Below are 71,813 nucleotides of genomic sequence, written 5' to 3'. Positions count from 1 at the left end.
GAAACTCCACGAAGGCACGTCCGAAGCGAAGCTCGCTAGAAGAGACATCCTTCAGAACAAGCTGATGAACATTCGTCTGGAAAAAGGTGAGAAGGTAGCCAGTTTACACGCAAAGGTAAAAGAACTGATTACTGGTCTCGAGAACCTCGGAGAAACGGTAACAAATTGGGACACAATACGCTACGCACTCAACGCGTTTCCCAGAACTTCAGAATGGACATCAATCGTCGACGCCTACTATATTTCGAAAGACTTGGAGGTAAGTACTTTAGAAGAACTATTCTCCACTCTTGAATTGCATGAAACCAGGTGTGTCGGGACAACAAAGGAAGCAAGCCAGATGATTGCACTAAACGCAACCAAGAAGGATGAACCCGAGTCAGATTCAGAAGACGATCAGGAAGCATACATGGTAAGCAACTTTAAAAAGTTTTTTAGATCTAATAAATTCAAAGAAATACAGAATAAAAAGAATCCAAGAAATAGAAGAAGGATGTGTTGCTACCAGTGTCAAAAGGAAGGACACCTAAAAGAGGATTGCCCAGAACTAAAGAAGGACAAAGGCAAAATTCCCAAGAAGCACAAGAACTTAAAAGCTACTTGGGACGACACTTCATCATCTGAGTCCGAGATTCAAGAATGTGTCAGGCTAGCGCTGATGGCAAGCTACGAAGGGCAAAGCACATCAGAACCTAGCATCGATGAAGGGGGAGCGACCTCAGATGAAAGCAGCGAAGCAGGGGGAGATTCAGGCTTCAAGTCTGATATGGTAAGTGAGGTATGTCTCTTACCCCCTGATCAACTTTACTTTGGTATTAAGGCAATGGCTAAATCCATGTATAAATTAGAAAATAAAAATACCAAATTAGAAAATGAAATTTTAGAAACAAAAAGAATTTTGGCAAAATCATGTCTTATAGAGGATTTAGATAAATTGAAAATTGAAAATGAAAAATTAAAAGAAGATATAGAAAGATTGAAAAAGTCTAATGGTTCAAATATTTCTACTTTTAGAAATTATAGAGGACTAAACTGGTATTATAGATTTCACCAAAATCAAATTAGAAAAATATCAAAGGCCTATGTACCTAGAAAATATTTAATTAACCCTGTAGAAAGGAACCTCTATTGGGTTCCAAAAACCTGTTTAATTTAAAATTAAAATTAGACTTAGCATTTTCAGCAAGGAAATTAAACAACTAATTTCTTTATGAGGCTTTGTCTAAGGAAGTGGTTGTTGCTCCAATAACCAAGAAGGCCTAGCTAGTGTCTCGCCATGACCTGGAAGCCAAGTATCGAAATGAAAAGTTTAATTGACTAACTGAAAAAATATTAATTTAATTTACTTAATGCTTTAAAAGAGTTATTCAATTTGTGTTAGAAAATATTTAAAATTGATCTAGAAATTTTTTAATATGAAAATTGACTTAGAAATTTTTTATTACCTTAGGATTTTTTTTATATATAAAAATTGCCTTAAAATTTTTTAAAAATTTGACTAAGAATTTTTTTTTTATGATAACTGCCTTCGAAATTTTTTATAAAAATTAGGAATTTATTTTAGAAATTATTTTTAAGATTTGCTATAGAAAAATTTTTTTCCTTAGATTTGTTTAAGAACCCCTATTTTTTATGTGATCAAAGGGGAAGAAGGATGTTAAGTCTAGGGGGAGGTAATATATTTTTTTTAATTGAAATATCTTTAGACTTATTTGCAAATTAATTGCTAATTAACTGTTTTTATTGCATCTGTTTTACCCTAACTTAACTTGGGTTGCTCACATAAAAAAGGGAGAGATTGTTGGAACCCCAAGGTGTTTTGATGTGATTAAATAAGTTAAGTTAGGTCATGCTTTGTCTAACCCTTGTGTCTAAGTGTGCAGGAGCTTAGGAACACAGGAAGTCGAGCGGAAGACGCGGCTAGCGAGAAGGACGGCACGGGAGAGAGCCGACGGGCTTGGTGGGTCCGAGGGACGAGGTGACCGCGGAAGAGTACACCGGTGGACGAGAAGAACGTGTACGACGTTCAAGGAACGAGAAACCGGGAAGGAAGGCTGCTTGAGGAGAAGACCGGAACTTGGGTTCGGGTGAGTCCTATTTCGGATGACCAAGATCACCCAAGCTAGCGGAGCTGGAGCGAAAGACCCGGACCGAGACGAGCTGAACCAAAGCAGAGGTCCCGGACCGAGAAAAGTCAACTTTGTTGACTTTCCTGGTCCGGGCGCCCGGAACCATTCCAGGCGCCCGGACCAGGATTTTGACCAGGATCGCGTCAAACGTGATCTGATCATTGGGGGATAAAATTTTATCCTCCCCAGGGAGCCCGGAACCCCTTCGGGGCGCCTCGTCCAGTGCTATAAATATAGCACTAGTCTGCACAGTTAAATGATCTCACTTGTAATCAGTTTTCTCTGTGCTTTCATTTCTGTTCTTCTTACTTGTGCTGTCAACGTTGTAAAGAGGCTACTCCGCCCGAAGGAAATCATCAGATAGTGCGCTTACTTTCCTTGGATTAGCAATCCACTGATTACAAACCAAGTAAACCACTGTGTCTGATTTGCATTTTATTAGTCTCTCTATTTTGATTACAAGTTCTTTTAAATTAGTTGAATATCCGAGAAAGGTTTGTGATTTTTTTTAGGGCAATTCACCCCTCCCCTCTTGCCGGCCTTCAAAGGGACCAACACTGTGTATTTTTAACCCTGTGTCTAAGTGTGCAGGAGCTTAGGAGCACAGGTAGTCGAGCGGAAGACGCAGCTAGCGAGAAGGACGGCATGCAGTGCGTTCGAGGGACGAGGCGCTACGGAAGAGTACGTCGGTGGACGAGAAGGAAGCGTGCGGTGGTTCCGAGGGACGAGAAGCCGGAGCGGAAGACTACTCGAGGAGCAAGAGACACAGCTAGCGAGAAGGTCGGTACGGGGTGCGACCGAGGGACGAAAACTGCGGATGAGTACGTTGGCGGACGAGAAGGAAGCACGCGGCGATTTCGAGGGACGAGAAGCCGGAATGGAAGCCCGCTCAAGAAGACCGGAAGTTGGGTTCGGATGAGCCCTATTCCGGATGGCAAAGATCACCCAAGCGAGCAGAAGACTCGGTCTGAGGCACACGGAGCCGGAGCAGAAGACCCGGGGCGCCTGGAACTGTCCGGGGCGCCCGGAACAGTCCGAGGCGCCCGGAACCCTTCCGGGCACCCGAAGTTGACTTTTTGATCAGATCACGTCAATCGCGATCTGAACATTAGGGGATAAAGTTTTATCCCCCCCAGGGCGCCTCGACCAAGGCTATAAATACAGCCTTGGTCCAGAAGCTTTTAAACAACTCAAGCAATTCATTCTTTTTACACTTGTACACTTTCTCTGTAGTTAAGCTTCTGTTTTCTGCACTTCATAGTTGTAAGAGGCTTCTCCGCCTAAAGGAGTTTTTAGTATGATCATCTTTCTTGGATTAACAACCTCCCCGGTTGTAACCAAGTCAAATTCGGTGCCTCGTCCTTTCTGTTTTATTTAGTTACTTTTTATATACAAGTGTTAGTCTAAGAAAGTTCGAGAAAGGTTTTGGTTTTTATTTTTTCAGGCTATTCAACCTCCCTTCTAGCCGGCCGCCACGATCTAACAGAAACAACTCGTTTATTTTTATTATCTACCAGTGTTCATAGTACCTTTTGGAAGGAAGCAATCCTTACCGCTTCTCACGTGATTAATAGAATTCCAACCTCACACAATTTAGGCTTGTCACCTTTTGAAAAATTATATGGGCATGCTCTTCTCTATTCCTCTTTGCGTATTTTTGGTTGTACTTGCTTTGTCCTTCGTCCACATGTTGAGCGTAATAAATTAACCTCTCAGTCTGCTCTTTGTGTCTTTTTAGGTTATGATATTACTCAAAAAGGATATTGTTGTTTTGATCCCGTTAGTAAAAAAATGTATGTCTCTCGTCATATTGTGTTTCTTGAGTATATTCCATTCTTTTCTATTCCAGCTAGTTCACATAATATGATAAAGTCAGATCTACTTTGTATTGATTCTTCAAATACCAACACTGAAGATGTTTCACCCACAGCTCCTACTGGTAGCTCAGCTGAATCTGGTACTTTGGTTCCTGAGATATCTAGTCCACATGCTCCTCCTTCTACCACTACCCAGTCATCTCCTGAGGTTGCGGATAATCCTTCTCTCCACCGTCGTCAATCCACTCGTGTTTGTAAGTCTATTAAACTACCAGATTTTACTTACTCTTGTTATTCTCATTCTTTTGCTTCATTTGTTGCATCTATTCATTGTCTTTCTGAGCCTATATCCTATAGAGAAGTTGTTTGTAACCTACTTTGGCAGAGTGCTATGACTGAGGAACTAACTGCTTTGCATCAGACTCATACATGAGATTTGGTTCCATTGCCAACAGGAAAACACACTATTGGTTCTCGTTGGGTATATAAAATCAAAACTAAATCTGATGGATCTATCAAATGATCCAAAGCTCGTCTTGTTGTTAAAGGTTATTCTCAAGAGTATGACATGGATTATGAGGAAACATTTGCTGTTGTTGTAAAAATGACGACTGTTCGTACTCTGATTGTTGTTGCTTCTGTTCGTAGATGGAGAATATCTTAGATGGATATGAAGAATGAATTTCTAAATGGCGATCTTCATGAAGAAGTTTATATGACACCTCCTCCTGGTATTTCACACCAACCTGGTGAAGTTTGCAGGCTTCGTAAAGCGCTTTATGGTCTCAAACAAACACCTCGTGCTTGGTTTGAGAAGTTCTCTACAGTGATTACTTCGCTTGGTTTTCATCCTAGTAATCATGATTCAGCAGTGTTTGTTAGATGTACGAGTGTAGGTCGTATTATTTTATCATTATATGTTGATGACATGACTATTATTGGTGATGATTCTGATGGAATTAATTTCCTAAAGTATGAGTTGGCTCATTGTTTTTCTATGAAAGACTTGGGTATACTATGCTACTTTCTAGGCATTGAGATTGCTTATTCCCCGAAAGGTTATCTTTTATCCTAGTCAAAGTATATATCTGATATGTTTGAGCGTGCTCGTCTTACTTAGAATAGAGTCGTTGATACTCCTATTAAGACTAATGCTCGATATTCTTTATCTGATGGCTCACCTTTGTCGGATCCTAGTTTGTACAGAACTATTGTTGGAAGCTTGGTTTATCTCACTGTGGCTCGTCCAGATATTACGTATGCTGTTCATGTGGCTAGTCAATTTGTCACTACACCAACTATAATTCATTGGGCTGCTGTTTTTCGTATTTTCAGATATCTCAATTTCAAAGCCTTTTATTTCCTTCTAATTCATCTTTTGAACTGCATGCATACTCTGATGTGGATTGGGCTAGTGATCCTATGGATAGTAAATCTACCACTGACTTCTGTGTTTTTCTTGGTGATTCTCTCATTTCTTGGAAGAGTAAGAAACAAGATGTTATATCTAGATCTTCCACAGAAGCTGAGTATCATGTCATGACGTCAACTACTTATGAGATAGTTTGGTTATGATTCGGCGATAAGGCCAGGGGGCCCTCATGGGCAAAGGGTCAACGACACGTAGGAGTCAGGAGTCAGAAGGGTCGGGTCAACCGATCAAACGGGTCGAACGGGTCCGGGAAGAATCAAAGATAACCCGACGGGGAGTCGGGTTTCCGGCGATCAGGGTGAACAAGGTCGCACGGCCGGGCAGATAGCTCGCTCGGCCAAGGCGTAAAGCAGCAATAGGGCCGAGCGGGGTAGCCTGCGACCGGGAATCCTCCCGGTCGGACCGATACCTACACCCAGTCGGCTGGATGCCCGGCTCTGGGAAGAAAAAGGGAGATAAAGGCAAGGGAACATTGTGGAACATCATCTTCTGACAACAGACATGTTCAACAACCAGACCATACGCAGAATCGTACAATGGAAGGCTCTTCTGTCCCATCAAGGAGGTGCTCAGACTGTAGCAGTATGGCGTTAGACATGTTCTTCTGACAAACCCATACTGAGGTATGGTGCAGAACACATGTCCATCTCGATGTGTGTGCACCAAGCTCACCATAGCTCTATATAAGAGCCCTCAGATTTCGCCGGAGGTACACAATCTTCGATCCTTGGAGCCACCTTCTTGTTTTCCCCTTGCCTGACTTGAGCGTCGGAGGGTCGTTGCCGGGAACCCCTTCCCGGCTCGACTTCTTTGCAAGTTCGCCGGAGCTCTATACGGTCAGTCAGAGAGCCACGTCATCGGTTTGGAGAGCGCTACGTGCCCAACATCCATCGATTCAGCGTTCGGACAGGATCAAATTGGCGCCATCTGTGGGAACGCTCCTGCATCCGATCGAAAGCAATGGACGAAGCTGGACGACCGCACTCGGTGATGCTCTCCACAGAGGAGCTCGATGCTCTGATCGAGACAAGAGCAGCTAAGCTTGTGGAACAACAGAGACAGAAGTCGCAAGCCGAGCGGATTGAGCAACAAGCGACATCAGCGTCAGGAGGCCGAGCGGAAGCGCCACATGCCACAGTTCCATTTCATCGGGCCCTATTCCGTACGCTTCCTGAAGCCACAGCAGCTAATCGTGATGGGGGATCTTCATCCGACGAGGCGCTCGTACGAGACAACAGAAAAGGCAAGGCCCCCCGAACGGACACCTCCCCCGAGCGGATCAACCGTCAATTCTTGGAGGCCATCTTGCGGGACCCTCTGCCAAAGCACTATGTGCCCCCGGCGATCGGTGAATACAATGGAACCATCGACCCGGACGATCACCTGGGTAAGTTCGACAACACAGCCACCCTTCATCAATACACAGATGGAGTAAAGTGCCGAGTGTTCCTTACCACTCTCTCGGGATCGGCGCAACGGTGGTTTCGAAGGCTGCTGGACGGATCCATCACAAGTTTCAAGGACTTCCGCACGACCTTCCTCCACCATTTTGCAAGCAGTCGACGTTATCAGAAGACTAGCGTGAGCCTATTTGCCATCAAACAAGAGCCCAGAGAGCCGCTCAGAGCTTATATCCAACGGTTCAACCGGGTGACCATGGATATTCCAATGACCACCTCAGAAACGATGATGAACACGTTTACACAGGGCCTCGTGGACGGTGACTTCTTCCGTTCACTTATTCGAAAGGCGCCCCGAGACTATGATCATATGTTACACCGGGCTAATGAATATATCAATGTAGAGGAAGCCCAGGCGGCTCGAAGGAAGGAAGCTCCAACCGAGCGTCCACCCCCTGCCGAGCGGAAGACGCACACTGCTCATCAGCCGCCCAGAGGACCGCGAGCTGAAGTAGTCCGCCCCCAGCAACATGCAAGACCCCACGCCATTCAAGAAGTATCTGCCGAGCGACCCAAACCTAAAAAGAAGGTATGGACCCCAATGTTTTGTTCATTCCATCGGACAGACACGCATAATACAAGAGATTGTCGGAGCCTTCCCCTGATCGCCCACCCCGTGCCCCGGGGTGGCCACCGTCGATCACCATCATCCGATAGGAGACAACGACATCATGAGGCCGATCGGCGGATACCCGACAGGCGACAGCATCAGTCTCCCGAACGACATTACCCTCAAAGGCACGAGGACAATCCCTGGGTGTCTAGGGAGCGGCCTAGGCCGTCCGCTCGGGAAGAAGAAAACAGAAGTAACACTTCCCGAGGCGAAATCAACATCATTGCTGGCGGGCCGACCGGAGGCGACTCCAACAGACCAAGGAAGGCGAGCGTCAGGCAGCTTCAGATCCATGCGGTCGGCTGCAGCCAAGAACGGGCGAGCGGTCCCGAAATCAGTTTCGGGCCCAGGGACTTGGAAGGAGTCGAAGTGCCACATGACGACGCTCTCCTCATCAAAGCGGTAATAGCTAACTATACTATTCACCTCGTTTTCATCGATATAGGAAGCTCGGTCAATATTATATTCAAAAAGACATTCGACCAACTGCAAATTGATCGAGCCGAGCTGCTTCCCATGACAACCCCCCTCTACGGGTTTACGGGTAATGAAGTTCTGCCGGTCGGACAGGTCCGGCTGGCTATTTCGCTGGGAGAAGAGCCGCTCAGAAGGACGCAGATGACAAACTTCGTCATGGTCGACTCTCCCTCAGCATACAACGTCATCTTGGGGCGACCGGCGCTCAGCGAGTTCCAAGCGGTTGTCTCCACCTTCCACCAGAAAATCAAGTTCCCGGTGGAGGATAAAGTAGGAGAAGTACGAGGAGACCAGATGGCGGCTCGGCGATGCTATGTCGAGATGGTCAGAGCAGAAGCTAACTCCGCTAGGAAAACGCCACGGATCGAGGTGAACGCCATAACCGAAAAACCACCCTCTTTGGTTTATGAGGAAAAAGAGGAAGTGCAGATTCACCCGACCCGACCGGAAGCAACCACCTTCATCGCGGCCAATCTGGAGGCAAGCCAGAAAAAGGAAGTGATCAAATGTCTCCAGAAAAACTGCGATGTCTTCGTTTGGTCGACGCATGAGCTGCCCGGAATTTCGCCAAGTATAGCGCAGCACGAGCTCCACGTCCGACCGGACGCTCGGCCGATGAAGCAAAGGAAGAGGGACTTCAGCGCTGAACAAAATATCATCATCCGAGCGGAGGTTGAGAAGCTCTTGGAGGCCGGCCACATACGCGAGGTCCAGTTCCCGAGCTAGCTGGCGAACGTGGTACTAGTCTCCAAACCGGGCAACAAGTGGAGAGTTTGCATCGATTTCCGGGATTTCAACAAAGCATGCCCAAAGGATTTTTATCCTTTACCCCGGATCGATCAACTGGTGGACTCCACAGCCGGCTGCGAGTTGATATGCATGCTCGACGCCTATCAGGGCTACCATCAAGTGCCGCTCGTCCGAGAAGATCAAGAGAAGGTCAGCTTCGTTATAGCTGACGGCACTTACTGCTACAATGTGATGCCGTTCGGACTGAAGAACGCTGGAGCAACTTACCAGCGCTTGATGAACAAAGTGTTCAAGGAGCAGATCGGACGAAATTTGGAAGTGTACGTGGATGATATTCTCATCAAGTCCGTCCGAGCGGCCGATCTCTTTAAAGACATGGAGGAGACTTTCCGAACGCTGAGGAAGTATGGAGTTAAGCTGAACCCTCAGAAGTGTCTGTTCGGAGCAAAAGGCGAGCGTTTCTTGGGCTATATAGTGACCGAGCGGGGCATCGAGGCCAATCCCAGCAAAGTGAAAGCATTACAAGACATGCCGCCCCCAAGAAATCTAAGGGAAGTACAGCGCTTGACCGGTCGGATAACAGCATTGTCCAGATTCATCTCAATGACTGCCGACCGGAGCTTCCCTTTTTTCAAAATCCTGCGCAAAGCTACCAAGTTCCATTGGGACGAGGAATGCGATCGGGCATTTGAAGAATTGAAGGCATATCTGAACTCTTTGCCCGTGCTAGCCAAGCCAGCTATGGGTGAGCCGCTCTGTATCTATTTATCTTCAACCGAGAAGGTAGTAGGCTCGGCATTAGTGAGGGCAAGCGGAGAAGAACCGGTGTATTTCTTAAGCCATATTTTAAAAGACGCTGAATCTCGCTACACTGGGCTCGAGAAGCTGGCTTTTGCTTTGGTCCTCGCCGCTCGGCGACTTCGTCCTTATTTCCTAGCACATACCATCATAGTCCGGACGAATAGCCCATTGGGAAGAGTGCTGCTGAACCCAGAAGCGTCCGGATGGCTTATCAAGTGGACAACGGAGTTGAGTGAGTTTGATATCCAGTATCAACCCCGGTCGGCGATAAAGGCGCAGTCCTTGGCAGATTTTGTCACCGAAGTGCAAAAGCCAGAACCCGAAGCCATGTGGAAAATATTTGTGGACGGATCGTCCACTCGGCTCGGAGCGGGGTTGGCGTGCTATTACTCTCTCCCCAAGAAGAAAGGATGCACTTATCTATTCGGCTGGACTACAGAGCCATAAATAACGAAGCGGAGTACGAAGCCCTCATAGCCGGCTTGCAGGTAGCTCGGCATGTAGGAGCCGGTCGAGTGACAATCCATTCGGACTCCTAGTTGGCCGCTCAGCAACTCTCGGGCACATTTGAGATTAACAACACCCGGCTCAAGCTTTACGCTGAAGCCTTCAAAAAGCTCAAGGCCAACTTCAGAGAGGTCATTATCCAGAAGATACCCCGAGCGGAGAATCAGGCTGCAGATGAGTTAGCCAAACTAGCAAGTTCAATATCACCGGTCGTCATCCAGCAGCCAATTGAACAAGTAGCTTTGGTGGCTCACGTCGATCGGATGGAGGGCCTCGCGTTTCCGAGCGATTGGAGGACGACCATCATGGAGTTTCTTCGATGGGGGGCAACACCATCCGATCGGGAAGCAGCCCAGCTATTAAGGAGGAGAGCCGGTCGATTCACACTTGTGGGAGACCAACTCTACAAGAAGGCTTTCTCTCGCCCACTGTTGAAGTGTGTAAGCTCGGAGGATGCGGAGTACATCCTCCACGAAGTGCACCAAGGATCGTGTGGGGGACATCCGGGCGGACGATCGCTGGCCAAGAAGATCTTGCTGGCCAAGAAGATCTTGCTGGCCGGATACTTCTGGCCAACCCTGCAAACAGACGCCGCTCGGACCGTCGCGACGTGCCTTTCCTGCCAGTAGTACCACAACTTCTCCCACCGACCGGCAGAGGAGATGAAAGCATCTACCGTATCTTGTCCGTTCGACCAATGGGGAATGGATATTGTGGGTCCATTCCCTATGGCGACCGGTCAGCAGAAGTTCCTACTGGTGGCGGTCGACTATTTCTCCAAATGAGTGGAGGCCGAGCCGCTGGTGAAGATCACCGAGCAAATGGTCAAAAAGTTCATCTGGCAGCATATAATCTGCCGGTTCGGCATTCCTCATCGGCTCATATCTGATAATGGGCGGCAGTTCGTCGGGAAGCAGCTTGAGGAATGGTGCAAAAGTTACGACATTGAGCAACACTTCACTTCCGTGGTGTATCCCCAAAGTAACGACCAAGCGGAAGTAACTAACAGAGAAATACTCAGAATTCTTCGAGCCCGATTTGACCACATAGGAGGAAGTTGGGTGGTCTAGCTGCCAGGCGTCTTATGGGCTATCCGCACGACCCCAAAGGAGGGAACGGGCGTTACGCCTTTCCATTTAGTGTACGGAGGTGAAGCAGTGATCCCGATTGAAGTCGGCGTCAAGTCCGTCCGGATCCAGAACTATGATGATGACAACGCCGAGCGGAGGAACATGGAGTTGGACTTGATCGACGAAGACCGAGACAAGGCGTCCGTCCGGCTCATGGCGTACCGGCAGAGGATGAAGCAAAACTACAACCGGCGCGTGATCCCTAGAGCCTTCCAAGTCGGCGACCTAGTCTGGAAGAAAGTAAAGCCGGTCGGCGACGTGGGCAAGCTAGAGGCTCCTTGGGCGGGTCCCTTCAAAGTCATCGAAAAACTCCGCTCGGGTGCTTATTATTTAGAAGATAAAGATGGACGGCAACTGGACCGACCATGGAGCGCAAATCATCTCCAGCTGTACCGAGCTAGGTGAGAGGTGCGCTGATGTAATTCATTTGGTGTATCTTTTGGTTGCCTATGTTCTTTTAATGCAGGAAGCAAAATGGTAAACGCATTTGGCAGTCTTCGCCGAACGGCAGTGTTGAAATTAGCCTTAAAGGTCGTCGAGCTCCGACGTTAAAAATCGAGAGTCGAGCCGGCGACTATAAACCCTCCGAGCGGAAGACCGTCGAGCTCCGACGTTAAAAATCGAGAGTCGAGCCGGCGACTATAAACCCTCTGAGCGGAAGACCGTCGAGCTCCGACGTTAAAAATTGAGAGTCGAGCCGGTGACTATAAACCCTCCGAGCGGAAGACCGTTGAGCTCCGACGTTAAAAATGGAGAGATGAACCGACGTCTATAAACCCTCCGGCCGGAAGACCATCGAGCTCCGACGTTAAAAATCGAGAGACGAACCGGCGTCTATAAACCCTCCGGCCGGAAGACCGTCGAGCTCCGACGTTAAAAATCGAAAGACGAACCGGCGTCTATAAACCATTCGGACGGATAGCTTTTCGCATGGTACAACTCGGTTATAAGCGCCGACCAGTAACAGGTCCTGCTATTAAGGCGAGAATATTACGGCCGAGCTGCTCCCTTATAAAGAATACTTAGCATGAAAAAATTCTGGCCGAAACAAAGGTTAAGGATGAATACTGGTCGAGCAATCAAATAACAAACAAAAAACAGAGTTCATTTACGCCAAACGGTGGACAGACAAAAGAAGTAATAGCAAGAGTATTTGCACCGAACGACGGACATACAAAAAACGGTTCAATGCTCCTCACTCATCGAAATTAAAAAGGGCGTCAGGGATAGAGCCCATCACGACAGCCAGATCTTCTGGGGGGGGCGGACAGCTCGGCGGGTAGATGGCCCTTAGTCTTCAAATAATCAACCGCCACCTTGATAGCCTCTTCAAAAGTTAGAGACAGCTTGTCGCTGAACTTTTCACCGAACTCGTCCGAGCGGACGAAAGCTTTCCGCACTTCAGCCGACCGGCCAGGCTCCCCGTCTTGATATTCTTTGAGCGTGGCTCGGGAAGCGTCAAGGGCAGCCTAGAGATCTTTCAAATCCCCTTCAAATTTAGCCTGATCGGCCGAGCGGCCCTCCCTTTCGGTGGACAAGAGGGTGCCCAACTCCTTGACGCGTTGATCCAACCCCCGGTTCTCCACCTTCATAATATCCAAGTCTGAGATGGCCTGAAGCTTTCGGTTTGTCGCAAGCTTTATGTCATGGTCATGCTTCTTGACCATAGCTTCAAGCCGAGCCACCTCCGCCGTCAGCTCAGAAGACTTCTGTCGCTCGGATTCCAAAAGCTTTTTAGTCTTCTCCAGCTCGGCGGATGACTGCCCCTGACTTTCCCCCGAGAGTTTGAGCTTTTTCAGCTCGTTTTTCAGCTCAGCCAGGCGATTGCTAATTGCAATATGTTCCACCCAGGTCTGCGCAGAAGAAGAGATGGCAAAGGTTGGTTGAAAAGGAACACCAAGGGAGAAAGAACATACCCCGGTGGCCTGCTGTAGATTGCTGTCTCCCAACTGACTGGGAGTCATGAGCGCGACGCGAATCCGGGCATCCTCCCAAACTTTGGCAAGAGGTCCTGTTAGGGTAATTTGCTGCTCGGGGCTAGCCGGCCGATCGGCCGCCAAAAGATATTCCTCTGAGGGAAAGCGCAGAACGGTCTTGATCACCCGAAGGCTGCTTGGATCATCCTGGGTCTCAGCTGCCTGATCGGAAGGCCCCCCAATAGTAGAAAGTTCACCCAAGCGCCTAAGGCGACGACGGGTGCGGGGGAGGGAATCAGTTGGTTCCACTTCGGGGAGCGCCGCGGGCAAGCCAAGCTGGGAAAGTGTTCGCTCCGAAGAGAGCGCCTCAACAGACGCCGGAGCCCCTTCTTCCCGCTCGGGAGGAATACCACTCCGCTCCGAAAGCTGTTCACCAGAAGGAACCGAGGGTGGAGGTGGGTCCGTTCGGCGTTTCTTCCGGGTCCTCAGTGGAACATCATCAATAAGGAGAATCTCCGCCTCGACCGGGGCAGATGAAGTAGCGTCACCCACGGCTTCGTGCACGAGGGCCCTAGCGACTAATAGTACTTCAGGGGAGGACTGTGTCCCTTCAGCCCTCGAGTTGGCGGGGACGAGCCCCCGCGCAGCGACCTCCTTTGCCGTAGCCGCCTCAATCTCAGCGGCTCTCAACTTCAGGCGCTCGGTGGCTTTAGCACGCCACATGGTCTCCGTTGTGGAAAAGAAAAATAAATCAGTTAGAGCAAAGGAGAAAGGTAAAGAGTAATCCTTACCCATGATGCAGGGAATGCCAGCCCGAACGGGAGATAAGCCGAACAAGTACATCACTCCCTTAAGTAGCAGCTTATCAATGTTGTATCGTTGGCCGACCAAGCGGTTGGCTGCATGGAGGTAGGCCGGATCACTCTTGTATTTGCCGAGCTCTGGTTGGGTCGGCACCGCGGTCTGCCACTTTGTTCGGAAAGTCGACAGCTCGGGGAAGCGCACATAGAAAAAGTATTCCTTCCAGTGCTTGTTGGAGCTCGGCATATTGCTAAAAAGAACAAAACCAATCCTAGTTTGGAAAATGAAGGTGCCCCACTCGGACTGTTTTGGATAGTAGAAGTAATGAAAGATTTTGGGGTCCAGAGGGATATCGTTCAGCTTGAACAGAATCACCACCCCGCACAGCAGCCTAATGGAGTTCGGAACGAGTTGGCCGAGCGGGAGGCGGAAGTAATTACATACTTGCAAAATGAAGCGATGTAGGGGAAACCGTAGGCCGGCCAAAAATTGATCCTAGAAAAAGCAAACAGTGCCGGACGGCGGGTTATTGGGCCGATCTGAAGGAGTGGCTAATATTATTTCAAAGTCAGTGGGGAACTCATAAGTACGCACGAGGCGTAGTGCGTCTTCTTCATCAAACCGGCTCTCCGTGGCTGTATACCAAAGACCAGGAGCGGAGGCCGACGGTTGTGAAGTGCTCGACATGGTCGGAAGAGTAAACGCGATAAAAGACGGAAAGAAGCGAGAAAACAGACGGCAGAAAGAGGAACAGCTAAAGAACGATGCAAAGGAATGACGGAATAACAGGAGAACTGAGCTTACAAGGACGTAGACGATCGGAAAAATGGGTTGCAAGGTCGCTGGAGATCGCCTGGACGCAGAGAAACAAGGTCGCCGGAGGGAGAGTGGTGGAACACGCGAAAGCAGGAACGCGGCGGAGGAGAAGGAGAGGACTTTATAGGGATTGGCCTGAGTGGCCTCAGTCGTTGGATGCAGGTCACGAGGATCAATGCCCACATCTAACCGTCCATTTCAAACAGCGGCAGTCCCATCGGAGGTAACGCCGCCGTACGTTGACGGCATCAGAGATGCCATGTGGCGCTACCGCATGGGGCGCATTTAATGAGCGCCATTACCACGCGCAGCGCGCGTGCTCGGCCTTAATGGGGCGGATTTGACACGCATTCTGAGGGGATCCCAAAGGCGCCAGTTTTGACCGTCCATCCGTTGACAGCGCCGAACGGGCGTGATGAAGAATGTAAGCCGAGCGGATAAGCATTCCACGGACCGTCCGAGCGCCGTTACTCTGTTAGACCGGGGGTCCAGTTAGTCGGACTTAGCGCCTCCTTCGACTAGACTTGAAGGGGAGGCAAGTGATCCGGCGATAAGGCCAGGGGGCCCTCATGGGCAAAGGGTCAACGACACGTAGGAGTCAGGAGTCAGAAGGGCCGGGTTAACCGGCCAAACGGGTCGAACGGGTCCGGGCGGAATTAAAGATAACCCGACGGGGAGTCGAGTTTCCGGCGATGATCAGGGTGAACAAGGTCGCACGGCCGGGCGGATAGCCCGCTCGCCCAAGGCGTAAAGCAGCAATAGGGCCGAGCGGGGTAGCCTGCGACAGGGAATCCTCCCGGTCGGACCGATACCTACACCCAGTCGCCTGGATGCCCGGCTCTGGGAAGAAAAAGGGAGATAAAGGCAAGGGGACATTGTGGAACATCATCTTCTGACAACAGGCATGTTCAACAACTAGGCCATACGCAGAATCGTACAATGGAAGACTCTTCTGTCCCATCAAGGAGGTGCTCAGACTATAGCAGTATGGCGTTAGGCATGTTCTTCTGACAAACCCATACTGAGGTATGGTGCAGAACACGTGTCCACCTCGATGTGTGTGCACCAAGCTCACCATAGCTCTATATAAGGGCCCTCAGATTTCGCCGGAGGTACACAATCTTCGATCCTTGGAGCCACCTTCTTGTTTTCCCCTTGCCTGACTTGAGCGTCGGAGGGTCGTCGCCGGGAACCCCTTCCCGGCTCGACTTCTTTGCAGGTTCGCCGGAGCTCTATACGGTCAGTCAGAGAGCCACGTCATCGGTTTGGAGAGTGCTATGTGCCCAGCGTCCATCGATTCAGCGTTCGGACAGGATCAGGTTACATTGGTTGCTTGTGGATATATGTATTTCTCTTTATCAACCTACTCCATTATATTGTGATAATCAGAGTGTTATTCAAATTACACGTAATTCAGTTTTTTATGAGCGGACGAAATATATTGAAATTGATTGTCACGTTACTTGTCACCATCTTCAGATTGACACCATCACATTGTCTTTTGTTCTTTCAAAGCTACAGATTGGTTATATGTTTTTCAAGTCACATTCTGCTTCACGCTTTCATTTCTTTTCTGACAAATTCTCAATGTTTCTAGCTGTAGCATCTTGAGTTTGAGAGGGGATGTTAGATTATATATATTTATTTATTTATAGTTTTTAGGATAATTTGATCTTTTTCCCTTTTATATTTAGAATTTAAGGTTTCTTAACTAAACTATATAAAGACCTTATACTCTGTATTTCTGATCATTAATTTTGGATTCAATAATATAGCTAGTTTTTTCTTTTTCTTAATTTCTACATGTGATTCATTAGACCTTACTACTTTTACTCTCTTCTTCTTCAACTCGTTTTTTCTCTAGATCTGATTTGAGCGTTAGAAGGGTCAAACTCGTTATTGGCTCCCTTCTAATTGACCTTTCTTTTTTAATCCCTATAGTAGTTGACATTGACAATCTTAGCCAAAAGAACAACCCATTAGAAGTCGAACCGACAGACAACCTGCTATACATCAACTCGCCAGAGGTTGATCCGCAAGAAACCAATCCGGCAGACGTCAAACTGGCAGGAGATGATTAGCCAAAAACCAAATTGACAAAAGTTGAACCAGCAAGAGGTAACCTGACCTGTCATAGGCCACCCCACCATAGGCCGACCCACGAGAAATTGACTCACTAGGGGATGACCAACTTGTGCTCAACCTGACAAGAGATGATTTGACATGAGTCAATTCATCCCTTGATCTTGGACCGGTTTAGAGATGTTTTCAAAGTAAGTACATTGTTACAAGGTGTTCCCAATTAGAGATATTCTCAAAATAAATAATCTACTATGGGAATATTTTTGATCGAGGATGTTCTTAAAGTGAATACTTTATTACAGAGATATTCTCGATCAGGATATTCTCAAAATGTATAACTTGCTATGAAGATATTTCCGATCAATAATATTTGCAAAAAGTGGTTAGCAGGTTAATCCAAGTAGTGTGAGCTAATGATACAAAACTACATATACCTCAGCTAGCGAGTCTCCCCGAATATATCAACTTTTCAAAGCTTTCCACTATTCCCAATATTGATCAAGAGCAGCTTTGGAGGATTCCTATCCTCTTTCAGGAAAGGATATCTATTCATCTCTTTTGGTCTGCTTCATGACAACCTACATTCTTTTTTTCTCCCTCTCTCTTAGCCCCAAAAAAATGAATATACTTTTAATTTTAAATTGCATAAAAAATATATTCGTGGGTGATGTTGCTCTCAATCTTCCTATACCACTCGTTCAAAGTCGATGTGTATATACCGAAAGGAACTTCACATCAGAATCAGAGTTTAAACTCATACGAAAGAAAGAAAAACAAAATCAAATCAACCTAAAGACAAACATTCAAGCTGTTTAAACGATGCCTTAATAAATCGTTAATTATTTGTGTTTTTTCTGAAGTTGACCAAGGTCAAACTAAAGCAAACCCGGGAAGCGATAAAAAGATGAATAAGAGAGAAGAGGGAAAGTGAAATAGACAGACAGACATGCGATAACTTAACAAGATAAACTGCACGTGGCATTATATTATCCTAATAATAATAATAATAATTTTGATCAAAATTGATACGAGATAAAAAAAAAACAAATCTTTTTCTTTCGGAATCGAAAGATGTAATTGTTAGGACTAATTAATACCGGAGGCCAACTGGCTCCATAAATATCTGGTTAACTATACCAAACCGCTAGTCCCGGGGAAAACAAATCTATTACACATCATAGCTAGTGCTATTGCTTAAAAATTGCTGCATTAATGAAGGGCAGCTGCCCTTGTTTGTTGGACTCCCTTGAAGGGCTACACAATGAGTTGGGAATAGAACCTTCACTTTGTGTCCTCATTTCTCTTCAAAAACTTTACAAAAAGTAAATGGATTCATTCGCGGATAGCACGCCACAGGGCGCTATATATAGTGCTCGATCATCGCCTAGCTCCTCCACAGAAGTGTGTACGCAAACAAAGGGTTTGCGAATTGCTCTTCGCTAGCTAGCCGCGAGCAAACGCGCATTAATTGTAAGCCATGAGCAGAGCGCGAGACTCGCTGGTGGTGGGCCGGGTGATCGGCGACGTCCTCGAGCCCTTCATCAAGAGAGTCTCTCTCCGAATCAACTACTCAGGGAAGGAGATCACCAACGGCCGCGAGTTCAAGCCCTCTGAGGTGGTCAACCAACCTCGCGTCGAGGTCGGTGGCAATGACCTCAGGACCTTTTACACCCTCGTACGTGAGCTAGCCTAGCTACTTAATTCTTCTTTAAACCTCAAATATTCCTAAACCCTAAACCCTATTAATCAATCGACTACCTCGCACGACGCACGCGTGCATGCAGGTGATGGTGGACCCCGATGCTCCCAGCCCTAGTAACCCACACCTGAGAGAGTACCTCCAGTGGTAAACCTACTCTCTGTTTAATTTCTTCAAATATTGACTGACTAGCTCGTTAATTATGCGTACGTTACTGCTAATGCAGGCTGGTGGTCGACATCCCTGGCACTACGGACGCGACCTTCGGTGAGTGTATCGATCATTCATCGATCGAAAGGCATGCATGATTAATTGCATGCATTGATTTAAGATATATACTGAATTTCATTTCCAGGAAGAGAGCTGATGTGCTACGAGCCCCCACGGCCCACAATGGGGATCCACCGCATGGTGCTCGTGTTGTTCCAGCAGCTGGGTCGTGAGACGGTGTATCCACCCGGGTGGCGCCAGAACTTCAACACCAAGGACTTTGCCGAGATTTACAACCTCGGGCAGCCGGTGGCCGCTGTCTACTTCAACTGCCAGAGGGAGTCCGGCTCTGGTGGCCGGAGGATGTACCCCATATAGAACTCTCCCCTCCAACTACTGCAGCTACCACTGCTACTTAAATATATATATATATACACACAAACACTTATAAGTTGATGCAGCTATATATATATAGATATCTATATATATATATATATATGAATTCAGATGGTGATAATAACGTATTAGTATGATGCAAGAGTGAGAGTGCATGAAACAAAACTGTATACGTTCTGCTGATATAATCTATGGCTGGGAACCTTAATGTCATTTCTAATCCTCGTGATAAATAAAAGAGGTATTTGAAGGTAATTTAATTAGGAGAAATCTAGGTAAGGCAATGGATATATATGATGCCGCCGTCACTTTCAGAGGGCACCTGTCGAGATTTATGCCTGACAAAAGGATGCCACAAGGACAAATGTGCATGGAAAAAGGATTATTCTTTATACAAGGAATGGATGTCACAATTAATGGATCTTGGAAAACTAATGAATGGATTAATTAATTACCATGCACCTTGTGGCTGTTGTGATTTGAAAAGGAAAACTGACTGAAATTCCACGTGCATGTAGAAGAGCAGGAACCAATTAGGGGGTTCTCATGTACTACTCAGTTGCAGAACTTTAACGTCTGTGAAACTACCGCTCAAAAGTTGTGGTGGGAAATAGCAGAGACAGATTCTCATGGAAATCTAGTGGAACAATATTGGAAGTCAAAGCAGTGATCCTAACGTCCTTAGATTCGTGTTACTATAATTAGAGAAATCATAAACTATAAGAATCTAGACAAACCGTTGCGTCTTATATGTGATAAATTAGACTATTTGATGGCTACTTGGGCCGTGATTTCCTTAAGGAGAAAGGGAAAAAAAAATAAAAGAAAAAAAAGAAGTTACCCCGGGTGACTCCGGCGTCAGCGCCGGCTGGCATCCACAGTCATAACCCACAGTCCGAATAGATCATTCGGGCTAGCTCCGCCAGTATCTCCTCCTATCCCGTCAAGGGCGGAGGTAGCCTATCTAGGTAAGAAAAAAGCCCATAAATTTAAGAATTTTTTTCATAATTACAAATCTCCCAATCAAATTCTGCGATCAATTCGGAGATCGTTTCGTTTTATATACAACTTCCCCGAGCCTTGATAAAGTATAATTAATTATAATTTCTGACTCTTGCTACTGTATCCCGTATATACTCCACTTCTCTCTCGCAACTTCTAATGAGCTCGACTCTCGTCTTCCTTTCCCTCATCCCCAACGAGAGTCTCTTCTTTTGAAAATTAATTTTCTTAACCAATAAGTTGAACGAGGGTGTTTGGAATTCACTACTTGCATAGCATAAAGCATAGAGCATAGAGCATAGAGGGGTAAATAACTAACCATACACCTTTCACAAGGTTACTTTTCATTATCTTTTCAGTCTTTCATAGAAATCTTCAATTATCTCTCTTTTACAACAATAATAACAATAATCAAATTTTATTTTATCTTATGTAAGTATCTTCCTATTTATTATAGTTTCACTTAGACACCTCTTTAAAAAAAAAAAAAAGTTTTAAATTCTAAAAATATAAATAGATTTTAAAGATAATACACATTTATTATAATTCTCTCTCTCTCTCTCTCTCTCTCTCTCTATATATATATATATATATATATATATATATATATAATCCATATAATAATATTAATAATAATAAAAAATTGTGGGAGTGGGAAGAATCGTGTGAATCCCTTTCAAGGAATAAACTTTTCATACACTTGTAACTTTTTGCTAGCTTTGCGGCATCCGTAAGCTGAGCATATATCTTCAAAAACTTTAATCAGATTCGAGCTGTCTCTCATGTACGTCCTCCTCACCTTTCATTTCCTCTCATGAATAAGTTTAACATTAACACATCCAACGTAGCAAGTCAACTTCCACATATATCAATTACTCACTGCCTGCCTTACCTTGTGGCTGCCATGCACTAAGGTTCAATTCCACATACATTTAGCAGACCCATCAACAAAGGAATCTCACACACAAAGTAACATCCATGGAGATGGTCACAATCCAGCTGCTCTTCTAAGAAAAGCTAGCAGTATGTAAAATGCGGTCGAGGTTAGAGATAGATTGACATTGGAGTCCCCTCCTAGACGAACATTTCTAAGGGTATAATCTTGCCTAATGGGATCGAGGTCGCGAGCTGTTGTGGAGAAGGAAGTAGATGAAGCGAAGGCAGAGCAAGTAACAAAGTAGGGAGGGTATTAGAATTAAAAATGAAGAGAAAGAAAATAGAATACTAACAAGTTTTATACTCGACGCCAGGCATCTTCAAGTGGTTGAGTTTTATACACAACAACTAAAGCTCAGGAAATGAAATCACAGAAAGACAGGTATCCAGAATCCACTAGTTCAGGAATATGACTAGCTAAGAATAATCGAAATGGTTCGCTCATCATCATATAAACACGTGAAACAAAAACAAAATCTGGAAAGTTAATAAGTAGCAAGGCAATAGGGGGTACGATTTTAAGCGCCGAAGGCAGTAATGAAGGATACAAGAACAGTAATGTCATCTAGCTTGCCTCCATAGTATCGGTATCCAGCGTGTTGAGCTGCAGTCGAGAATGGTGTTTGCCTGTTCTTATCCTGAGCTCGTTGGCGAGCCAATGCGGCAATCTTCTGGGCCATCACTTGAGGTTCCAAACCAGCTCGAATCCCATGAACCACCACGGCAGTGATCTCATTGTTGTACAGGTTATCGAAGAGACCATCTGTCCCTGTGACAATCACGTCGCCTGATTCGACTGGGACAGTGAACACCTGCTCACAAGTTTTGAGAGAACCAATGGTTATCCATTTCATCTAACCAAAAAGAATATCAGCAGAGATTGGGTTATTAAGTGCAGCCAGACGCCAGCATGAGCTAGCTAAGAAACAGGGTTGGGTCAGCTCAACTCTAAGCAAGAACAGTCATGAATAAATCAGACTGGGGATTGAAGTCCGGAGCATATTTTGTTCGAGTTTTCAGAGGTTATCTAGGCGAAGGTACAAGCACAAAAACGTAATTGATAAATAATTTAGTGATCAACTGATGAGAAAGGAACCCAATAGGTGAATTTAAATTATTGAGGTAAACTTGTTGGAAACGCTTTTGAGGTGATGAACTGCATCCAAACAATCAAAAATGATCATGAACAAGTTGGTAATTTAACTTGAAAAGAACCATTTACGTTTATTTGGAAAAGTAGGTGAACAAGTTTAAACATTCTCTTCAAACTCAATATATGAACAATTCAAAGATTAATATTATTAATCTCAATTAATATGATCCATCCAGCCGACTCCAAATAGGTGGGACACATCAACATAATGTGATGAAATGATCATGAATCAAGCTCATGAATGTTATTAACAAAACCCACAAACTATTCGTAAACAACATCCAAAAGTATTTATTGTAAGGTATAATGTATACTTAAAGTTCTTCATGTAAATTGAAAATGAATTTTTTGATAGTATTAACATGTAAATTAAATATTTACTAATATTCAATTGACGATATGTTTTCTTTTAATAAATGGAATCATCATCATCAGGTCTCTTAGTTCCAACTATTTTAGATTGACACCACACGGATCATATCTCTCTATTATACTCCATTTAAGGCTATATTGCATGTAGATCTCTTAACTTGTTATATCTCCAAATCCCAACACCTTCAACTCTAGCCCAATCAATTTGTATAACAATAGATTGAGTGAATTTGAGCATGTCGATAGCATCTTAATTTATTTTCCCATTTTATCATCCTTAGAACTACTATCAACATAGCAATATTTTTAATTTTCCCCCATAATCTCACAGAACGATCTTATTGATTCATCTCAACTCAATCAACGTTAGTTACATAATGTTTCCCAATTGTTCAAGAGTCTAACCATAAAGCATAGCATCACACACATACAAATATACCTTGTAGCTTAAAGGGCACACAATGATCATTGATCATACAAAAATCCAAATACTCCTATCCATTTTAACCACCATTAGTGATATTTTCAACAATCTTTCTTTCGCCACTTGAGGTGGTGGTAAGTGGAATCTTCAACCCCCACGGGCATAGCTGAGGTGGTAAGTGGATGGAGGTTTGCGACTTGAGGTTGAGGGGTCGAATCTCAAGGTTAGCAGGGCGTAAATCCCTACACCCTGTGTAACTCACCCTCTCATCCACTTGCCTCCTCATTCACCGTGATTTACCTCCTCCATGTTGGTCCTAGCGGAAGCGTTGGAGGTAAGCGTTTCGTCCTTTTGCCACTTCAACAATCTTTCTTTCGCGAGTAATAGATGTAAGATATTAAAAACTCTTATAGAAAATATATCTTCGTCCACATTAACTATTTTCTTGTTTTATTATTCCAAAACAAAAAAAAAGTTTAGCAGCTTTCTAAATGACTACCTAATAATTAATTGAGCTCCATAAAAACTAGAGCTTCATTCAAACTCGATAAGCTTTTTAATAAACAAATTTAATCGCAAATAAATGAGCATGGTTAAAAATTGAGCAAACTTGAGCTTGTTTAATTTTTGTTAAACAAGCTTGGAACATTCAACCTCAACTTGTTAGAACTCTAGTGCATTACAATTGATTAGAGAAAGTGGAACGAGTAATTACAAGCTAAGAGTAATATAGTGCAGGAGGAGTAACAACTAACCTGGGCAGAACTAGGAAGATCGCTCGCATTGCTACTCTCCAGTTGATAAGTAAAGTTGAAATCATGTTGCTGCACTGGTGATTTGAATACAGTGCAACCATCTCTAACTATTATGAAACCACTGTCACCAAGGTTGACTGCATGAATCCCCTAGAAAACAAAATAGAACAAGAGGGCATGTTACTGATGATATTACAAGAAACTGTTGTCATGAGCCGAGGGGCTCTATTCCTATACAAGAGGCAACTTACTAGTAACAATGTTTATCATTGCATCATAACCACAAAATAGATATACCAAAAGAATAGTCAAAGCTGAATCAATAATAAATGCTGAAATTTTATTAAGCATTCCAAATTATGTTGATGCAAATGCCTGAACTCATGCTGACAACAGAAGTAGAGGTTTTTTGATACTCATTTTTAATTTCATTGTCTAGTAATTTGTCAAACTGTTTTATAATTTAGGTAGTCATATTTTTCTCTTTTGGTGAATGTGTGAGGATCGCCCGCATATTCATCTCCTGTGCTATCAGTTTTGCAAAATGAATTGAAATATATTGTATATCATTTAATTTAACTTTATTACTATTTTTAGTTTTAAATCATTAATTTTTCGATTTCAGAATTACAATCTAATATAATTGATATTGAAATTCTAGAGTAGTGGCAATTTTAATAAAAGAAATTGTTTCCACAAAATTTGTACTATGCTCATGGAAAAGAAGTTGCAAAACCAAGGAAAAGAAAAATACTGCTTAAGTACTCACACTATTAGAGCATCCATATCAGCTTCCCTAAATACATAATTTACTTCAAATTTTATATATTATGTAAAAAAAATTCTTACATGAATAATACTTCTCTAAATTTAGGGAATGACATGCATTCTCTAAACATTAAAATATCATTTAATTTGGGAGAGAGAAAGAAAAGGGAGTTGATTGGGTAATGAAAAATAAATATTACATAGGAGAGAGAAAAATAATTAAAAAAAAAGTGGAAGAGAGAGAAAAAAACAATAAAAAATAAAGATAATGAAAATTTTGGGTTATTGATGTAGTGTGTAGTGAAAAATGATTGTCTAAATTTAATAAAGTGGATGATTTACATCAAATTTTAGAGATATTATAGAAAAACTGATGTGGATACTCGTAACTAAATAAACTAGCAATTTTGTAAAATATGAGAAGATTATAAGGCAAATGTTTTATCGGAATTGGAACCAAGAGAACAATGAAACAGACTCCCGTTAAAGTTCACTAAAAAAAACACTGATTTAGGGACGGATTTTAGCAATGAAATTAATTCGTCGCAAATCAGCAACAAATATAACAACAATGAAATTAACAAAAAAAAAGTTTTCGCCACAAAATTAACAAAACAATTTGTCACAAAATTCGTCGCAAATATTAAATTCAACACTAATTTGCGACGAATTTAATATTCGTCGCAAATTAAAGACGAATTTTGCGACAAACTATGGATTCAATTAGAAATTTAGCCACGAATTGTATATTCATTGCTAAATTTGCGACTAAGTGCTAAATTTTGTGACAAATATACAATTCATTGCTACATTTAGACTAAATTGCGGATTGGAATATTAGATTTAGCGACGAATCCTGGATTCGTCGCTGAATTTAGGAATCTAAATCCCTCCTAACCCTAAATTTTCTAACTTGAATCGGTTCTCTCCAACTCGTGAAGCACGCCGAGCATAACTAGTAATCTTCGATCCTTTCTCCCCTCCCCTGCACACCACTCGCAACCGGCCGCGAACGCAGCCGACCACATGGCCTCGCGACTAAGGGCGAGCGGTCTTTGCTTTCCCCTCATTGAAAAGTAGCCACAACGTTCGGTCTTCTACAGATCTGGACAATGGCATCTTCATCTTCTTCGAACTCCGATCGGCCATCATCCGCAAGCTTGGTTGATTTCCTTGATGTGTGATTTGATCATTTGATTTCTTGTATGAATTTACCGTTGATTGATTATATTAGACTCCTCTTCCATGTTTAAGATGTCACCGATTTAGTTTGAATTGAATGGTGCTTGTGAAGTGTTCGATGAATGTCCCCAAACACTATGAATTGATTAGATCCGGATTGGTTTATTTGTGTGATATGTTGATTGTCTACTTGATGTGTTGATTGTTTGTATAAATTCTTGTTGAATGCTTGTAATAGATTCAATGTTCGATATAGAATGATATGCATTTGGTTTTGATTGAATGTTGCTGGTTACGTGTCCGATTAAATGTTTCTTACATGTTTGTTACTTAGTTAATGCAATTCTTAGTGTTAGTTCTCTTGCCATGCTATTCTGTTTAGTGCTTTATGTTTGAATCATTCATTTGGATGCAATACAATTGAATTAGATTTAGATTCCCCAAAAATCTAAATGATGTAGTATTTTGTATGAAATTTAAAGACTATAAAAGTTGTTTGTGACCCTTATATTAGATTGTTGACTTTGTAATGTTGCACAAATATTGTTCGTGCAGGTCTCTATTTGGCATGGACTTAAAGTAGTTGGAGACAATAGTCATTTATTGATAGTTATATCTACAACAATAGTCATTTATTGATAGTCGATGTTATTTATCTAGGTTACTTTAATATTAATTATTGTTATACCAATTTAGCAGTAATTAATTATTGGGTTGGAATTTTTTTTTGATTTTGCTTCCAAAGTTTATGGATGTGAATAAGTTAAGGTGTTCGTGCAAAAAGTGTCATAATGAAAAAATTTTACAGATCAAGTTCGAGAACATCTTTATAGATTTGATTTTACTCCGAATTATTATAATTGGACATATCATGATGAATCGTTCACATCTGATGAGGATTATGGACGAAACATACAAGTGTTAGTTAGCGGAGATTAGAATTATTATGATCAATTAAATCCATAGAGGGTGGTAATTGATGCAACCATTCATAATTTTATTCCAAAACTGAGTGCTACAAGTTCTAATTTTCCTTCAACATTTGCACAAATGTTTACTAATTATACATCACCGTTGGAGAAAGTAACGCCGTCAGTTGTTGACGAAAATGAGAATAATGAGCCATATCTCTAATTTCAAGAAGTGTTGAGTGCTGCAGATGAAGCTGTGTGGGCTGGTTGTGATAGTTACACTAAATTATACTGTTGAATGCCAATGTGTTTGAAGATTGTTTTAATGATTTTGTTCAAAGATGTATTGTCACGTGATCACATAATGCCAAATGATGTAAAAAACTTGTGAAAGAATTAGATCATCTGGTGGAAAGAATTGATGTTTGCAGAGATAGGATGTATTCTATATTCAATAGATGATGCAAATGTAGATGTCTGCAAATTCTATAATCAATGCATATACAAGAGTATCAGGAGGTCGGGTCGTAATCAGTGATGTAAATCATTCAATCAATTGCTTTATTTACCCTAACTCTTAGGTACAAAAGCTTTATGCATCAAAGATCACTGATGAATACATGACTTGACATGCAAATCATCAAACAGAAGAAGGACTAATGTGTCATCCATAAGATGCAGAGACGCAAAAAATTTTTGATAAAACATATCTTGAATTTGTGAAGGAGACTCAAAACATTAGGTTAGGTCATGTGCTGATGATTTTGCTCCATTTGACAAATCAGGAAGAAATTATTCTGACCAGTTATCTTAACTCCATATAATCTTCGACTTGGAATGTGCATAAAAACACCATATAACATTAGTCATGCATGACCCGCAAAATCTGAAGAAGTTAATAGGTGTTTACATGCAACCACTGATTGTGGAGCTGAAACAACTATAAGATGTTTGTAATAAAGGTTGTTATTCTTTAGACCGTAAATGACTTTCCGGCTTATGGTATTTTATTGGAATGGAGCATCGCTGGGATCTTAGAATGTCCAATATGTATGGAGAGATCAAAGTCAAAACATAGGAAGAAGACGAGTTATTTTGATTGTCCAATTTTTACCACCAAACAATAAATTCAGACGAAATAAAGAAGAATTTATTAAGAATAGACTTGAAAGAACACCTCGGTCATTGAGATTAATAGGTGAATAAATTTGATATAGATGCCTAACTTTCCATCTGTTATTGAAAAGTCACATGATACAACATATAAATATGGAAACATATATAAATGAACTAAAAGGAGTATATTTTGGGATTTATTGTATTGGAAGAGTCATTTGATTCATCAAAATCTCGATGTAATGCATATTGAGAAGAATGTTTTTGATAGTCTAATAAATACAATTATGGATATCATTGGAAAAACGAAAGACAATCTGAATACAAGAAAAGATACATGACTCCTTTATAAACGACCCACTCTTAATGTCGATAGAAGTAATAAAGGACCAAAGCAAAAGGCAATTTATACATTGAATAAAGATTAGAGACAGATTGCTTGTGAATGATTGAAATCAAATTGTTTGATTAGAGATGTGTCAACATAAAGGAATGCAAATTGATTGATTTCATGATTGTCATATATTCATGGAAAGGTTAGTTCCTATTGCTTTTAAAGAACTTTTATCAAATTTTATATGGGGTGTCATTCCGGAAGTAGACATTTGCTTTCATTATATTTGCTCGACAGTGCCGAGACATTCACGCATGGAGACGTTAGAGAGAGACATTCTAATCATTTTGTGTAATTTAAAAAGGATATTTCCATCATCATTTTTTGATTTAATGGAACATCTTTTGATTCACTTGTCATATGAGACCAAAATTAGAGATTCTATCTAATTTTGATGGATGTATCCATTTGAAAGGTAAAATTTTCACCTTCTATACTTCATTATCAATGCAGATAAAATGACTCAATTGATTATTTTCTAATTCATTTTGTGTTATTACAATTAGCTAGATATCATTTGAAAAAAGTGAAAAATAAGGCACAGGTTAAATCTTCTATTGTTAATGCATACATTATTGAAGAAGTAACAAATTTTGCAAAAGGCGGAGAACGAGAAGAAATGATGAGGGTTTAGGATTTTCATCCCAATTTGAAGTTATTCTCAATTTTTTCACCAAGTGAACCATATACGTGTAGACATTTAACGGGCCAAGAATGGCGGATAGCCCACACATATATTTTATTAAATTGTCCAGAAGTTAACGACATATTTCGAATAAATACAAATTTGATATTTTATGTATTTCTTATATCATAAATTATTTGTGTTATAATTTGCTTTTTTCTATGATAGGATTTTCCAAAATTTATATTCCGATCTTTCAATACATGAGTTTGATCGCTTCAGCGATAAAGAATTTACACCATGGTTCAAAATTATGTAAGTAAACTATAAATTATTTGTACACATATCTTGACTTAATCATGATATATTTGTTTGACTTTAGGTTCATGATAATCAAGCTCACGTTGAGCAAGAATTGCTAATCCATCTGTTATGGGGTCTAAAATCAATGGTACAAATTTGGCCAGCATATTTCATAAACCGATATAATTTTCATACTCGAGATTATGGAATGGGAAAAACTAGTATTCAAACATCAAATGATGGAAGTGCAAAAAAGTTTTTATAAGTTGTTGGATGCAATTATAGAGGTAAAGAACCCTGAACCAGAAGTGTGAGTTGTTTTATTATGTGTCGCTGACTTGACCCTGTTAGAGGGATAAAGGTGCATCCACAGTTTAATTTGGTTGAAATAAATCATAAGAAATTTTATAAAAAATATGAACCATTTATGTTGAGACAACAAGCGATTTAAGTATTTTATACTTCATATCCTAGTTTGAAACGTGACAAAATTGATTAATGAGTTTATAAAATGAAAGCACGGAAGAAAATTGAGGAGCGTTGGGAAGACATAACATATCAACAAGAGGAAGTTGCAAACACAATTCAGACCAAGAAATATAATAATCCAATATTAAGAGATCCAGCGTAATGATAGATGTGGATGCAAGTGAAATTCATGAGGATGACGATGATGAATCTAATTTTGGGACTGATAATGATGACGACAACGAGGAGAATGACGACTTTGATTTTCAATGATATGACAATGTAAATTTAGTTTTAATTTATGGTATTGTTTATTTTATGTGAATAAATTTAGTTTTAATTTGCAATTTTATAAATCTCGTAACTCAATTAGTTGTATTTTAGTGTCTCATTCTTAAATTTATATATTTTATTTGTTAATGAACTTTTTTTTCTATAGGTTGTTAGATATTAGAGGTGACATATTGGTGTCTTGTTTCACACATTTAAATATGGTAAGTTTTTTCGTGTTTTCAATGTTTTTCATTATGCATTTGATGAATATCTAATTTTTTATACTTTATCCTAACAATTATGGTTGATGGCATCGACGTGGCGGCCATCGACGAAATACCGTCTTCTTTAGCACCATCACAATCTCAATCCCTTGCTAGCAATGTACCTCCGCCCCCTCCTCCCTTTCAGTTGTAGGACCTTCCCATTCTCAACAAATCCTTTTGGGAGACGGTCGCGAGTTCATGAATATCTAATTTTTTATACTTTATCCAATTATGGTTGATAGCATCGACGTGGCAACCATCGACGAAATACCATCTACTTTAGCACCGTCACAATCTCAATCCCTTGCTAGCAATGTACCTCCGCCCCCTCCCCCCTTTCAGTTGTAGGACCTTCCCATTCTCAACAAATCCTTTCGGGAGACGGCCGCGAGTTGATAGCCCCTTGCGGAGATTCATAAGTACTAAAGATTAAATTTTTACATGTATTTTTTTTATTTATTTTCCATGTTTTATTTTTTCAACTAGCTAAATTTATTTAACGTTGTTTGTTTGTAACTTTACGATAGATTTACAAATTTTGTCCATGTTATTTATGAGCATAGTGAATAACCATTGGCGAGAAGATTCAATGACTTATACAAGCACTCCAACTCCAACAAAAGAGTTATGGTGGAACGAGTTTAAGGTAAGCTATATGTCCCAATCAGTTTATATATGAAATTTAAGTTTCTAATACATGTTTTTTTTCCATTGCAATGAGCATTCACTGAATAAGATTGAAGAGTTGGAAATAAGGAGGATTTTTTTTTTAAAAAATGTGATGATCACATCCGCCGTACACTAAATCCTGGAAAGACTAAGGGAAAAAAGCTTCCTTGCATCACCGAGGATAATTGGGACAAGATTGTGCATTTTTGGGAATCGGAGGAGAGTAAACAAAGAAGTCAACAGAATAGAATAAATCAAGCTTATAATTCTGGAGAATCGTATGCAACATATGCGGGAGGTTCGATCAATATCGGTGAACATAGTCAAAGAATGGTAATTTTTTAGAACACTAATTATTTAATTTAATTTTGACTATATCATTATTTCTAAAACAGTATTTTTAGCTAAAGAAATGGGGACCAAGCCATTATTTATTGACACTTTCACGTGCACCTTTCAAAAAAAAAAGACAAGACATGGAGCAGAAAGAGGGATAGAGCAATTAAGGTTTGTAATTTTAAAACTTATAATTATTTAATGGATATTATCAATGTTGATTTGAATATATTATATTAAATATACCATGACAATGTAGTAAGATTAATTTATTAGGTTAGTCTCTCCAAAATTTATTTTTATTGCTAACTAGTTTATTTGATTTCTAATGAATCACTTGATAAAGATTAGCTTATTTTTTTTCATTAATTTCAACTTTTTCAATGTTAATATGAATGTTCAAAATTTAGATCCTATATAGTCTGATCCTATATATGTAATTAAGATTATACGCGTTTCTCTATTATATTGCTATTTTAATTGTTCTCATTACAATACATAATAAAGATGATGAGCTAGCATAGAGAAACTTAGGTGCAAGTGATGATAATGATGGTTAAAAAGAGTTTATGGCTCGAGGCGAGTGGTGAACTGAAAGGGAAAAGAATATTTTGATTGGGTTCTTTGAGCAGAAATTGTAGAGTCACTGCTTCTTCCACCCCACCAACAGAAATAAATCAATTGACCGAAGAGGTTAGCAATTCAAAGGAGCAATTAGTGCAAAGGCATCATGAAATGAGGTAAAGGGATCGAGAAATTAGCGATTTGTGCCAACAACATAACTTCATCATGCAACATCTTCATTTAGCTTCCGCTCAAGTTAGATTCCTCCCTTAGACGGTGATGATGATGACGACGACGACGATGATGATGGTTGTGACTGAAATTGTTGTGTATGAATGTTATTTGTCACATATTTAGTGTTTTTGAACATTTGTTACTTGATTAAGTTTGTGAATTTTTTATTGGTGTTAATTTGTTTCAAACAAAGTCATCAAGGAAGGCGGTGACAAAATGGAAATCCATGTTGGAAGAAGTGAGCATTTACATTAGTTTTATGTTAGTTTGTGTACATTCATACTCTCTGTATTTTCATCTTAACTATCTTACTTTTTGTTTGTTTGTTTGTTTCTGATGCAAGAAAAGAAGAAGAATATCAAGAAAAAAAAGAAGAGGAAGTACGTGATGTTATGGGATCTTATGTTACATTGTCTAGTTTGACTGGATCAATGTTGGAACAATGTATGTGATGATTAGATTAACTTTGTTTTGGAATTTGTACGTGTACAATGTATCAAATTTTGTATTGGATCTTTGATTTGTCATTTTGTTATATGGGATGTTTGATTTTGTTACGTGGGATCTTTGTTGTTTATGTTGATTGTAACAAATTTAGGTTTCGTTGGAAACATTAGGATGTTGCGACAACAAAATTCATCACAAAATCTACCAAATCAGCGACGAAAATGTTTTCGTCGCAAATTAGTGACGAAATCGTTCGGCGCTGATTTGCGATTTGCGATTTGCGACGAATTTCTATTTTTTGTCGCAAAATTTGATGACGACCTATTTGCAACAAAAAAAATGTCCTGAAGAACTTTTGCGATGAGTTTTCTAAATTCGTCACAAATCAAGGTTTTTTTTAGTGGTTTAAAGTCCATGCTCAGGACTAAGAATTAATAAAGATGGCTTAAGTAGAATTCCTATTATCAACATGATACCATTTTCTTTTAGAATTTTAATGTTAGTTAACCAAGTTCACTTCATAATTGCAGTAGAAACTGTAGTGCAATGTAGTTGCATAAAGTAATGCAAAGAGTAAAGAAAGATGAATAGGTACCTGATCTGTAAGTGCGATAATGCAAGCTGTTGATGATCCTTTCTCTTTAGTTCTTGCATAGGCTTTCTCTAACACCTTTAATGGATTAATGGACCCTTTCGGCTCTTCTTCAATTGCATCTACTGAATGTAACATAAGTGACCTAGAATATTGTCCTGAATCAACCCCTTGATCCGCCCAGCCACCAACACCATCTGCTACACCTATCGCCTGCTCATCCCATATGAAATGAGCATCCTCACCACCAGTTTCCTCCTTATCTGGGTGTGGCAGATAACATGATCCAGACAGTAGTTTCAACACTCTATTACTTGGCTTTTTCCTGTGTATACAAAAGAAAATTCTGTAAGCTGGCCAATCACAACTTATATGGAACCATTGAAGATATTCCAAGTGAAAACTACTATGAACAAAACTTATCTATTCCAGCAAACTCATAGTTCCAAACCCAAGAAGAGTTTGCATCTGGCGCACAGCCTAATTATGATGCTGAAACAAACATCTATTTTCAGTAAAAGTACTACTATATTCCCTCATGAAATACAATCATCAAACTGTTCTTACCAAATCATCATCATCAAGTTGTATTGCCCCAAACATTTGAGATCCACTACATAGTTATTATCCCTCTATTGTTTTAACAATATTCCTATACAATGTTATCCCAAAACTTACTATATAGTAGTAATTTATAAGCCAGTCACATCATTTTTTAATACACTAACCCCATGAACTAATAATTTGGCTTAACCAACAAATAACCATTTTTTAAAGTGACAAATGGTGCAAGAGACCCATAAATGTGTCAAAACAGCATATATTATTTTCTAATACTGCCAAATGGCTGTTTTCAGCGTTATGCAACTAAATGATTTGAATGATAAACTATTGTTATAAAATCTATCACATATCATAAATCTGTGCTTATTCCTAAACTCATGGGAGTACAACAGATGCAGTAAGAATAAGATGTCAATTTGTCGTAAGTTAAAAGTAATAATAATAAAAACAAAAAGAGATGTGAAGAGTCATACTGGTCTGCCTCAGATGAACTTGAAGGACTATCAAGTAGTTCTTCCCGTGGAGAACCATCAAGGGGTATGTCAGTAGCTACTCCATTAGGGCAGGATGAGAAGAGTAATGAAGCTAACTGACTACTCCCATTTACCGAAGGAGGTTTACAACTCAAAGCATTCAGTGAATCTCTGAACCAGAAAGGTTTACGATCCACTGTAGAACCCCAACCACTCTGATTATTGGCGATCAATTCAGGTTCATGAGACAAAGCATTTCCTACTGATGTCGTACTCCTCTGGGATATATGAGAGGAAGAACTATGAGCAGACACGGAGACAAGGTAAGCAGTGCTAAGATAAGCAGTGCTATCTATGCATGACCGATAAGATTGACCTGTCAAAGAAGGAACAAAAATAATACGTGATAGTGCTCTGACGACAGACTGGGTAGTGAATCGATCAATATTTTGAAATGCTCGAAGGCTGCCAGCAAGAGCAGAGTAGGAATACGATTGAAATAAGCTCGACTGGCTGCATCTGAGTAGAAATTTTGCAGATGATCGAAGTGCTTTGTGGCTTGGAAAATATGCTGCTGGCATCTTACAGTTAAGAACAAACTATAGATATGGAATAGATATGCGACGGTGTCAACTTCCTCCCTAATAGCGGTGGAAAACCTGAAAAACCACACATTTAAGTAGGTTCATTTTAAAGCAAGGGGAAAAAAAAGGAACCTTAACCTAAATAAAATATATATCCAGAACGAAAACCCTAACCAGTTGATCAAGATTCCATACTCCAAGAAAAAAAACGACCGGAGATCTTCGCATAAAAAGAACGGAGACAGTGGAAAACTTTTTCATTTGCAATTACAAAAATAGAAACAGCGACGATATGCAATTTCTCTATAGGGAAAGAAAGCACAAAGAAAGGAATCAAAATTTTAACTTTGAAAGAAACAGAAAAACAAAGAAACCTTCATAGAAATCTAGGGTATCACACAGAAAGCAAAAGACGAACAGGAATCATAAGGAAACCTCCGCTAGGATTGGAAGAGACGACCAAAAAGACAAGAATGATCCACAATTGTTGGAAGAAACGAAGGAACATTCAGAGAGTCGAAGACCTAGCGTCGGCTTCGGCAACGAGCTGAAACTAACTTGCAGGCTCATCCATGAGCCTGGGTTCAGAAGCGCGTCGATTGGGCATGGGATGGAAGCACGCTGCCTGCCGAAGGATTGATTCCAGTCTCCAGACCTGGAAGGAGCAGAATAAGTGGGCCGATTTCTTGGCCGGCAGTTTAGTTAAAAAGGGCTGCACTGACTGTCCGTTTAGGCCCAATTTCTTTCACCTATAAAAGGCCCGCGGTGTAAGACCTAGGGCTCGGTACTGCGCTGCTACTTCGGCGGCAAACGAATTTTGTCCGGTTGAGTTCTGCTCGGAGTCTCTCGGTCGTCATGTTGGACGTCAATCTTTTCCGATCGGAGAAAGGATTCGATCCGGAGATCATACGCGAGTCCCAGCGCCGCCGGTTTGCGAGCGTGGAAGTCGTGGACGAGGTCATCAACCTCGACAAGGAATGGCGCCAACGTACTTAGCTCGAGTCCCTTTATGCTTCTTCATTTGTTTTCTCCGTCCATGGTTGAAGTTTCAATTTTGATTTGCTGCATATAGGTCAATTTGAGCTTGATGCCCTAAGAAGAGACGCCAATCGGCTTACGAAGGAGATCAAAAATCTCAAAATAGTGAGTTCCCTCGAGACATTGTGTTTTGAAGTACTATCTGCGGTTTTGGATCAATCTGAATAGTGAAGATAATTATTTTTCATGAATCGTGGCTGGCGTAGGCAGGAAAAGATGCAACGGAGGTGATTAGCAGCACCGAGGAGACAAAGAAGTTGATAGCGGCGAAGGAATTGGAAGTCCAGGAGGCAAAGTCTACATTGGACTTGAAACTTGAGAGTATCGGCAACCTCATCCATGACTCTGTTCCAGTTAGCAATGATGAGGTCGAACTACAGCACAGTGGTGTTTCTGTATTCCTCTTTTATTTATTGAAGTATAAAATCTCGTTTGCAGGCAAATAATGCTGTGATTCGAACTTGGGGAGATAGGCGGATGGAAACCAATTTGAGAAATCATGTAGAACTTGTTAAGCGCCTTGACATTGCGGACTTGGAGAAGGGTATTCTCATCTGACTCTAATGTTTAAGTCCTTGTGATTCTAGGTTACTGCAATGAAGCTTTAGACATGAATGCTAAATGCATTGTGTAGGTAACCTCTAGATGTATTTTACTAGGCTTGGCTAGTGGAAATCACTTCTATTACTTGAGCCATTTATGAAACACGTTTGTGTTGGAAGTATTGGCTATGGGTATGAAATAGCTCGCAAATCATAATGTCTGAAAATATGCACGCAAGTGTCTTGTAGGCAAATAATCAGTTATGTTATGTCTCAGAATAATATATTTGATCCATTAACACAATGACTTGACTCAACCCAAAACACAATTAATAGAGAAAATCTGGAAGTGACATGCCATGGTTCAAATCCATGAATCATTGACATGAATTGATCTATTTACTTAGTAAATTAATTTTTAGAAGCTTTAATAAGTTGTTATGTCATATATGTTATTTTTTTTAGCGAGCTTTATTAATTCTAGGCATTAATTTTATATTGGCACAAACAACAATATCTGTGTATGATATAATTAGCAGGGTGTCACATGAATTGACACATGGACTTCATGTTCACCAGACATGTTTACTAAACATGTGAAACAAATTGATTTTTTTATCAATTAAATTATTTTTTAAAAAAATACTCTAAACAATTTTAGATAGTTTAATTAATTATTGACCATTTGATTTTTTATTTTTGAAAAAATATTTAGTTAGTTTTATATTATTTCATATAGTTTTATTTTGGGATGAGTAACACGATCCATTTATAATACAATTAGCACATACTTGACACAAACTGACACCCCTACTTGTTAACCAGAGTATTGCAATCCCAGCTCCTGAAGGAAATAACAATGGCATACTGCTATGACTGCAGTCTACTAAAAAAAATTTCAAAACAAAAATGAACTGGCTAGATACATTATTTACACTTGTCATGCTTCTGATGCATCTAGGTGCCGATGTTGCTGGTGGAAGAGGTTTCTATCTAAAAGGGGATGGTGTCCTGTTGAACTTGGCGTTGATTAACTATGGCCTGGCATTTCTAACAAAAAGAATGTATCAACCAATGCAGACTCCATTTTTTATGAGAAAAGATGTAATGGCAAAATGTGCTCAGTTGGCTCAATTTGATGAAGAGTTGTACAAGGCAAGTGGTCAATCACTAATCTTTTTCTTTATATTCTTAAATTTTTCTTCTTCTATTCTTCAATTGCCAATTTTTCTAGGGTAAAAATAACAAAAATAAAAAGGTGCCCCTTTTATTGGAATTGTCAAAGAGGTGCCCTTTTTGATTTATTATTAAAAGGGCACCATATCCCATGCCAATACATTTTTATTTTCAAAACTTCTTTATTTTTGGTATTGTTTTAGCGGCTATGGGTTCCTAGCTGTTACAACATAAACACTTGACTCTAATCAACACAAATAAATTGTGTTGTAATATAGTTCATAGCTACTACAATATAGATACTTCAACTTTGGTCAACATTGGACAACATAGGTCAACATTATGTTATAGTAGCTACTAATAGTCAACATTATGTTGTAGCAGCTATAAGACCATAGCTGTTGTAACTGCGTAGTTGTAGTATCTATAGAATCATAGTTGTTACAATTGTGTAGCAGCTACAAATCATACCTGCTATAATTGCGTAGTAGCTATGATCCTTTAGCTGCTACAATAGCATTCAAATATAAGGACAATTTTGGAAAATAATATGTGCAGAGGTGGGATGGGATGTCCTTTTGATAATAAATGAAAAAAGGGTGCCCTTTTGACGATTCTAATAAAAAGGATCATCCTTTTGAGTTTTGCCCACTTTCCTAATTAATCTATGCGTTAAGAATTTGCAACTTCCTAGTGTTGATATTTCCATTGATCATTCAGGAATGCTGATTTACCGTTTTCCATAAACCTAATATAGTGAGATAGCCTTGATTAAATTACTTAATGTCTGATTGTCTGACATGGTCAATGTGTAGTCATGATAGCTTCTTCAGCATTGTTTCTGTCGGTTGTTGGTCCATGTGGCTAGGTCATTATAAAACACATGCAACATGATAGAAGCTATAGCTAGTTACTAGCATAGAGCACATAAACGCAACAAATGAGTGGAGGAATATAATTGAATAGCTAGAAGAAAATGTTCAAAAGTACATATTAAAAATTTAAAAACAAATTAAAAGTATACTAAAATAAAATTGTAACTAACAGAAAATAAAAATGAAACAAACTACCAATTCTCAACTAAAAGATCCTAATGACATGAATTGACACCCTCAATTCTCAACTCAAGAGAATTTAGAGAAAAGGACCAAAGGGATGCCAGGTGGGAGGCAAGCTTGTAGGAATTCAATAATATGATATGTGTGACATCAAAAGGTAATGCTATATGGTAATATGGAACAAGTAAAATACATAGACAATAGCAAATCATGCAGGGAAAAACTTTTGTGATGCTAAAGCTAGTATATCACCTTGTTATGTTATTTTGGTTTGCTATATGTCTCTGTGCTCTAAGCAAGATTGAGATTGGACCTGCGAGTTTCCCTATATACTTCAACACAATGGAGAAGCACTTCCTACTTTCTCAAGTACAACTGTGCCACTTATGCATAGTGGTCTGCACGCTCATTGATAACTGGTTTCGTTATACTAAGAAAAGAATGCTCATTGTTGTGCCATCGAGTTGGCTAGAGGTCCATAATAATCAATAATTCTAACATTATGTTGAATTCAGGTCATAGTCATATCTAATAATATTTGTTCTATTTTTATACATAGCATGTTGCACAATATATGTTTCAGAACATGTATCAATGGTAAAGTATTAATATTAAAGCAATTAACTCTAAGTGTATGGCATGTATACAAAAGCAAGTAACAAGCTTAAGCATATATGCTTTAGTGATATATCAGGGCACAGGAACATCACACAGTGCTAAGCCAAGAAATAAGGAAGCAAGTCATGCAATCCTTTAGCTTATGGGTATTCTCATACCCACAATGTCTATGAACTTGCATGCCAAGGGATATATTGGCTTAGCATAACATTTTGGTATGCATAAGTATTGGAGCGATTTAACCTCTCTTTTTTCAAGGAAAGAACCTTGTAAAATTCAACCACAGTACAAATTTTAATATCAATGGATAGAAGGTTTTGTTTCTTACCTCTTAAGACTCTAGAACCAAAGAAACAACCACTTGGACCCTGATGCCCCCTTTTGGTGCAGTAACTAAGGGCCTTGATTAAGCCATGATAACTACCTTATTTCAACTCAATTTGTCACACCAGAGCATAGGAACATCTCCTAATTTGGCCTTTCTTTGGAGCTCTATTCAACTCTGATTCTCACAATTTAAGGCTATATTTTTTTAGGGATGCATGAAGCAGAACACTTTGAAGCAATCCAGCTCTAGAATCACCATGACATCTCAATTCGATGGAGAATAGCCCAAAGTTGGTGTAAGAATCTCACCCCTTTGAAAAATTAGCAACCATCGACAGCTCTCAGGGAATCATAGTTTGCCTCTTTGAAAAGTTAGCAACCATCAAAAGCTCTCCTGGGATCATAGTTCACAAGTTGAAACCCCTGAATAAGTCTCCATTTTCTTCTGTGTCTCAAACCAAGAATAATAAGAGATTTGAGGCAAAATTTAAAATAAAAGGAAGGTACCACTCAAGGTCTTATTGCTTCTACACAACATATGACTCACCCAATAATCTACGCAATCTTCTAGTTGCAACTACTGTTCAAGATCCAGATGTAAAAGTGTTGAAGGATGAACTTGAAATAAGGGGAGAAGAGGAATAACAAATGACCTCACTGTTCCTCACCTTGCTGGAATCACGTGGTAGTAGTAGCAGCAGTGTTGCAATTGCTCTCACACACATGGAAGGGGCACACACCATCTGTTTGCTGCAATGAAGCCACACTTGAATTGCATGGGGGGAAAGGATTCATTGACGAGGCAGTAGGCAGTAGATGAGGCACTAGAATGAAAGGATCAGCTGCCTATATGTGCCTCTCTGCGTGCCCTTGATTGATTGAAGAAATAGAAGAGTGAGCAAGGTTGCTACGGCTTGGCGCTTGTGCAATCTGCCACAAGGTCATGGGGGTTGGGTTCGTCAGAAAGACGTAGTTGCATGGTGGGTTCTGGTCCATGATTTGCTCATTCCTCCCCACTTGTTAACACCCTGACTAGCCTTACTCCCCATCATTAAGATTTTGGGTTAGGATTGGTTTGTTACAAGAACTTGATACTGGTGGGATCAAATGGATAACCAAAGAAAATTTGGAAGAGACTTAAAAATAAAAGGAAGAAGAAAATTATAGAAAAATTTGCAGAAGCACAAAATAAATGTCATATTATAAATTTTTGTTATTGTTCAACAGCATGAATTCTTGACGAGCATTCTCAACCCTGACCGATTGTTCAACTGAATCATTTGAACTTCAAATTCTTAGTTTCTCATTCCGCACATTGATGTTTTATGTTCCTTGAGTTCTCTGGTTCATTTAGTTTCCAATTTTTTCATTAGCCTAATCTTTAATTTTTTGATGTTTTAAGTTATACCTGTCTTTCAATAGGTTTGTTTGACTGATAGATTATAGAGTGTGTTGTTTTTAAAAAAAAAAATTGTTGATCATAATTCAGTGTTGCTTAAGGGTAGTAATCAAAAGAAATTTGAGAATTTTAGGATACATTGCATTTTTTGTCCTATGATTCACTTTTTTCAATCTGAACCGTATGGCTTTTGGTTTCCTTTTATTTCACAATTGTTGCAGTCCGCTCTAATATAGAAAGTGTATTGGGTAGAAGAGGACTTAGAAAATTTTATATAAACTAATAAACAATATTTTAATTCTATTTAAATACTATCAGTTTATCACTAACCCTTGTATAGTGCTCAATGGATGATGGCAATCAGTCTGTCCTTGAACAATTTAGTAACAGATAGTGGTCATTTTTCATACAAATGGCTCATATACACTGCACATGAGATAATCTCGAGTGTAAAGTTAATAATACAATCAATAGACAGCTACATGCTTTTTTCAACTGTATTGATGCTTGAGAAAAAAGGTAATGCCTAACAACACACTTTTGAGGTGTTAATCATACTTTTGGATTTTTTTATGATGATTTGTTGATTTATTTAATTAAATGTCTTATACTTCATGTTACTATCAATGGGTGATTCACTCCCATTTTGAAAATCTACTATTATTATGCAATTCTGATGGTTGGCACATGAAAATGATAATAAAGACAAATGTTTCAACCATCATTTTGCAAAATTTTCTTGGGCTTTAGAAATCAATATACATTGTCGAAAGGAAAGTGATCTCAGAGTAACCGCCTAACCGGTACAAGTGCACATGTATAATTTTTGTAATGTTACTTCTTTATAGTCTGGAAGGGGTCAAATTTTCAGGGTATAGCTCCACATGGTCCTTTTTAAATTATTCAGGATACAAGGTCATACTTCCGTTTTTTAATAAATCGTGACAAATAAAAACTGACTCAACAGAACTGTTGGAATTAGTAGACCATGGATTTAATAATTTAAAGAGTCTTTGAGGTAGATAAAGATTTTGAAATCACTAATGTAGTACAGAGCGGTATCAGTAATGGTGGTGTACAACATTGGTGGAGATGGTGTGGTGAAGGTAGAGGTGGAGGGTTTTTTTACTGGGATTTTCATGGTCACGTGCAGAAGAGATTCTCTTTGCTTCCTAAGTGGTGGGTCTCCAGTGAGATGGTGGGTTGAACTATTGGCTGGTGATGTTGGTATTAAGCTGTGTGCTATGGCTGACAGTAGTTAATACTAGATTTATCTACCTAATTTGAGAATGATGACATATCTGAATGTCAGCTGTCTTTATGTATAACAGACAACATCACTCTATTAAAGAATGCAAATTGATTACTTGGTTTCCCATGAGACTAGTAAATGATGGTGAAATTGCAACATAATCATTTAGTAAATAATGGTATTGAGATGTTTGTTTCCCATGAGACTAGTAAATAATGGTTGATTTAAGATTTCTTTTTTTTTAGATCAGTGTATTTCATGTTTTCCCTTGCTGCTTGCATTTGCTAACATGATCTGATGTCATCATAATGTACGTTGCATTGTGAACTTTTACCAGGTGACAGGTGAAGGGGATGATAAATATCTAATTGCTACTGCTGAACAGCCACTGTGTGCTTATCATCTAAATGATAGACTTTATCCACAAGATCTTCCTATTCGGTATGAACTATGAAGAGTTTTTGCCCAGCAGATTAGTGAAATTTACAACTAAATTCTTCAATTGGTTAATAATTATCCTTTCATGTCACTAGATATGCTGGATACTCAACATGCTTCAGAAAGGAAGCTGGTTCACATGGTCGAGACACATTGGGAATTTTCAGGGTGCACCAGTTTGAAAAAATAGAACAGTTTTGCATCACCTCTCCAAATGATAATGACTCTTGGGAAATGCATGAAGAAATGTTAAAGAATTCAGAGGATTTCTACAAGGAGGTATACTTCTTTCAACTTCCTGATCATTATATGTTTTCCTGTCAGGCATATTGAAGTTCTTTTCAAACTTTGTTACAGCTGAAAATCCCCTATCAAGTTGTGGCCATAGTTTCTGGTGCATTGAATGATGCGGCAGCCAAGAAGTATGATCTGGAAGGATGGTTTCCTGCATCAAGCACTTACAGAGAGTTAGTTTCTTGTTCAAATTGCACTGATTATCAATCAAGAAGATTAGGAATCGGTTATGGGCAAAAGAAGGCAAGAAAATTTCTATTTCTATTATTTTTCTCTGTTGTATCATATCCTTGTCAGAATATTGTCATTCTGTTATATACCAGTCATTTGGGGAAAATTGTAACTAATTTTTGTTGCTGTTCTTGGCAGAACGACGAACAAGCAAAGCAGTATGTTCATATGCTGAATTCTACTTTAACAGCAACAGAAAGGACAGTATGTTGTATTCTTGAAAACTATCAGACTGAAGATGGAGTTATAGTTCCTGAAGTTTTACGACCGTTCATGGGCGGCAAAGAATTCCTCCATTTCAAGCCAGAACTTGAAGCCAAATCAAAGAAGTCTAAAGCTAAGGTGTAAATTTGCAACAGAGAGCGATGAGTTCTAGCCAAATTTGCTAGTTCTATTTTTGAAATTAAATTTTCATCTATTTTATGTTTAACAGGAAGGCTCTGGATCTCAAGCAAGCAGATAAGAGTCTACAATGGTGACATAAGTAACATCATGAATTATGTTTCTTTGCAGAAAGTGTTGCAACCTTCAACTTCAGAAATACATTGTTTAATATTTATTTCATGAAATTATAACATAGTGGTGTGGTTATCTTTTATGCAAATGGCTTCATCAGCAAATGTGTATTTTTGACATTAAGATATTGTTGATTGGACGATTAGAACATGATTGTTAACCCCCATTTTTTTCAATTAAGCCTGAAATTTATTTTTGCTTTTAGTCAAGTTCAGGCTTAAATTGTATATTAAATACTTGTTTGCTTGAACACGAAAATCGAATGCCGGTCTTTATGAATGCGTGAGTTGGTAGACTTGTATTCAGTGCTCGTCTCATATTTTTCTTGATGTCTGAGTGTTGATTGCCGAATGCGGTTTAATGCACTGTTGGTCGAATTTTAAGGACCCCGCCCCCAAATCCGAACCAACTACAATTTGTTCATTCTAATTCAGATGTTGTCGTTTCAAAGAAAGTGTACCCCACCAAAGCGCAGCTGTTTCTTTCAGTTGTGAATGAATGCACAATGACTTCTCCAAGCACAACAAATCTGAAAGGAATAAACTATTGCCAGCAGCCTGAATGAATCCCAGGTATGAATTTATATTCCCATATAGTGCTGCTGGCTAAGTAATGAACATATGCATCATCTGAGCGCAAGTATCAACGCAAACAGAACTTCCAGTGAAATGAAGGATTACATTTACAGCTTCTAATTTTACACCTTTGAACAGCTAGTGAACAGCAAGCGAATTAAGTACACTCCCCAAAACTTGATACGATAGTCATTGTTAGTCGGAGAATAGGATTTGCTGGAAGGGACTTGAGTAATTTACAATGTTTGATCACATGGAAGCGAATATAGCAGCAATCTTTACATACCATAGAAATTGTATTCCCATTCCATCAGGCAATCATACTCGTATAGGTACCTCAGTTCGGCTTCTTCCTCTATGCCTCCAAACTCTGATACTGCGGGCTGGCAAGTCGAAGTCGATGAGTTTGGACTTCCGACTGGCTCGCCGCCACCATTTCCACCGCCGGTGGTGGCGCTCAGGGAGAATCTCTTAAGTTCTTCTTCAGCTGCAAGAAGCTTGTCATTCAACTTCAGCACCTGTCGATTTCAGAGCAATTGAAGTTAATGAGTTTCGGCCTCCTTAAAAAAAGCATCATCAGTTGTTCCAGTGGTGCACCTCGTTCTCGAGGTGGGACTTTTCGAGGAGCGTGGCGTCGTGGATGGCCTTGAGCTCGAGGTAGGCCTCCTCCACCTGCTTGTTCTTGTGCCGCGCCCGGCGGTTCTGGAACCAGACGGCGACCTGCTTGGGGTCGAGCCCGAGCTCGGCGGCGAGGTGCAGCTTCCGGCCGAACTCCAGCTTCGTCTCCTCCCCGAAACGCGTCTCCAACAACTTCACCTGCTCGTCGCTCAGCCGCCGCTTCTTCGCGTCGACGGCGGCGCGCGGCCTCTTCCTCCTCCGTCGCGGCGCCTCGCCGGCGACGCCTCCCGCTGCGACCACCGCAGCTCGAGAGACGTGACCGTCGACAGAGGAGAAGAGCAAAGCGTCTAGCCGGTGGCTCATGGCGGCCTTGGCGACGAGTGAATTGAATAGTGGCAGTCGACGGCGATGCTCGCGTTAAAATATATAGCGCCTCCTGCGAGACCGACGACCGGGGGGCGGGGCCGGGCTCGGCTCAGTGCTCGATACAATAAGAAAGATTTGTGTCTTTCCATGTAAAGCGTATATTGAATTTGAAGCAAGGTGTCGCCATGGTTCACCTCCCAAGGACACCTCACAGCAGGAGACCTCATACGTGCCCTTAAATTTAAAGATGGATAAGGTACTTCCTGTCACATGAGCTGAGTCGGACTCTAAGAAGGTCACTCGGAGCACATGGGCAGCACATTATACATCTCCAACCAAACACCCTCCGCCACTTGTCGCTATGCCATTTGCTGGGCCCCTTCCACCTGTCGCCCTCTCATTGATTCTTGCAGGGCGATCATCAGCCTGCCCAGAGATCTGGTAACGGGTTCGTGCAGCTCAGTATCATGCAGGCAGGCATAACGCAGTCCATGCAGCATTATCTCTGAAACTTGCACCCGATCGCCCTTCACAGTTGATCTCGAGTTTAAGGCGGCCTAGAACTTTTTCTGACGATGGAATTTGGATGTTGCCCAAAGTCATGTAGTGTGGACGCTGATCTTAACCTGACATAACCGGACATGACTCCTTTGCTTAAGTGAGATTTTGAAAGATAAAATAAAGAAAAATAATGAAATAGTTTAGAAGATGATGTTATGGAATTAGCCTATCTCATCCTTTCATTATCATCCTTCTTTTATAGTTCTTAATTATTATTGAAAGACTATTGATGTAATCGTGTATCAGTTTAACTAAGTTTGAGGATATTCGAGTTTAAGTTTTAATGTTTAGATAATATATTTAGAAAATATTCGAAAAAAGGTCAAGTCATAGGTCAAGATTAACCGGATACTTGACGATATATGAGAAAAGTTAAGTAGGTCATGGAGGACCGGATACTTAACTGACAAAGTCCTAACTCGATGGTTAGGCAAGGTAAAGTCTTAACTGGAGGAGCATCATGTTTTACTGCACTGAATCGATTGCGAAAGTACTCAATCGATTGGAAGAAGCTCGCGACAAACTGTGGGCTTCTGAATCGATCAGGTGATCGATTGAGCCACATGAAGTGATCGATTGGGAGAAGTTTGTGAGCGAACAGTGGACTTCTGAATCGATTGGGTGATCGATTAAGAAACCTCGTAATCAATTGGCTAATTGATTGAGAGAAAAAAAGGAAAAAGTCGTTGTGAGGTTTGGATGGCTGGATTTGCTTAGATCTGATGTGACAATCAATTAGAGGTAAGGTCAATCGATTGAAACCCCTAATCCACGGGATATAACTGCGTTCGAAGATTCAAATCACAATCACTTCTTCTCCGCCCCTCTTCACTAGTTCTTGGAGCTTTTGGAAGAGAAGTATTGATGTACTTTCCAAGCTTCAAGAGACATTTACAAGCAACAAAAGATTAAACAAGCAAGGTTTTATTTGTATTGTATATTTACTTCTTACTTTCATTGTATTCTTGTTATGAGATGGTACAAGGCTTCTCTGCCCTCGGATTGTTTCCGAGAAGGAGTAGATTTCATAGTGAATGAGATCATGAGGAGAGTGGACTCTTGGATTAGTCACCTCAAGGAGGTGGATACCAAGTAAAATCAAGGGTGTTAGTATTGCTTCGAGTTTTTCCCCTACAAATCATCATCAATGAAGTAATTGGAGATAATCACGCCCCTCTAGCTCCCAAAGTATACTAACAAGCAATATCAGAGCGAGGTAACTCTTTTTGAACTAATCGTCGAATGAGCAATGAGCTAGAGGAAAAGGTACGAGTTGAAGTGAAGCCATAATTTCAACGGTTAACGACTCATTATCAAAGAGCTCAACTTCAAATGAATTTCTCAGATGAATTTGGATATGACACTTGGGTATCTCTACCATTCTGATTGGAAAACTTCAATCTTTGAAAATCAAGGGTCGAAAACTACTTCATGATGAAGACAGAGCAATGGTTTACTCTAACGAAGGGCTTTGAAGCTCCAAGAGGCTCAAAGAGAAAATAGATGAAGGAGCAAGTCAAGAGATGTGAGGCAAACGATAAGATAACTAAAATTTTGGTTAATTTATTGACAAGCTCTATTTTATGCAAAATTGGAGAACAAGGATGCAAATGAGTTATGGAAGAAATTGACCAAGTTTCATGAAGATCTCTCCACTTTTCCAAACCAAGAAAAATCCAAAGAGGATGACTCATTGGATCAAGAGCAAGAGGATTTAGAAGTTGAAATATGTTCTGTTGGTGCAACCTTAGGTCAAGGTTGACCTGGTTGACCCGACTCGAGTTGACTTGACTCGAGTTGTATTTTGATGTTTGACTTGGGAAGATTGTCGGTGCAACCTTAGGTCAAGGTTGACCTAGTTGTGTTGCATGTTGATGTTTGACACTCGTGAGAGAGTTCTATTCTTGATATGGGACAAGAATAGATGTTTGGGAGATTATTGGTGCAACCGTAGGTCAAGGTTGACCTGGTTGACCTGATTCGGGAAAAAGTCCAAGTATGGAGACTTGGCAACGGAAAAGTCCAAGCAGGGAGCTTGGCACTGGAAAAGTCCAAGTATGGAGACTTGCATGGAAAAGTCCAAGCGGGAGCTTGACATGAAAAGTCCAAGTATGGAGACTTGGCTGGAAAAGTCCAAGCAGGGAGCTTGGCAGGAAAAGTCCAAGTATGGAGACTTGTGGAAAAGTCCAAGCGGGAGCTTGGCACGGAAAAGTCCAAGTATGGAGACTTGGCAGGAAAAGTCCAAGTATGAAGACTTGGCACGGAGAAGTCTCAGTGTGGAAGCCAGGCGGTGGAAAGTCCTAACTGGATGTTAGGCGGTTGGAAAGTCCCGTGAGTGAAGCCCGGTGGAAAAGTCCTAACTGGGATGTTAGGCGGTTGGGAAGTCCTGGTGAGTGAAGCCAGGCAAGGAAAGTCCAGTGAGTGAAGTTAAGTAGAAGGAAACGTTGGTAAGAAATCCTGGTGAGTGAAGCCAGGTGAAAATCCTAGTGAGTGAAGCTAGGTGAATGAGAAAGTCCTAACTGGGATGTTAGGCAGTGTGAAATCCTGGTGAGTGAAGCCAGGTGGAAAGTCCTGGTGAGTGAAGCCGGGCAAGGGAAAATCCAGATGGATCAAGGGTGATCGGACATCTGGTGTTGAGAAGTCCAAGTGAGTGAAGCTTGGCATATGGAGTCGGAGAGGGCTCGGTAGCTCGTTCTCCGAACTAGGTTAGAGAGGGCACTCTAAACCGAGGAGTTGGATCGGTCTGGTGACCGATCCAGTGATACTGCGTTTGCCCTGATCGGTCTGGTGACCGATCAGAATCAGATCAGTGGCTCACTGATTGCAATCTGATCGGTCTGGAGACCGATCAGGAAGAACTCAGAAGCAAACTGAGTGCAATCTGATCGGTCTGTGGACCGATCAGGTGATAATATCGCGGAAGGGAGGGAGCTCGATCGGTCTATGGACCGATCGGGAGTTCCCGATCGGTCCACGGACCGATCAGGGCTGATCGCGACACCTGATCGGTCGGGACCGATCGGTAACAAGCCTCAGCTCCTGCTGATCGGTCAGACCGATCAGGTTCTAGCCGTTGCGACACAGCGGTTAGTTTCTTCATTGTTTCTTCTTCGCGGTATAAAGGATCGAGGCATCTTCCGTGCGAAAAGATCTCCTTCTTCCTTCTTGCTGTTCTAAGTGCTGTTGTGCTTGAGCTTTGTTGAGCTCCTCCAAAGCTTCGCGTGAGCTTCCGGTGGTCGCCGTTGGCGTCGTGAAGTTGCCGCTTCACCTCCAATCGACAAGAAAGCAAGCAATTGGTAGAGTGCGATTGTATTCATATTGTATTGCTTTTCTTACTGCTCTTGTACTCTTTGTTTGCTGTTGCAAACGTTTGTGGCGAGGTTTCTCCACCCACAAGGAGTATATTGTATTAGCCGGTTCTCCGGGGACTCATCCACCGACGGATTGACCGGACTCGTCCACCTTACGGACACGCCGAGGAGTAGGAGCCCTAATCTCCGAACCTCGTTACATCCTCGTGTTAAGGTTTGGTTTTCTTCTCTTTCGTTTCTTTGTATTTTCCGCTGCGACTAACCTAATTGTAGGAAGAAACGAGAGCGATTTGGGGCGGCTATTCACACCCCCCTCTCTAGCCGTACGAAAGATCCTAACAAGTGGTATCAGAGCGAGGTCGCTCTTCATCGGATTCACACCCGTGGGAGCACAAGCGCTAGAGATGGATCAATTCGGAGAAGACATCACCATTCCACCCTTCTACAACGACAACTTCGCATATTGGAAGGTAAGGATGATGTATTTTCTTAGGACTAATATGTGGAATTGGTTTTGTGTACAAGAAGGGTTTACTCCTCCAATGGATAAAGAAGGAGAGCCTCTAGAGAAGAACAAGTGGACAAAGGAACAAGTCCATCAATCAACGATCAACAATGAGGTAACTAAAACAATTGAATTTTCATTACCTACTAATATTTTGCGTAAGATAGGTGAATACAACAATGCCAAGGAGTTGTGGGATAACTTGGCCAAGTACCATGAGGAGAGTTCCACTTCAAGCCATGAAGAGGAGCCTAGTGAGCCAAGTAGCTCACATCATGGAGGGAGCGAGTTGGGAGTTGAGGGCTACTCAACATCCAAGGAAGAAGAGGAAGTGAGTTCTTCTTCAAGATCGGAGCACGAAGAAGAAGCTTCTACCTCCGGGAGGGATGAAGAAGAGAACATCCATTCATCCTCAATCCTAGGTAACTCAAACACTTTAAGTTCAAGTAAATTGCATATAATGTGTTTTGAGTGTAGGGAATTTGGGCACTACAAGAGTAAGTGTCCAAAGAGGGTAAGAAAGACTCCACCGGCGCCAAAGGTCAAGGAAGCCGGAGTCCCGATACGCAAAGGCAAGGAGCACGTGGTGTGCTTCCAATGCAAGCAAAGGGGACACTATAGGAGCCAATGTCCGAGGGGGAGGCAACCTCACAAGGGCAAGAGACCGGGCACATCGATAGGGGGAGCTAAGGCAAACCCTAAGGTAACCTCTAAGGTTCATTATTGCAATTCTAATAAAACTCATGCTAGTAGTTTTGTTGCAATTGTTAATAATGATAAGCATGTTAACTTTAGGAACCAATACATGTGCTTAGGAGCTAAACATGTTAGCCTAGGTAAGGATAACACTAGAAATACCAACCCTAGGATTAACGCTTCTAAAGTTAAGGAAAACCTAGGTAGAAATCCCAAAAAGACTAGACACATGACTAGGAATATCTCAAGAGAAAATGACAAATTAAAACTTGAGGTATTAGAGAGGAAAATCAAGTCTTGAGGTCAAGACTTGATAATTTAGAAAAGGCTCATAAAAACAAGGAGAAGTCATCTCTACGGTTTAAGAGTCAAAAACAAATGTCCAAGGACAAGAAAGGTTTGGGTCACAAACCCAAGTCCCAAAAGGTCAAGCCCACCTAACATAATGTTCCATTCGATTATGGAACAAAACCTAGGGCTAGGAAGACCACCACCAAGGTCACAAGGGAGTCACCCTAGAGTTGATCTTGATGAGACCCAAATGACCAAGGCTTTAAAGCCTAAGAGGGTCATTAGGAGGGTTGCTAGGAAGTCATCCCTAGTGAATTTTTAGTGAACCCAATGAGCTCAAGTAGGTATTGGGTTCCTAGGAGCATTTTCTCTACCCATAGATGGGTTAGAGAGTGTCAACTCAATAAGAAGGGTAGTTAACCCAACTTTGAGGAAATTGACACTCAAGGAGCATTTTCAAGGTTTTGGGAACCTTTGAAAATGAAAGGGATAATCTTTATCATTCACTCCTTGGAAGAGTAAAGTGTGCCAAAGTGAGAATATTTTAATCTTATTTGGCACAATTTAAGAAAACCTAGAGAAAACCATAATTGGGATTTTGGTTTCTCTTAGGGATATATGGGCAATCTAGGATTAGAATTTAAGTTAACTAAGAGATTAAGGATACTTAGATAGGTAATCTAGGTATTTTATTTGTGTTAACTTACCATGGTTGTTTGCCATATGACATGTCATGACATCATGTTTAGTTTTATCATCATTTGAAATGTCATGATAGTGCTAGGCTAGTTTATATGTCATGCTTTATTTAAGTTTTCAAACTTTATGCCATGACATCATGACATTGGCACATGTTTTTACTTATGATATCATTATATGCCATGTCATCATCTCTTGCATTATAATCAATGTAATTGATTTAAGGAAAAACACATTTTGATATTGAGATCAAATTGATGTTTAGAAAATGCATGAGAACTTAGCCTAAGTTGACCTTAACCCATATCTCACATCAAATTGACTTGAATGTGGTTTGATACACTTTAGATGTGTGTGAGATATTAGGATCATGAGTTAGGATCAAGGTGCATAATTCTTGTACCTAGATGACCCTAATTCAAGAAATGGAGGATCATAGGGAAAGCTTATGTACAAGTCATGTACATTTAGCCCTAAGATTATGGTCCTAAATTCAAATGGTTTTAAAAGCATTTTAAAATTGATTTGAAAAACCTTGATGAAGCTTTCCTAGTGATAGCATTCATCATTGAACATTGTGATACAAAGTTGAGTTAAAACTTGAACTATTTCAAAGTTTTTGAACTTTGTATCAAGATTTGAAAATGGAAACTATTTTCATAGAAAACTATTTTTCCATGATAGTATATGTTATGAGGAATGTATCCTCAAAATTTCACAATTTTTCGAATTTTCTGGAATTTATTAGGGGTTTCTGAATTCGGAAAAATCAGAAATCCCTGTGATCAGTGTCTGGATCGGTCGCTGGACCGATCCAGGGAGGGCTGGATCGGTCACTGGACCGATCCAGAGTGCTGTGGATCGGTCTGGTGACCGATCCAGTGAGGTCTGATAGCGTGCCAATGTGCTGAAATTCGACTGCATGTCTGAAATTTCGGCTGAAAGTTGGTTTTTAGATTTCTAAAGGTTTGAAACTCTCCAAGACATTGTTGGTGCAATGGTCAAGGGGGAGTTGGCCTTTAGGGGGAGTTTTAACTATTAGTCAAGGGGAGTTGACTTTTAGGGGGTGGTTTTACTCCTTAAGGATTAGTGATATGGGATTATCACTAAGTGGATTGTTGAGCTTAGTATCAAAGGGAAAATAAGAGTTTCAATGAAAGGTATGGGACTTTCATTAGGAAGAAACTCTTGACCTTGATACCCTCCTTATTCTTTTTGATGTGTGTCAAAAAGGGGAGAGTGTTCATTGGAGAATTATTGGAGAACCCAAGTTAGGTTATCGGTTTAACCTAAGCTAGGGAAGATTGTCAAGGAAGAACATTGGAATACTTTTTGATGTGTGTCAAAAAGGGGGAGAATTATTAGAGAACCCAAGTTAGGTTATCAGGTTAACCTAAGGGGAGAATGTCTAGAGAATGTTCAAGGAAAGAACATTGGACATTGGAAGATGGTTGGAAAACCTAAGTTAGGTTATCGGGTTAACCTAACTTGATTATGGTTTTGTCAAACATCAAAAAGGGGAGATTGTTGGTGCAACCTTAGGTCAAGGTTGAACTGGTTGACCCGACTCGAGTTGACTTGACTCGAGTTGTATTTTGATGTTTGACTTGGGAAGATTGTCGGTGCAACCTTAGGTCAAGGTTGACCTAGTTGTGTTGCATGTTGATGTTTGACACTCGTGAGAGAGTTCTATTCTTGATATGGGACAAGAATAGATGTTTGGGAGATTATTGGTGCAACCGTAGGTCAAGGTTGACCTGGTTGACCTGATTCGGGAAAAAGTCCAAGTATGGAGACTTGGCGGAAAAGTCGCAAGGAGCTTGGCTGGAAAAGTCCAAGTATGGAGACTTGGCTGGAAAAGTCCAAGCAGGGAGTTGGCAGGAAAAGTCCAAGTATGGAGACTTGGCTGGAAAAGTCAAGCAGGGAGCTTGGCACGGAAAAGTCCAAGTATGGAGACTTGGCACGGAAAAGTCAAGTATGAAGACTTGGCACGGAGAAGTCTCAGTTGGAAGCCGGCATGGAAAGTCCTAAGGGATGTTAGGCCGTTGGAAAGTCCGGTGAGTGAAGCGGCGGTGGAAAGTCCTAACTGAGATGTTAGGCGGTTGGGAAGTCCCGGTGAGTGAAGCCGGGCAAGGAAAGTCCTGGTGAGTGAAGCGGGCGGAAAAGTCCCAGTGAGTGAAGCCAGGCAGATTGAAATCCTGAGTGAAGCGGTGAAAATCCTAGTGAGTGAAGCTAGGTGAATGAGAAAGTCCTAACTGGGATGTTAGGCAGTGTGAAATCCTGGTGAGTGAAGCCGGTGAAAAGTCCGGTGAGTGAAGCCGGCAAGGGAAAATCCGGATGGATCAAGGGTGATCGGACATCCGGTGTTGAGAAGTCCAAGTGAGTGAAGCTTGGCATATGGAGTCGGAGAGGGCTCGGTGGCTCGTTCTCCGAACTAGGTTAGAGGGCACTCTAAAGAGGAGTTGGATCGGTCGTGACCGATCCGGTGATCTGCGTTTGCCCGATCGGTCGGTGACCGATCGAATCGATGGCTCATGCAATCTGATCGGTCCGGAGACCGATCGGGAACCTCGAGAAGAAAACCGTGGATCGGTCTGCTGACCGTCGGCAGATCGATCAGGAATAGATCGGTGGCGGAGGAGCCGAAGCCCGATCGGTCTATGGACCGATCGGAGGTTCTGATCGGTCCACGACCGATCGGGGCTTGATCGCGACACCGATCGGGGACCGATCGGTGACAAAGCAAGCCTCATGCGCTGGGCGATCGTGCAGACCGATCGGGTTCTAGCCGTTGCGACACAACGGTTAGTTTCTTCATTGTTTCTTCTTCGCAGTATAAAGGATCGAGGCATCTTCTGTGCGAAAAGATCTCCTTCTTCCTTCTTGCTATTTGTCGTGCTTGAGCTTTGTTGAGCTCCTCCAAAGCTTCGCGTGAGCTGGGTTCCTGCTGTTGTAGGCGTCGCGTGAAGTTGCTTCCCTCCAATCGACAAGAAAGCAAGCAATTGGTAGAGTGCGATTGTATTCATATTGTATTGCTTTTCTTACTGCTCTTGTACTCTTTGTTTGCTGTTGCAAACGTTTGTGGCGAGGTTTCTCCACCCACAAGGAGTATATTGTATTAGCCGGTTCTCCGGGGACTCATCCACCGACGGATTGACCGGACTCGTCCACCTTACGGACACGCCGAGGAGTAGGAGCCCTAATCTCCGAACCTCGTTACATCCTCGTGTTAAGGTTTGGTTTTCTTCTCTTTCGTTTCTTTGTATTTTCCGCTGCGACTAACCTAATTGTAGGAAGAAACGAGAGCGATTTGGGGCGGCTATTCACACCCCCCTCTCTAGCCGTACGAAAGATCCTAACATGTTCAACATCCAAAGAAAAAATTGAAGAAGCATCCACCTTAAGGATCGAGGGGAGCATAATTCGTTGACATAGGAGCAAGAAGAAATCTCTACTTCCGAGTCAAATGAAAAAAGGCTAAGTGTCACCCCTACAAGTAAAGGTATAAAAATTTTAATTTATAAAAATAAATATCATATCATTTGTTTTGAGTGTAGGAGAAAATAACACTATATGACCAAATGTCCTAAATTGGGGAAGAAAAAGATCCAAGTGGCACCCAAGGTGAAGGAGAAGCCAAAGGAGGCTTTACCCATGATACACAAATGCAAGGAGCACATTGTATGTTTCACATGCAACCAAAAGGGACATTACCGAAATCAATGTCCAAAGGAAAGGCTCAATAAGGGAGAAAGTTCAAATCAAGGGGAAGTTTCTGAGGGCAAGACTAAGGTACCACTAGTTAATGATGTTTATTTAAATTATGATAAAAAAATATGCTAGAAATAATTTATATTATTTTAATATTATTTATCATGAAAATAGAAAATATGAAAAACTTAGAGAAAATTATAAATCATTTCATGTTAGGAGGGTAGAAAATAGATTAGACAAAAAAATCTAAGGAAATTATATATGTGCCTAAAAATAAGATCATCCAACGTAATAAGGAAAAAATAAAATTTAAGGATAGAAAATCAAATCTTGAAGTCAAGACTTGATAAATTAGAAAAAAGAAAAACGCTTAAAAGAATGAAAAATATTTTTAAGAGGCCAAATGAACAAAATATAGGGATAGATAGGCAAGAGGCATTCAATGGCAAGAGAGGTTTGAGATATAAATCAAAACCCAAGAAGAATATATACGTCCTCGTATTATAGAGTTCCATATGGTTATGGAACTAACCCTAAGTCTAGGAGTCAAGTCAAGGTTTCAAGGGAACTCATCCCTAAAAGTAACCTTGAGAAGACTAGTATGACTAAGGCTTTTGTGAAGTCTAAGAAAGTCATTAAGAAGGTTACAAGAAAAATTATCCCCAGTGAATACTTATAACACCCAAGGAGCACAAATAAATTTTGGGTTCCTAAGAGTGTGTTCTCTATATCCTAAATGGACTTAGAGAGTGTCAACTCAAATTAGAAGGGTGGTTAACCCAACCTTGATAAAGTTGATATTGTTGGTGCAATATTCCCTAGGTCAAGGTTGACCTGTTTGACTGGGCTTGAAGTGAGTCAAGCTCGAGTCTTGATGATTTGGTTTCGATGTTTGACAATACTTGTAGACAACACATGAACATTGCAGGTGCAATTGTTCATGTGGGGAGATTGTGAGGGAGAGTCAAGTAGGTCAAGGTTGACTGGATACTTGACTGAAAATCCTAGTGAGTGAAGCTAGGTGAAAGTCCTGGTGAGTGAAGTCAGGCAGAAGGAAACCCTAGTGAGTGAAGCTAGGTGAAAGTCCTGGTGAGTGAAGCTAGGCAGATGAGAAGACCTAGTGAGTGAAGCTAGGCAGAAGGGAAATCCTGGTGAGTGAAGTCAGGTGAAAGTCCTAGTGAGTGAATCTAGGCAGAAGGAAAATCCTGGTGAGTGAAGCCAGGTGAAAGTCCTAGTGAGTGAAGCTAGGCAGAAGGGAAGTCCTGGTGAGTGAAGCCAGGCACGGGGAAATCCAGATGTGTCAAGGTTGACCAGACATCTGGTGAAAGTCCAAGTAGGTCAAAGGGATTGACCGGATACTTGGCAAGAGGAGAAAAGTCTAAGAGGGTCAAAGGGATTGACCAGACACTTGGTGAGAGAGTCCTAGCTGGTCAAGGGTGACCAGATGCCAGGTTTTATGTACCAACAAGTCATGGTTGACTAGATGTTGGTTTAGGGGGATTTGGACTTACTTTTGGGCAAAAATCAAGATCTGGATTGATCAGCCGATCGATCCAGCAGATCTGGATTGATCAACCGATCGATTGGATCATGCCCAATCGATCAGCTGATCGATCGGGTGAGTCCCCACGAACAGAACCCCTTTGGATCGATCCGTGGATCGATCCAGAGGTCCCAATCGATCAGTGGATCGATTGGGAGCTGCTGTTTGTGCGCGATAAGCCCTGGATCGATCAGCCGATCGATCCAGGCTATTCCAGAGAGCACAGAGGCACTCTAGATCGATCGGTTGATCGATCCAAAGCCTCCCCGATCGATTGGGAGCAATCCAATCGATCGGGATCCGACCGTTGGCGTCGTATTTAGCTGCAGGCGAGCGTTTCCTTCAGCAGGGCTCACACGATTCATCTCCGATCTTCACCAGCGACTCCACAGCTCTCTCTCAAGTTCAGATCACCATTTCTTAAAGATTCTTGGAGGTTTTTCCAAGTCAAGAGGCGGATCAAAAGCAAGAAGAGAAGTTAGGGTTAGGGTTTATTGTAAGCTTTTGCTTGTATTTCATATCCTTTCCTTTCTTCTTATATTGAGAGTTTGTAAAGGCTTCTCCGCCTTCGGTAGTTACCGTAGAGGAGTGTGTTTCATAGTGGAGGGTGCGTGAGTGTGTGGATCCTTGGATTAGTCACCTCTTGTGAGGTGGATACCAAGTAAAATCTATTTGTTAGAGTTGTATTTTGTTTCTTGTACATTTTCGCTGCACATCTTTGAAGAAATAAACAACGCCAACCACAAAGCACTCGATGAGTTATTCACCCCCCCCTCTAGCTACTTTTCGGTTCTAACAAGTGGTATCAGAGCAAGGTTGCTCTTCACCGGAATCATCGCCAAAAGGGGCAAACAAAACAAGCAAAGCTAGAGGGTGAAGAAGTTGAAGCAAATTCATCAAAGTCAAAAAATTCAAGAAGCTCAACTTCAAGATGCAATTCCAAGATGGACTTGGATTTGACACAAGGGTGGCTCCACCATACGCTTCAACAAGCTTCGATTCTTGGAGATCAAGAATCAAAATTTCTTGATGATGGAGATAGAGCAATGGTTTGCTCTAATGGAAGGCTTCGAAGCTCCCAAGAATTCAAAGGGCAAAATTCTCAAGAGGAGCAACTGGAGCCAAGAACAAATCCAAAGATGTGAGGCCAATGACAAGGTGACCAAGCTCTTGGTCAATCTATTGCCTAGTCACATTTTGGAGCAAATTGGAGAGTTCAAGGATGCCAAGAAGCTTTGGAGCAAATTGGCATCAATTCATGAGATCCCCTCCACTGTACCAACCCAAGAAAAATCCAAAGAGGGCGACTCATTAGAAGAATACCAAGAGGAGAAGAATTCCGAAGTTGAAAGATGCTCAACTTCCGAAGAAGAAGTCCAAGAAGAAGCTTCATCTTCGAGGGAATGTAATGAAGGAAACAAGGAGGGAGCATACTCCTTGTTCCATGTTCAAGATGATGAAGCCTCCACCTCTAGGATTGAGGGGGAGCGATCTTCGGTGACACCGGATCAAGAAGAAGGAGAAGTCTCCACATCCGGGTCAAGAAAAGAAGAGGATGAAGTAGCCTCCACCTCCACAAGCCAAGTTAAATCTAATGGAGGAGCATCACTATTGGATCAAGAGGAAGCCTCTACATCCACATCAAATGGAGGACCAAGTGCCACCCCTAGACAAGAAGGTATAAATAGTTCATTTAAAAATAAAAATCATATTATATGTTTTGAGTGTAGGGAACACGGGCACTACAAGAGCAAGTGCCCTAAATTGGCCAAGAAAAAGGGACAAGTGGCACCCAAGGGCAAGGAGAAGCCCAAGGAGACCATCCCCACAACAAAGAAAAGCAAGGAGCACATTGTGTGCTTCTTGTGCAATAAAAAGGGACATTACCGGAGTCAATGTCCCAAGGGGAAGAAGGCGGTCAAGGCTCAAGGAGGAAGCTCAATTCAAGGGGGGCCTCCAAGGTAAAAAGGAAGGTAACCTTTATTGAGCCTACCCCTTTAAATTATGGTAAAAAGCATGTTAGTTCCAATTTATACCATTTTAATGCTATTTACCATAAGAATAGAGAGCATGATAGCATTAAGGAAAAACACATGGCTCTCCATGCTAAAACTACTACACTTAGGTTTAGGAAAGTAGATAAGAATTTAGGCAATAACACTAAGGACCATAGTTATAAGCCTAAAAATAAAAATGTTCATGGACTTAGTGATAAATCAAAAACTAAGGACTTATGGAAAGAAAATCAAGTCTTGAGGTCAAGACTTGATAAAATAGAAAAGACCCTAAAAAGGATGAAAAATATCCTAATAGGGCAAGATGAGCAAAATTTAGGTTTAGGACAACAAGGGTCATCCAAAGTCCATAGAGGTTTGGGATACAAACCTAAAACCAAAAAGGATGTACCTACTTACCATAGAGTTCCATATAGTTATGGAACAAACCCTAGGTCTAGTGGGCAAGCAAAAAATACTAGGGAGGTCATCCCTAAGAGTATTTTTATAACAAATGTGACTAAGACTTCTAAGAAGTCTAAGAAAGCCACAAAGAAGGTCACAAGGGAAGCAATCCCTAGGGTTGACCTAGAAAAAGTGACCAAGGCTTCTAAGAAGCAAAACAAAGTCACTAGGAAGGTATCTAGGAAAGTTATCCCTAGTGAATACCTAGAGCATCCAAGGAGCACCAATAGGTTTTGGGTTCCTAAGAGCATTTTCTCTACCCCATAGATGGGTTAGAGAGTGTCAACTCTAAGAAGAAGGGTAGTTAACCCAACTTTGAAGAAATTGACACTCAAGAATCATTCTCTAAGTTATTATTAACCTTTGAAAATGAAATGGATTTATGATTTACTCTTTGAAAGAGTAAAATGTGCCACAATTTGAGAAGTATTGATTTTATTTTAAAATGGCACATATTGGTAAAACATAAGGAAATTCCAAGTTGGGACTTTAGTATTTTCTTAGTAATTTAAGGCAAATCTAAGCCTTAATCTAAAGTGCTACTTTTGTGGAAAAATGAAATATGTCAACACTTGAGGAATATGCTTAATTTCAATTGGCATAAATTAATCAAGAAAATTAGAAATGCCAATTTAGGTTTTGGCACCTTCTTGAAGCATTTTGGGCAATCTAGGGTTTAAGTTTTAGGATTAACTAAGGTTAAGGATACTTAGATAGATAATCTAGATATATGTTATTTATGCTAAACCTTGCCATGATTGTTTGCCCATTATATGACATGACATCATGATTATTGTTGCACTCATGCCTTATTATGAAAACACAAAAATATCATGTCATGACATACATATATCATGTAGTTATAGGAATCTTTCTTTTGGAAACTATTTCATTTTGATGTATGCCATAACATTATCATGCATTATTTTTAATTCCTTAAAATTAAGGACAAATGGCATTTATCAACAAGTATCAACAAGTGCTACCAACAAGTGTAACAAGTGGTACAAGTGTATCAACAAGTGACATCCTAGGTGGATGTCCAATATCTACAAAATGCCTAGATAAATATGCATGATCCCTAGATTAGGGCAAAACCAAACTTTACATCTCACAAAGACCTATAAGATGACTTGTATGTGTTTTGTGCACTTTAGATACAAGTGAGATGTTAGGATGATGAACAAAACTCAAGATATTGATTTAGTGCATTCTTTTGAGTTTTGAGTTCATCAAAACACATAGTTATGTGTTTTCCCATCATTGGGAAAGCTAATGTACAAGTCATGTGCATTAAGCCCAAGGAACATGATGGGATATTGGTTTTGAAAAGGTTTTTAAAATGATTTTGGAAAACCTTGGTGAAGGCTATCTTTTGATAGTAATCACCATTGAATAGTTAGACACAAACTTGAAGAAAACACTAAAGTTTATGCAAGTTTTCAAATTTGTGTCAATCTTTGAAAATATGATGTATTTTCATAGAAAACTATTTTTCCATGATAAAGTATACCCTAAATAATGTCTATATAAATTTTCACGATGTTTGGAATTTTGTAGAATTTTCTAGGGGTTTCTGAAATTGGCTGAAATTGAATTTCAGCAATTTTAGGCCTTCAATCGATCAGTGGATCGATTGGAGTGCCTCAATCGATCAGTGGATCGATTGGAGTGCCTCAATCGATCAGCCGATCGATTGAGAAGGCATTTCTCGCGAGCAGAAGATCACTGGATCGATCAGCCGATCGATCCAAGAAGACTGAATCGATCAGTGGATCGATTCAGCAGGGTTCAATCGATTGGAACCCAACTCCAATCGATCGAAGATGCTGATTTTGGCTGGGAAAGCTTATTTTCAGCATTTTAAACCTATTTTAGTCTAGGTAACCATTCCTAACCCCTCAAAATACATGTATATACATAAAAAGGGTGTTTTCATATTGAAAACAATGATGGATTGGTTAAGGAAGACTAAATTGAAGTTTAGGTTGAGGTTTGTTTCAATATTGAATTTTTGAACCTCAAAACTTTTAAATTTGGGTTTCCTAAAGGTTTAGGGATTCCAAGTCATTGTTGGTGCAATGACAGAAGTTACCACCATGTCTTTAGGGGGAGGGACTCTTTAAAGACATGAAAACTATTTTTTCATGAACCTTGGAAGGTGGTTAACCTTCTTTTCAGAACATGCTCAAGGTTGAGCGTTTGAACTTTAATGGGGAGTGGATATCCTTATTGTTCAAGTGGTTTAAGTTAAAAAAGCTAACGGATGGGCATTTGACTACATTAATGGGAGAATGTAGGGTTTAGGATAATGAAGGGTATGGAACTTTCATTATCGTGTTGATCACAACGAGTGAAGTTGTGAACAACGATGAGCAACTCTTCAGGGGGAGAGTCTCAAAGGGGAGAGTCTCAAAAGGGAGAGTTTTCAACAAGTGAATTTGTTGATGTGTGCCCAAGGATGGAGCATGTTGTTGATGTGTACCAATAGGGGGAGAATGAAGGATTTAAGTTAGGATTTCATTACCTAGAGGGAGTTTGCCCTCTAAGGAGGAGAATGAAGGGTTTAACTTATGCTTTCATTACCTAATGGCATGAAGGAGGTTTAGGCTATGGGATTAGTCTAACTTATAAGTGGTATTATCAAACATCAAAAAGGGAGAGATTGTTGGTGCAATATTCCCTAGGTCAAGGTTGACCTGTTTGACTGGGCTTGAAGTGAGTCAAGCTCGAGTCTTGATGATTTAGTTTCGATGTTTGACAATACTTGTAGACAACACATGAACATTGCAGGTGCAATTGTTCATGTGGAGAGATTGTGAGGGAGAATCAAGTAGGTCAAGGTTGACTGGATACTTGACTGAAAATCCTAGTGAGTGAAGCTAGGTGAAAGTCCTGGTGAGTGAAGCCAGGCAGAAGGAAACCCTAGTGAGTGAAACTAGGTGAAAGTCCTGGTGAGTGAAGCCAGGCAGATGAGAAGACCTAGTGAGTGAAGCTAGGCAGAAGAGAAATCCTGGTGAGTGAAGCCAGGTGAAAGTCCTAGTGAGTGAAGCTAGGCAGAAGGGAAATCCTGGTGAGTGAAGCCAGGTGAAAGTCCTAATGAGTGAAGCTAGGCAGAAGGGAAGTCCTGGTGAGTGAAGCCAAGCACGAGAAAATCCAGATGGGTCAAGGTTGACCAGACATCTGGTGAAAGTCCAAGTAGGTCAAAGGGATTGACCGGATACTTGGCAAGAAGAGAAAAGTCCAAGTGGGTCAAAGGGATTGACCAGACACTTGGTGAGAGAGTCCTAGCTGGTCAAGGGTGACCGGATGCTAGGTTTTATGTACCAACAAGTCATGGTTGACTGGATGTTGGTTTAGAGGGCTTTGGACTTACTTTTGGGCAAAAACCAAGATCTGGATTGATCAGCCGATCGATCCAGTAGATCTGGATTGATCAACCGATCGATTGGATCATACCCAATCGATCAGCTGATTGATCGGGTGAGTCCCCACAAACATAACCCCTTTGGGTCGATCCGTGGATCGATCCAGAGGTCCCAATCGATCAGTGGATCGATTGGGAGCTGCTGTTTGTGCGCGATAAGCCCTGGATCGATCAGTCGATCGATCCAGGCTATTCCTGAGAGCACAGAGACACTCTGGATCGATCGGTTGATCGATCCAAAGCCTCCCCGATCGATTAGGAGCAATCCAATCGATCGGGATCCGACCGTTGGCGTCGTATTTAGCTGCAGACGAGCGTTTCCTTCAGCAGGGCTCACACGATTCATCTCCGATCTTCACCAGCGACTCCACAGCTCTCTCTCAAGTTTAGATCGCCAGTTCTTGAAGATTCTTGGAGGTTCTTCCAAGTCAAGAGACGGATCAAAAGTAAGAAGAGAAGTTAGGGTTATGGTTTATTGTAAGCTTTTGCTTGTATTTCATATCCTTTCCTTTCTTCTTGTATTGAGAGTTTGTAAAGGCTTCTCCGCCTTTGGTAGTTACCGTAGAGGAGTGTGTTTCATAGTGGAGGGTGCGTGAGTGTGTGGATCCTTGGATTAGTCACCTCTTGTGAGGTGGATACCAAGTAAAATCTATTTGTTAGCGTTGTATTTTGTTTCTTGTACATTTCCGCTGCACATCTTTGAAGAAACAAGCAACGCCAACCACGAAGCACGCAACAAGCTATTCACCCCCCCCCCCCTCTAGCTACTTTTCGGTCCCAACAGATACTTTAGGACATTTTAAAGGTATTGTGATGCCTTAAAAGTGAAAGGTTTAATTTTATTCTTAAAAGAGTAAAGTGTTGGTGCATTTGACACCAATGATCAAACCTAAGTTTTGATGAATGATAATGGATTAAAGTTAGATGTGTTGTTGATTTAACCTTATTACCGAGTATGCAGGGTTGACTAACTTAACAGGTCAAGATGACCTGACACTAGGTAGAAAGTCTAATCGGGATGTGCAATTCCCGATTGGGAAAGTCCAGATGTGGGATTCTGGTAAGAGATCAGGATGTTTAATTCCCGACAGGAGAAAGTTCGGATGTGCGATTCCAGTAGGAGACCTAGTGGGTCAGATTGGGCGTCGAGGAGGTAACTCGACACTTGCTAAGTGAAGGTAAGTCACTGGTGAAGAGTGACTCAATGAAGACATGTCCTGATTGAACGGACAGTAGGCGTTGGTCCAATTTAAGTTCATTTCAGAAACCTAAATTGAGACCTTGATTATATCCTGGTCTAAATGACAGAGTCTATGTCATAAATTAATCATATCATTATTATGCTAACCTTGTTTTGCATGTTAAATATTTTTTATTGGATTAAGACATTTTACAAGGGAAAGGAGCACAAAAGGCCTCAGGTGAACAGTACTTCAGGCGATGAAAGGTGCCTTAAGTATAGTTCATGGAAGGTGCCTTTGAAGGTTTGGAAGGTGTCTTCCAATGGATAAAATTAGACTTTATCGACGATAAGCAGTGAGCTGTTCGGAATCATATTTTATATATTCGAGGCACCTTTAAGGCTATGGAAGGTGCCTTCCACACCTTATAAAAGTCCATCTCGACCAAGGCTTCAACAATATCAATTTTACAAGCTTCTACGCCTCCTTTTGGCATTCTAACTACTCTGGCTTCCTGCTGCTGCCCTGCTACTATTCTGCTATGCCTGATTGTCACTGAGAAGTCATCCAACACCGAACACGATCCGATCATCCCATTAGTGTTGGGTAACGAAGTTCAATTCTGTACTTAATTCTTGCAAAAGGAAAAGTGTAGCGTATTATACTTGTTCTACTCTTTTTATATTCGATCCCCTTTTTGGCGGTTCCGGAAGAGGTTATTAATAGATTATTCATTGATAGATCCATGAGACTTGGGTTTTGAAGTAGGAGTCGCCGAAAGATCCGAACCAAGTAAAATCAAATGTGTGTTTTTCTTTTTCTTGTTTTCTCGTTATTTCGTTGCATTCGTACTTAGTTTTAAAAAGAAAAAAAGAAAAGTTTTTGAAAACCACGTGATTCACCCCCTCTTCTCACGTGCGTCTCGATCCAACATAAAGTGTACGAAAATTTAAAGATTTGAGCTTAACTAAAGTGCCGTAAATAGGATAGAAGTCAAAAAATGTCAAGTTGAGATTTTAGCATTTTCTTGAAAGATACGAGCAAATTTAGGCTTATTTTTAAATGTAGAGATTAGTTAGTAATACTTGGATAAATAATCTTAGTATTTTTTTGATAAAATTGTCATGATTGTATGCCCAATAATATGTCATGACATCATTCCTCTTGCATTCATATATTTATGAAAAATAACATATGTCATGTCATACATGTATCATTTAGATATGATAGATTCCTTTTTTAAAAATATTCCTTTTGATGCATACTATAATAATTTTCATATATTATTTTAAATCCTTGTAACTAAGGATAATGACATAAATTAATATCCTAGGTGGGATGATCAAACTTTTAAAATGCATAGTTAAAAATGTATGATCCCTTAGTTTAAGGAAAACTTTTGTTACATTTCATAGAAATCATAAGATTGACTTGTTTGTGTATTGAGACACATTAGATACAAGTGAAATGTTAGGAAGATAGATAAAACTCAAAATATTGATTTAGTACATCTTTTTAGAATTTTAGTATCATCAAAACATAAGATTATGTGAAGTCCAATCATTGAGAAAGCAAGTGTCCAAATCATGTGCATTTAGCCTAAAGAACATGGTTGAAAAATTATTTTTAAAATTATTTTAAAATTATTTTAGAAAACTTTGGTGAAGTCTATCTTTTGATAGGAATCACCATTGATTAGTTGAATACAAAGTAAAGTGAAATATTGAAGTTTTTCAATGATTTTCAATTTTATACCAATATTTAAGAATGAGAGTTATTTTCATAGACAACTATTTTTATCTCATAGTATATAACATAAGTAATGTCTATATAAAATTTAATGATTTTTTGATAATTGTAAAATTATTTATAAGTTTCTGAAATTGAATTCAGAAAATCAAAAACTTCAATCGATCAGGTGATCGATTGGGACATGTTAATCGATCGGGTGATCGATTGATAATGGGATTTTGACGAGCAGAAATCCTCTAGATCGATCAGTTGATCGATTAAGGTGGTAGTAATCGATTGAAACCTAACTTCAATCGATTAAGACATGCCAGAATCGATTGGTAGCTGAAACTAATAGATTGGGAAGGTTGTTTTTTTTATTTAAGTTGTCTAATTTTAGTCCATTGAGCTACGTTTAGTCAAGTTAACCATCCATAACCCTCTAAAATGCTTTGATAAGTATTTAAGGATAAAGTTTCTTGATTAAAATAAGAAAAAAATGGTTAAAGGGGACTAACTTAGAATTTTAGAGGAGGTTTAGTTTTTAAGTTGAATTTTAAACCTCAAAACTTTAATTTTAGGTTTCCTAAAGGTTAGGAACTCCAAATCATTATTAGTGCAATAATAGAAGTTTGAAACATGTTTTGAGGAAGAGATTCACCTTAAAAGCATGATTTTACTTTTTTATACAAGGATGAAGAAACAATGGAAGGTAGGGAACTTTCATTATTATGAATGCTTGAGGACGAGTATTGGAAACAACGGACGATTGGAAATCTTCATTGTGATAGAGTTATGCTCAAGGTTGGGCATAAGATACATGAGACTTTTATTGAGTTCCTTTGACAAAATTGACTCTTAAGATGAAGAGTAACCCTAATCCATGAGATATAAAGGCGTTTGAAAATTCAAATCACAATCTCTTCTTCTCCACCCTTTCTTCGCCAGTTCTTGGAACTTTTGGAAGAGAAGTATTGTTGCACTTTCCAAGCTTCAAGAGGCATCAACAAGCAACAAGCGATCAAGCAAACAAAGTTTTATTTGTATTATGTATTTACTTCTTTCTTTCATTGTATTCTTGTTGTGAGATTGTATGAGGCTTCTCCGCCTCCAGATTATTTCCGAGAAAGAGTAGATTTTATAGTGGATGAGATCATGAGGAGAGTGGGTCTATGGATTAGTCACTTCAAGGAGATGGATACCAAGTAAAATCAAAGGTGTTAGCATTGCTTCGAGTTTTTCCGCTGCAAATCATCATCAACGAAGCGATTGAAGCTAATCACCCCCTCTGAAGTGTCCTAACAATTACTGCTTAATGACATTCATTATGATATTCGAATTCTCCTCCTATAAGCAGCCATCGAGCATTATCATCGCCTGCCTATTTAATGATGGTCTCATGATCTCCTCTTTTAATAACACTTTGTTATTAATAAGCGTTAACGATAATTATTATTGGTTGCTTTTACTAATATGCCTATCTTTTCTAAGCCCCCATTTTTGATGTCGTCATTTGGCTCAAAACCCAACTTCTGAACTACTCACAACTCCGAATTTGATCCCAAGCACTTCCTGATTTCGAGTCCAATTTTTGAGCACCTCTCCATTCCGAACCTGAGCGCTAAACATGTTAGGTTTCCAAGGCTTAACTTCTTCCTAGACTTACATACTGAGTCCAATCTCTTTCTTTTTAAGCCCTATCCAACCGGCTCATAGTGTTGTAAATGAATCAAACATTCATTAATAAGTTTAATGTTTATCTTGGTAAGAGCTTATTTATGTTCATTCAATATACACAAGATCAATTAATTGAATAAGATTGAACAACTCGTTAAACTAAATACACAATCTTGAATAAATATGCTTTCAGCTTGTTAATATTCATGAATAATGTTTATCAATAAAACTCTTACTAATATGTTAAATAAATTAAAAAATTAAAATGAATAAACCAATAATCAATCAAATAAGTTTAAAATATAAAATGAACTAAACTAAAACCAAGCTTGAACCAAGCTCTCAAGCTCATAAAAAATAAACCAAATGAAATTTAAATAATCATTTCAATATTTTAGTTCATTTAATGTTCGGTTTGACTTGACTTCTTGATTATTTTATAAAATAAATTTGAACATCATGAAACTTAATTCAGCTTAGTTCATTTACGGCTTAGGGAGCTCATATTCTCTAATTATAGATTATTATTCTAAAAAAGATGAAATTCGTCACCCTAACGATTCCCCTAATTGCTCCGTTGGGAAAAACAATCTGTTGCCAAAGATTTTTGGGGACTTAGCTGAATTTAAAATTATACAGAATTTAAATTCAACTTACAATAGAGATGACATGAGTGGATAATCTCAGGCTGTCAGCTGAGGCTGATTTCTGCTACATGTCGAAGAGCGACAGATCGGACTCAGTCCTCAAACGGGCAGATATGCTGAGCAACAGGTATGTGTTACCGAGCCGAGCAGTCGAGAGCACAAAGTTCGATTGGACGGATCAACCATCCAACCAGAGAGACTGACCGAGCAATACGGTCGGATGGACAGTAAGGCCGACTGGGCAATACGGTTTAGAGGGCAAAAAGGTTGACCGGGTAGTACGGTCGAGTAGTAAGGCTGACCGAGTGATACAGTCAAGCAATAAGGCCGACCGGGTGGTACGGTCGGGCAGTAAGGTCGACCAGGCGGTACGATCGGGCAGACAGACAAGTTTGGCGAGAGGCAGGTCGGGCAGCGTGAAGCGACAGACCGGTCAAGCGAAGCGACAGGCTGGGAGTTCGAGCGAAGCGACAGGCCGAGCGGTCAGAGAAGTGAAGTCGGGCGGATGAAGAGACTGGGCGAGCTGACTAAGGCCTGCAAGAATCGCAGTTTTTTTGAAATAGATTCATCCCACCTTTGGTTGTGCTTCAAGGCTTACTAGGGTCATCTGTTTCCCAGGATACAATGACTGACCATGAATTCCACCAAGCACTGGTAGTCACGGTAAACTGAGAGACACCCGATTACTTTCACGGACACTCTACCGAGTAAGAGTTGCACAACAGAGGAGGAGGGAACACAGGTGGAGAGTTTTTGTTACTTTCTGTGTGTCTTTTGCCTGTGATTGCAACCTCCTTATATAGGAGCTCAGATCAACGGCAGCATTAATGGTCGATTAAATACCATTACTCATCGAGCAGTGAAACGTCGACCGTTTCACTCATTATCACTCGACCGTTTCGATTCTGCATTAATCTTGAATTTAATGCATCTGTTACACAGCAGCAAAAGGTTTACGTGGCAAAATATTGGTTGTTCTACTTTAGCAAATTTTGCCCCGACTGGTCCGACATTCGGCGTTCGCAGGTCATGTCCGCACATGAGTTAATATGGTTCAATGCAATACGGACCCTGGATTTGCACCCCCCTGCACACCCACGCGTGAGAGAGAGCCTCTCTCCATGCATTTGTTTACATCCTCAATGCATGTGAATCAATGTAAACTAACCAACATGCCTTGAAACTCCCAATATGGGACTAAAATCTCATTCACAATAGAGCTTCTATCCTCTTCCACCTCTTCTCCATTCACACATATTCAACAATCCCCCACATGAATGGAGATAGGGTATGTGATAGCATTCAGTAGTTGAGTCAAGTATATGATAGGTAAGTTTTACTCTTTGAACTTTCCCTTATGAAGATTTGGTTGCTTACTGGCTGATAGTAGACACGATGTCCTTGAACTATGCTTTCGTCTATGTAAATAGTGACAAATCTCACCCAAGACTCACCCTGATACAACTCAGTTCTTATGAGTGTGTTCGTTCTTGGCCATAAACACGCCTAGGTTTGTGAGAAGCTCTAAGAATTGTGTCTCTAATTCTCTTCGAAGCGGCCCAACTTCTTTCTCACATAGGTGATCCCTCAAGAGTTGTCATCTACTCTTCTTAATCATTAAAAGTCCATCGGCTTATCATGGTCTAGTCACTATTTCATTGGGCTATCCCCCACAGTATGTCTAGTCAGTGCAGATTAGTTGTCCCTTTGAACCTAGTTCTTGGGATCTCCAGTAAGCATAGGTTGGGTGTCCTCTACATTGATCGCTGACAACAACATCAAGCTCATTCCTCGTGATGAGCTTGTAACTAACTTTCGATTTGACCCTTTGGTTAGTGGATCCGCTAAGTTATCCTTTGACTTCACATAGTCAATAGTGATAACTCCCGTTGAGAGTAGTTGTCTAATGGTATTATATCTACTACGTATATGTCTAAACTTACCATTATACAGATGACTCTATGTCCGACCAATTGCTGATTGACTATCACAATGTATGTAAATTACCGGCATATGTTTCGACCATCGTGGAATATCTTCTAAGAATTACTGTAGTCATTCAACCTCTTCACCACATTTGTCAAAAGCTACAAACTCAGATTCCATCGTGGATCTGATTATTATGGTTTGCTTAAAATATTTTCAAGAAATGGCTGCACCACTAAGAGTGAATACATATCCACTCGTAGACTTGGAGTCTTTTATGTTAGATATCCAACTCGTATCGTTGTATCCTTCGATCACAGTAGGATATCTCGTGTAGTGCAGACCATATTCATGAGTATACCTTAAGTACCTCAGTACTCTTGTTATCCTTTTCTAGTGCTCAACACCGAGATTACTCGTGTATCTACTCAGTTTACTTACTGCGTAGGCTAAGCCTGATCGTGTACAACTCATTAAGTACATCAGACTTCCAATCACTCGAGAGTACTCTAGCTGAGAGATACTTTCACCTCGATTTTTTGATAGATGTTGACTCGTATCTATCGGCGTTCGTGCCAATGCAATATCACCCTTGGTGAATTTCTCAAGAATTTTGTCCACATAATGAGACTGACTAAGAACAAGTCCTTCTATGGTTCTAAGAATTTTGATTCCTAGAATCACATCAGCTAGACGCATATCTTTCATGTCAAATCTTGAATTCAACATATCTTTAGTGAATTTGATTATCTTATCATTACTTCCAATGATAAGTATGTCGTCTATATAGAAGCACAAAATGACATAGTCACTCTCTGTGACTTTCATGTAGACACATTTATCACATTCATTAATCCTGAATCCACATTCTTTCATGGCATTATCAAATTCTCATGTCACTGCTTCGGTGTTTGTTTCAAGTTATATAATAACTTCACCAATTTACAAATCTTGTTTTTCTATCCTAGCACAAAAAACCCCTCAGGTTGCTCTATGTAGATTTCCTCTTCTAAATTCCCATTTAGAAAAGCTATCTTTACATCCATTTGATATATTTCGAGATTCCATAGAGTGACAATAGCCAACAGTACTCTAATGAAAGTTATTCTCTACATCGAAGAATGTGTATCAAAGTAATCGAGGTCTTCTAGTTGTCGATATCCTTTGATTACCAATCTGGCCTTATACTTATCGATTGTGATATCTGACTTCAATTTTTTCTTGAAAATTCATTTGCACCCTAGTGATTTACTTCCTGGAGGAAGATCCACAAGTTTTCAAGTGTGATTTTGCAGGATAGACTTTATGTTAGATTCAATTACCTCTCTCCAATAAGGTTTATCCGATGAGCTTACTGCTTCTGAGTAACTTCGGGGCTAACTTTCCAACATAAAAGTGATAAAATCCGATCCGTGGGATTTTTCTACCCGAGCTCTTTTGCTCCATCTAAGCTTAGCCTCGACTGGTTCATCATCATCTTCTTCGCCTTGTGTATCATATGCCCGCTTTGAGGAGCTAGCATCCTCTCGGGTCTTATACAGAAACACATGCTCAAAGAACGAGGTATTTCTCGATTCTATTATCGAGTTCTTATGTATCTCTGATATTTGTGATTTATACATAACGAACCAATAAGCACTGTTGTTCTGTGTATATCCAATAAATACGCAATCAACAGTTTTTGGTCCTATCTTAATCCTTTTCAGATCAGGTACCAACACTTTGACAAGACACCCCCACATTCATAAATATTTGTAAGACGATTGTCTTCCATTCCACAACTTATAAGGGCTCTTATATATTTTCTTTTAGGGTACCTTATTTAAAAGGTAATTAACTATTAACACAACTTCCCCCATATGAATTCTGACAATCCATAGCTCAATAGAAGAGCATTCATCATCTCCTTTAGATTTCGATTCTTTCGCTCAGCAACTCCATTTTGCAGAGGAGTATAAGGAGCTGTTATTTCGTGTCTGATCCCATGTTTAGCACATAACTCAGCAAACGATGATACATATTCACCGCTTCGGTCACTTTGAACCACCTTAATCTTTCTATTAAGTTGGATTTCAACCTCAGTTTTATAGAGAGCAAATTTCTCGATAGCTTCATCTTTACTTTTGAGAAGATATATATAATAGTATTTTATGTTATCATCTATAAAAGTGATGAAATATTTATTATCACAATGTGTTGACGTACCTTTTAGGTTGCACGCATCAGTGTGGATTAGGTCAAGTGGTTCGTTACTTCTTTCAATATGTTGAAAGGATGACCTTGTCATTTTCACTTCAACACAAATCTTACACTTGTATTTTGGGTCAAGGTAGAATGCAAGTATTCTTTGCATGCTTATTAATCTACGTAACACATCATAGTTAACATGTCATAATCTACCACACCACAAACACGAAGACTCAAGCATATAAGTGGAAGAACTTTCATTTTTATTTATCTTGAGCCTAATGACCATTATATTAAGCTTGAATAGCCCATCAGATACATAACATCTTCCTACAAACATTCCATTCTTAGACAATATAACTC

The 71,813-nt window shown here is 40.6% G+C and overlaps 4 protein-coding genes across 4 annotated transcripts; 2 read left to right on the top strand and 2 right to left on the bottom strand.

The window, feature by feature from the left end:
* The first annotated feature begins 18,168 nt into the window (after nt 1-18,168).
* LOC121977801 (protein HEADING DATE 3A-like) lies at nt 18,169-19,018 on the top strand. Its single transcript, XM_042530222.1, has 4 exons — nt 18,169-18,406; nt 18,516-18,577; nt 18,657-18,697; nt 18,786-19,018. The coding sequence occupies exons 1-4, from the start codon at nt 18,209-18,211 to the stop codon at nt 19,016-19,018; spliced, it is 534 nt and encodes a 177-aa protein (XP_042386156.1). The 5' UTR covers nt 18,169-18,208.
* Nucleotides 19,019-21,398: 2,380 nt separating this feature from the next.
* LOC121978509 (probable protein phosphatase 2C 80) lies at nt 21,399-35,017 on the bottom strand. The gene is made up of 6 exons (XM_042530846.1): nt 34,917-35,017; nt 34,356-34,522; nt 33,864-34,239; nt 32,830-33,151; nt 23,679-23,828; nt 21,399-21,786 (listed from the first exon to the last, which is right to left on the bottom strand). The coding sequence occupies exons 1-6, from the start codon at nt 35,015-35,017 to the stop codon at nt 21,493-21,495; spliced, it is 1,410 nt and encodes a 469-aa protein (XP_042386780.1). The 3' UTR covers nt 21,399-21,492.
* A 191-nt stretch (nt 35,018-35,208) lies between these two features.
* On the top strand, nt 35,209-43,512 carry LOC121975923 (serine--tRNA ligase-like). The gene is made up of 10 exons (XM_042527857.1): nt 35,209-35,435; nt 35,520-35,590; nt 35,692-35,853; nt 35,924-36,029; nt 36,989-37,182; nt 42,195-42,298; nt 42,391-42,574; nt 42,653-42,832; nt 42,959-43,162; nt 43,254-43,512. Exons 1-10 carry the CDS (start codon nt 35,303-35,305, stop codon nt 43,281-43,283), a joined length of 1,368 nt encoding a protein of 455 aa, XP_042383791.1. The 5' UTR covers nt 35,209-35,302; the 3' UTR covers nt 43,284-43,512.
* A 462-nt stretch (nt 43,513-43,974) lies between these two features.
* Nucleotides 43,975-45,547, bottom strand: LOC121977800 (homeobox-leucine zipper protein HOX14-like). The gene is made up of 2 exons (XM_042530221.1): nt 44,509-45,547; nt 43,975-44,429 (listed from the first exon to the last, which is right to left on the bottom strand). The coding sequence occupies exons 1-2, from the start codon at nt 44,890-44,892 to the stop codon at nt 44,190-44,192; spliced, it is 624 nt and encodes a 207-aa protein (XP_042386155.1). The 5' UTR covers nt 44,893-45,547; the 3' UTR covers nt 43,975-44,189.
* Between the last annotated feature and the right edge of the window lie 26,266 nt (nt 45,548-71,813).

The sequence above is a fragment of the Zingiber officinale genome, chromosome 4B, assembly GCF_018446385.1.
Source record: "Zingiber officinale cultivar Zhangliang chromosome 4B, Zo_v1.1, whole genome shotgun sequence".
NCBI classification, from domain to species: domain Eukaryota; kingdom Viridiplantae; phylum Streptophyta; class Magnoliopsida; order Zingiberales; family Zingiberaceae; genus Zingiber; species Zingiber officinale.
This window is presented reverse-complemented; position numbering and strand designations above follow the sequence as displayed.

Coding starts and splice junctions, on each gene's coding strand:
- LOC121975923 (XM_042527857.1), top strand. CDS start 35,303: ATGTTGGACGTCAATCTTTTCCGATCGGAGAAAGGATTCGATCCGGAG. Junction 35,436..35,519: donor CGACAAGGAATGGCGCCAAC/GTACTTAGCTCG, acceptor TGCTGCATATAG/GTCAATTTGAGCTTGATGCC. Junction 42,575..42,652: donor CAGAGGATTTCTACAAGGAG/GTATACTTCTTT, acceptor ACTTTGTTACAG/CTGAAAATCCCCTATCAAGT.
- LOC121977801 (XM_042530222.1), top strand. CDS start 18,209: ATGAGCAGAGCGCGAGACTCGCTGGTGGTGGGCCGGGTGATCGGCGAC. Junction 18,407..18,515: donor TCAGGACCTTTTACACCCTC/GTACGTGAGCTA, acceptor GCGTGCATGCAG/GTGATGGTGGACCCCGATGC. Junction 18,578..18,656: donor CTGAGAGAGTACCTCCAGTG/GTAAACCTACTC, acceptor CTGCTAATGCAG/GCTGGTGGTCGACATCCCTG.
- LOC121978509 (XM_042530846.1), bottom strand. CDS start 35,017: ATGAGCCTGCAAGTTAGTTTCAGCTCGTTGCCGAAGCCGACGCTAGGT. Junction 34,523..34,916: donor AACAATTGTGGATCATTCTT/GTCTTTTTGGTC, acceptor GTGGTTTTTCAG/GTTTTCCACCGCTATTAGGG. Junction 34,240..34,355: donor CAGTCGAGCTTATTTCAATC/GTATTCCTACTC, acceptor CTTCTTTGACAG/GTCAATCTTATCGGTCATGC.
- LOC121977800 (XM_042530221.1), bottom strand. CDS start 44,892: ATGAGCCACCGGCTAGACGCTTTGCTCTTCTCCTCTGTCGACGGTCAC. Junction 44,430..44,508: donor AGTCCCACCTCGAGAACGAG/GTGCACCACTGG, acceptor TGAAATCGACAG/GTGCTGAAGTTGAATGACAA.